This window comes from Lotus japonicus, chromosome 1 (assembly GCF_012489685.1).
Source record: "Lotus japonicus ecotype B-129 chromosome 1, LjGifu_v1.2".
Classification (NCBI taxonomy): domain Eukaryota; kingdom Viridiplantae; phylum Streptophyta; class Magnoliopsida; order Fabales; family Fabaceae; genus Lotus; species Lotus japonicus.
The window spans coordinates 41828570-41900658 of record NC_080041.1 but is presented as its reverse complement, the minus strand read 5'-3'; the positions used below and the strand labels follow the sequence as shown (position 1 = coordinate 41900658).

General features: G+C 39.1%; 2 protein-coding genes and 2 long non-coding RNA genes across 5 annotated transcripts in view; 2 read left to right on the top strand and 2 right to left on the bottom strand.

Annotated features, from left to right (window-relative positions):
• The first annotated feature begins 22768 nt into the window (after positions 1-22768).
• Positions 22769-25225, top strand: LOC130735982 (uncharacterized). The gene is made up of 3 exons (XM_057587847.1): positions 22769-24460; positions 24622-24717; positions 24821-25225. Exons 1-3 carry the CDS (start codon positions 22769-22771, stop codon positions 25223-25225), a joined length of 2193 nt encoding a protein of 730 aa, XP_057443830.1.
• A 2010-nt stretch (positions 25226-27235) lies between these two features.
• On the bottom strand, positions 27236-56336 carry LOC130747070 (uncharacterized). Its single transcript, XM_057558823.1, has 19 exons — positions 56030-56336; positions 52776-52863; positions 52459-52686; positions 52042-52128; positions 51822-51911; positions 51610-51736; positions 49744-49844; positions 49108-49276; positions 48700-48821; positions 46644-46772; positions 46444-46542; positions 46285-46342; positions 46127-46202; positions 45899-46028; positions 40362-40519; positions 30847-30919; positions 30575-30769; positions 28703-28796; positions 27236-28346 (listed from the first exon to the last, which is right to left on the bottom strand). Exons 1-19 carry the CDS (start codon positions 56284-56286, stop codon positions 27466-27468), a joined length of 3162 nt encoding a protein of 1053 aa, XP_057414806.1. The 5' UTR covers positions 56287-56336; the 3' UTR covers positions 27236-27465.
• On the bottom strand, positions 53646-54406 carry LOC130730579 (uncharacterized). Its single transcript, XR_009016481.1, has 2 exons — positions 54156-54406; positions 53646-54017 (listed from the first exon to the last, which is right to left on the bottom strand). It is a non-coding gene; the product is annotated as an uncharacterized LOC130730579 (long non-coding RNA).
• Positions 56337-70564: 14228 nt separating the features above from the next.
• LOC130738946 (uncharacterized) overlaps positions 70565-72089 on the top strand; it is a 3378-nt gene continuing 1853 nt past the window's right edge. The window contains exons 1-2 of one of the 2 annotated variants that reach the window (XR_009021501.1): positions 70565-71428; positions 71532-71841. This is a non-coding gene — a long non-coding RNA (uncharacterized LOC130738946). Of the gene's footprint in view, positions 71429-71531 lie in introns of both variants that reach the window. The other variant, XR_009020728.1, reaches the window with a different exon arrangement.

Below are 72089 nucleotides of genomic sequence, written 5' to 3'. Positions count from 1 at the left end.
CACTACAACCTCCGTGGTACGACAATCTAACGCGTTAAGACAAGTTTTCGAAAAATCGGATTCTTCCCCTCCCCCTTGATATAGCTCTCGGCCACTTCCTTTAATTGGGACGGTCGATTTTTCTTCGATCAAACTTGGTTCCTAGGTTAACATAAGCCGTAACTAAGACGGTTCTAAGCTCGGAAAAATTTTCGGATCGAAAACTGATATAGGGGTAGTTTGGTCATTATTTTTAGCTCAAAATTTCAGAATTGGATTTTTGAAAAACAAATTGGATGAGGACGTCCACAACGACGTTTATGACGACAAATCCTACTAGCACTAAGCCAGGTCGATAGATTTCAGCCCAAAGGTTGCGACTTTGCCGAAAAATGGGTATTTAAGGTAGAAATTGATCCCGGCGGCATTTCGTCGACATTTGACAAAATCTAATCCGCAGAACACGCTCAGGAGCATGCAGGGAAGAAGTTTAGACACTGAAATCAGCGTATTTGAACAGTTTTTCAAAAACCTCAAAATTTTGAACTCAGAAAGACGTAGGAGAAGTGGACAGAAACGACGATTCGAAGGAGAGTATAGTTTACCTACCTCGAGGTCTTCGATTAGCGACGATCGGTGAAGCAAACGGGCAAGAAACGACGAAGATCCGGATCTCTCTCTCTCTCTTGATGCTCGCGGGTTTGGGGAGGGAAATGGGTAGTTTTTGGCAAAAAATCTAATTTTTGAGCTATTTATAGGTTTTGGAAAATGCGGAAAAATGATTTTTTTGCGATTCCGATTTTTCCTGCGCGTTCCTCTGCGCATTCTAAGATAGGTTCTGGCGACAGAATTCCAGAACTCAAAACAGGATTCTTGGAATTAAACCAAATGATACCAAATCGGTGTGAGTCGGTTCAAGTCGGTTTATCCCGAAAAACTACTTTTTGCAGTGATCGTCGGATGAGAAAACTTCCTTCTGAAGAAAGATTAGGAATGACGAGAGAAATAGGAGAACGCGGGTGGAATCTTCATTTGCAGCTCCGAATAGAAAAAGTCTTCATCGTCTGTCGATCTTAGGTTTCTCGAACTATCAGGGATTCCGTTTCGGCAAACTTCCGAGAATTGGAATTTGACGTTCGTACTTTCCAGGATTTCGCATCGAAATAATTGTTTAAGGACGGAAAAGAGAAGTTCTAACATTTCTCTGAGGATTTTTGGAATTAGTTTCCATCGTGTCCTAAAGCGTAAATTAACTATTCACTAATACCTTTGACCTAGGATTAAGCGTATGTTAGTCGTGCTATAACTCTTATCGGTTTTTCGATAAATTCTTGGACTTTTCCTGAACCTTTTTCCTTCACAAATTTATCTTAATCAAATAAACTCTTTTATTTTATTCACTTATCCAAAGCGTTAAAACTTGGGCCTTACATTACTACCCTCCAAAAAGAAAGTTTCGACCTCGAAACTTATGGTTCAGTAAAAAGTTCTGGGTACTGTTCCTTGATCTTTTCCTTCAGCTCCCACGTCGCATCGCCGGTGTCCTTGTTCCAAATAACCTTCACTAACTCGATCTCTTTTCCCCTCAACTGCTTTATCCTTGTGTCACCAATGCTGATTGGCGGTGTCTCGAAAGACAAGTTATCCTTCAACTCAATGTCATCCAGCTCGATAACATGTGTCGGCTCAGCAATATACTTCCTCAGTTGTGACACATGGAATACATCGTGAATGTTTGATAGAAAAGGTGGTAGTGCGATCTGATAAGCTACCGGTCCTACACGACGAGTAATCTGATAAGGTCCAATGAACTTTGGCGTAAGCTTTCTTGACTTGATTGCTCGACCAACTCCTGTAGTCTGAGTAACTCGCAGAAACACATGATCTCCTTCTTCAAATTCCAGGGTTCTGCGCCTTTGATCTGCATAGCTCTTCTGTCTACTCTGAGAAGCCTTCATCTTCTCTCTGAAATGTTTAATCTTCTCAGTCGTCTGTTGCAGAAGTTCCGGTCCTACTAACAAATTCTCTCCATCTTGATACCAACATAAAGGTGTTCTACACTTGCGGCCATACAAAGCCTCATACGGTGCCATGCCTATGGTCGTATGAAAACTGTTGTTGTATGTGAACTCAATCAGTGACAATAGGGTATCCCAACTGCCCTTGTTGTCTAACACGCAAGCTCGTAGCAAATCCTCCAATGATTGGATAGTTCTCTCAGTTTGCCCATCAGTCTGTGGATGATAAGCAGAACTTAATCTCAGCCTCGTTCCCAAAGCATTATGAAGAGCTCCCCACAAATGTGAAGTAAACTTCGGGTCTCTATCGGAAACGATACTTGTTGGCACTCCATGAAGTCGCACAATCTCAGCTATATATATCTCTGATAGCTTCTCCACGTTGTACGTGGTCCTCACAGGTATGAAATGAGCCGACTTAGTCAGTCGATCCACGATTACCCAAATCGAATCATATCCTTTTTGAGTCCTTGGCAATGCCACGACAAAATCCATCGATATGCTATCCCATTTCCATTGAGGTACATCCAAACTTTGTAGCATACCCGAAGATTTCTGATGATCCACCTTCGCCTTTTGACAGGTTAAACATGCAGCTACATATTCTGCCACTTGTCTTTTCATTCCTGGCCACCAAAAATTCACCTTCAAGTCCTGATGCATCTTTTTCATTCCAGGGTGAATGCTCAACTTGCTTTTGTGACCTTCGTCCATAATCAACCTCCTTAAGTCAGGGTTGTTAGGTACGCAAACTCTACCCTTACACCGCAGGATATTGTCACTTCCTACCTTGAATTCCGGGTCCTTACCCTGAATTACCAAATTCCTTTTTCCGAGTAAAAATTCATCTTGTAACTGTTGGTCTCGGATTTCCTCCATCAATCCATTGGTAATCCTGACCATTCCAAACTTCAGTTCTCCCTCGGATACTCCCACATCTAAACTCAAATCCCGAAATTGTTCCAGCAGTTGCAGCTCCCTAACCATCATTGACGAGATATGCATCTTCCTGCTCAATGCATCAGCAACAACATTAGCCTTTCCAGGATGGTATTGTAAGGTAAAATCGTAATCCTTGAGAAATTCCATCCAACGTCGTTGTCTCATGTTCAACTCCTTCTAGTCGAACAAGTACTTCAAGCTCTTGTGATCACTGAATATGGTGAAATTGCATCCATATAAGTGATGTCTCCAGATCTTCAACGAAAACACGATGGCAGCAAGTTCTAAGTCATGAGTCGGATAGTTCTTCTCATGAGTCTTCAGTTGTCGTGAAGCATAAGCCACCACCTTCCGATGTTGCATCAGCACACATCCCAACCCTTGATGCGAAGCATCACAGTACACTTCATACGGTTCCTCTGGTTGCGGTAAGACGAGTACAGGTGACGTCGTCAAACGTTCCTTCATTGTCTGAAAGCTAGTTTCGCACGCTTCGGTCCATGCAAAAGGTTGATCCTTTCTCGTAAGTTGGGTCAAGGGTCCAACGATTTTGGCGAAATTCTCAATGAAGCGACGATAGTATCCCGCCAAACCGACAAAACTCCTGATCTCCGTCACGGTCTTTGGCCGTTCCCATGACAACACAGTCTCTACCTTTGCTGGATCCACAGCTATGCCTTCTTTAGAGATCACATGACCTAAGAATTTTACCTCTTCGAGCCAAAATTCACACTTAGAAGGGTTGGCGTACAGCTTTGTCTCTCTCAACACTTGTAAAACCTGACGCAAGTGCCCTTCATGATCTTCAGCATTCTTTGAGTAGATCAGAATGTCGTCGATAAACACCACGACAAATCGATCTAAGAATGGATGGAAAGTCCTGTTCATGTAATCCATGAAAATGGCAGGTGCGTTTGTCACCCCAAACGGCATCACTAGATACTCATAATGTCCATAACGAGTTCTGAATGCCGTCTTTTGGATATCCTCAGTCTTTACTCTGATCTGATGGTAACCCGACTTCAGGTCTATCTTTGAGAATATCGCAGCTCCTCGTAGTTGATCCATCAAATCGTCAATTCTAGGTAACGGATACCTATTCTTGACGGCCACTTTGTTCAGTTGTCGATAGTCGACACAAAGTCGAGATTTCCCGTCCTTCTTCTTCACCAATAAGACGGGTGCTCCCCAAGGTGAAACACTTGGTCGGATAAATCCCTTCGACAGAAGATCCTCAAGTTGAGACTTCAACTCCACCAATTCCGCAGGTGCCATCCGATATGGTGCAATCGAAATCGGTCCTGTTCCCGGTACGATGTCAATAGCAAACTCAATGTCGCGTACAGGCGGCAAACCAGGTACATCGCCAGGAAAAACATCCGCGAAGTCCCTCACAACTGGAATATTACTCACTTCCGAATTCCCTTTACTCTCCAAGCTTAACAAAACTGAATACTCTTGAGATCCTTCATTCAGAGAGACGCTAATATGATTGGCGGATAGATACTCGGAAAGATCCGAGTCAGGAAATACCACTCTCTTTCGGCTGCAGTCCAGAAGACAATGGTAGTGGGACAACCAGTCCATCCCCAGGATAACATCTAGGTTCTTGAGAGTTAGGCACACTAGGTTAGCATGGTAAACTCGATCTCTATAGGTTACTGGGCAATACATGCATGCAGTATTGGCAAGCAGAGTTTTGGCAGGTGTGGTAACTATAAGATCGAAACTCAAAGCAGTAACGGGAAGTTTTAATCTAGTAGCACATTCCCTAGAGATAAAAGAGTGCGTTGCTCCGGAATCAAAAAGTACAGTTAGGAGATTACCGTCAATCTCGCAGTCTCCCCTGATCAGACCATCAACCCCTTCAGTTTCTTCACCATCCATGGTGTAGACTCTTGCCTTAGCAGCAGGACGCTTCCCACGAGCAGTGTTGACAGCTGGTTCTGTCTTGGGTGCTCTGCATTGACCAGCAGTATGCCCCAACTTGTTACAGTTAAAGCATTTGGGCCTCATGTCAGTACAAGCATTGGCATAGTGCCCAAGCTGCCCACATCTGTAACAGGTCATCTCCCTGTTCACAGTCTGACCTCCAGAACCTCCAGCAGTACCCACCATGGGCCTATAAGATCCTGAAGCAATCCCTCTACCAGCAGGTCGTTGATACGGCCTCCTGCTCTGAAATCTCCCTCTGCCTTGAATATTTTGAGAGCCCGACCTCATCGGCCCTCCTGTTCCAACACGGTTCAGTCTCTTATTCTTCATTATCTCCACTTCCGTGGCTTTTTCAACCAAGGTCTGGAAGCGAGTGATTCCCAATGGTTTCACCGAGTCTTCAATATCGGGCCTCAGCCCATTCACAAAGCGCTTGCACTTGTAGGGTTCATCGACCCCATTGCGGAAGAATCGAAAGTGCTTGGCCAACGATTCCAGCTTGGCAGCATATTCCGGGATGGACATGCTACCCTGACGAAGTGTCAGGAATTGCGACTCACGCTCGTCCCGAGCACTATCTGGAAAATACTTCTCCAGAAAAGCAGCACGAAACGAAACCCAATTCACTTCCAAGTTGTTTGCTTCCATCATTCCTCTGGCGCCTCTCCACCAGTACTCAGCATCACCCAACAGTAGAAAGGTTGCCATTCCCACCTTGGCCCCCTCAGCAGTCTGTAATACACCGAAGATCTTTTCAATCTCCTGGATCCAGAGATCCGCTTTGTCCAAGTCAGTACCCCCCGAGAACTTAGGTGGATCCTGTCTCCTGAAATCATTCAGGCCTCTGTTCTGGTCCATTGTCACTTCCCTCTGGCGTTGGTGCTGATCACGTGCCTCCTCAGCAGCACGCCTCATAGCATTATCGTTTGCCTGTGCAGTCACAGCTTGGGCCATAGTGGCCATCATCTCAGCTAGTTGGTTAGCGTTCACCATGTTCTGCTAAATTAACAAACAGTTAGTGCTCATCATAAGATAGCATCTAATATAACTATACAATATGATTAAGCAATAACTTCAAGCAATTCTAAGCGAAAAATCGCTTGGCAGACAATCAATTTCTTACTCTTTGCAGAGTCACACAACCTAGCACAGAAGACCTATTCCCCAAAGACTCCCAAAGACTCGACTAAGCTCTGATACCACAATGTAACACCCCGATTTCGGTGGCGTCACTTTAGTAACCAAAGAAATAACTTAAGCGGAAAAACATGAATTTTTTTTTTTTTTGATAATAAAATGAAAGACTGAAAGAAAATAAACTTCTTGACGAAAGGTAAAAGAAAACTAATATACATCTACATAAATATATACATGCCCACACTAGTACCAGCCACATCGCGAGTAACCTCAAGCGACGGGTGACGGAAGAAAGTAACGCCCGAAGGCAATATGTACAAACCAAGGTAACCTGTGTCCGCAACACTAAACCTCAAAACTGAGAACGAATTGGCCCAGTGGCCTGAGAAAAGACCCCTAAGTCCAACCAGCTCTCTGTGATCTTCATAAGAAAACCACACAAAAAGCTACCGGCGGGAAAACTACCCTGTCCCAAAACTGAAAGCATGACGGTCAGAGCATCGACACTACTCCTACACTAATCCCCACTCGAGGAGCCCACACTAACACTCGATCCTACATGCTAGCGCGGTCGTCGTCCGAATGTGCATCCAGAACGACTAGGTCGACATACACAACACTACCCTCTCTGTCCACCCTGATGCGCTCCTGCACTGGCCTATTGGGCTCGGGGCCCGGAACAAGATCCTCGATGACAGCAGCTACAGACGGACTAGACTCCGTCGAGAACCCACCCACTGGCACCTCCTCAGAGGGGTCCTCATCATCCGAAGATGATGGTGGTGGTGGTCCTCCCAGGCCGGGTCCACAATGCACACCAGGCGGCAGGTTGAAGCTCACTATGTGTCTCCTCATCACCCCCTCCGTCAAGCGTCCGAATCGGTCAACACGGTCCTCCATGATCCGACCGGTGTAGGTCGCACGGTGGCCTATGGGGTCGACCACCCATGCACCTGGGTCGTCCTGATCAAGCATCTCGTACCTGGTCCCCCCCCGAGGGGCTGACCATCGTAAACCAATCCGCCATACTCATCTGACAAATGGCGTAGTCCGCCCAAACACACACAGCAGACGCGAGGGTCAACTCCAAAGAATTATATAAATAATAAAACCAGATATAATATAGGATAATAAATATTTGCCTCTCAGGCTTATAAATTTTAGGGATGACTTCCTAGGGTTGCAAGTATCATAATGAATATAAGAAATCATAATAACAATTAGCATGCCTCAAATATGATAAACAGGTACCAATCACACTCAGCAACTAAGTCAGCATGTATGTTGCATGAAATGCAATGCTGGGTAACAAAATGCATTCCGGAAGAAGGATGGACATCAACGAGGCGGCCCTAACACCAGCCACGGTGGGTACCTTCCTGCTCGCGTGTCTCTTACACCACACAAAAGTAGTCAGATCAGCAGTGAACCCGTAGGTCTGCCATTCCGTCTGCTACTGAGGACCACCGTAGTGTCCTAAATGTAAGGCCCGAGTTTTTAAGTTCATGCTAAGTGAATAAACTTCTTATTCACGATTAGGGTTGATGTAATGTGAAGGGAAACCTGAACGAAAGTTTATTAAATGAAATATATTTATGAAGGAGAAAGTTCAGGAAAAGTTCAAGGATTGCATTATGATCGATAAAAGTTATAGCACGAACGTTTTACGCTTAAACCTAGGTCAGAAACCCTAGTATATAGCTAATTTTCACTTTTAGGCACGATGGCAGTTAATTCCAAAAATCTTCAGAGAAATGTTAGAACTTCTCTTTTTCCATATATCACAATCGTTTCGAGGCGAAACTCTAGGATCTACGAACGTCCGATTCCAATCATCGGAAGTTTGCCGAAACCGAAACCCTGGTATTTCAAAACCCTAGAATCACCCGACTATGGGGACTTTATCTATTCAGAGCTTCAAATGAATATTCTACACGCGTACACCCATTTCTCTTGATGATTTCAATCTTTCTTCCGAAGGAAGTTTTCTATTCTGACTTTCGATGCAAAAAGCAACTTATCGGGTAAAATAGTTTTATACCGACTATGCTTTAGTTGCAAAAAAATACAAAGAGACCTCATCTTAGTTTTGGAATTCTTTCGCCAAAACATATCTATTAATTCACGGAGAATGACGCCGGAAAAATCAGATTCGAGAAAAAAACAAATATCTTACCCATTTCTTCCCAAGGAGGCCGCGAGTTTGCTAAGGAGAGGAGGAGAAGAGATTTTGTTCAATCCTTGCTTGATCGTTGATTAATCAGTTGCTGCTTCAAGGTTTCGAGGTATAGTCGCTAATCCCTACCTCTGATCGCTTTTTCCATAGCTTTTCTGTAGAGTTTTCTGAGTGGATAGTTTATGGGTTTTTGCAAAACTATCCTGAATCTTTCATTTCTGATTCTAAACCTCTTCTATATGTGCCCAAGATCACTTCTGCCGGATTAGATTTTCCGTTATGTCGCCGGAATTCCGCCGGAATCAATTTGAACCTAAAATACCCATTTTTGGAGTTTTTGGTGTAAAGCTTCAACCTTTAGGCTGAAAACTATCGCCTTAGCTTAGTGCTAGTAGGATTAGTTGTCATAAACGTCGTTGGTGACGTCCCTGCAAAATTTTATTTTTGGGATTTCAGTTTTGAAAATCCTAAGTTAAAAATCATGACCAAAATACCCCTGCGACAGTTTTTGATCCGATAATTTTTCCGAGTTCAGAATACCCTTAGTTACGGCTTATGAAAGCATAGGAACCAAGTTTGATCGAAGAAAAATCGAGCCCCATAATTAACCAAAGTGGCCGAGCCCTATTAGAGGGGGAGGAGGAAATTTCCTTTTCCGAAAACTTGTCCTTTCGCGCTAGTTTATCGTACCTTAGGGTATAGATTACTTCGAGTAACCTTAGTAAGTATCGATAGCTTAGTTTCCGATAGATTCTGATAGTATTCTGTGATTTTATTGTAAAGGTGCTTTCGAGGATTTCCCCGAGGACCAACACTTTGAGTGCGAGGAAGCACTAGTTGATCATTCTGGAGAACTTTCAGGTGAGGGCTTCTCACTGAATCTCTAGTTAATGCTTAGGGTCGATGTTTCGACATTGTTTACTGTTTATGCACTGGAATTGTGTGTGATTGGAAAATGTTTTCTGAGGCTTCGGCTGACAATGTAGATGATTCATCTACTGAATGTTTTTGAGATTGACTTACATGCTATGTGCTATGTGGGTAATCTAGGATGTGTGGTGCATGCTTTATATGCTAAGTGCTAAGTGTTTATGATGCGATTTATTGATATACGACATGTTGTTGATTGTGATGATTTAAATATGCTCTGTACTGGAATCTGAGATTCTGAATGGTGAGGATAGCGGGCAGGTCATGCCGATTTTATTTTGAGAGTTTTGAGAAAGTTTGATAGGACGAACGAGGTTCGGGCCTTGATTTTGTTTAGTGGATCGAGACATCCTCTGGAAGCGACTTGGGATTGGTAGATCCTGTGAATGTATAAGACTTGCGATAAGACAAAATGGAATCTATTTTATAAAGAAAACTCATAAGACCTTAAATAACCTCTAAATCTTTAAGTAATGATAATAACCTCGAAGGAAGGCATTGGAAGTCAAATCTTAGTTTTGGAAAAACGAGGAGTGTCGTCGGATCCAAGTGTTGAGTATGTCGTTGTTGTGCTGTTGGAGCAGCGTTTGTTGTTGTGCTGTTGGAGCAGCGTTGGTTGTTGTGCTGTTGGAGCAGCGTTTGTTGTTGTGCTGTTGGAGCAGCTATGTTGTGGGGCTATCCTGGGGATAAGTCCGGGGAACCGTTAGTTCCCGAGTATGTGATACTCTTGTGCTGTTGGAGCAGCTATGTGTGTTGTGAAGTGTGTCTTTTGTCGCAGATTCGACTTTGCCTTAGGGTAAGATTTTAGAGACTTTAATTTACCTAGAACACGTGGCGACGTGTCGAGTGAGGACGGAGACGTTGTTTGACTAATCATCCTGCATTCATGCAACATTAATGGGGTATTAACACAGGACGTACTCTGGACCTCGTCGGATTCCAAAATGGTCATAAGACCCGGATTTCCGTGATAGAGCGTCTGTAGACGTCTCTTGTAGCAGACCGAAATGGCAGACCTACGGGTTACGGCTGATCTGACTACCGTTGTTGTTGGAGTAAGAGGCACGCGGGCCGAAATGGCACCACCGAGGCTGGTGAAGGGCTGATCCGTTGATGTCCATCCGTTCCGGATTGCATATTGGTTGACTGGGTTAACCTGCATACATATCACGCAACATGCATACTGACTTAGTTGATGAGTGTGGTTGCTATTTGATAAACTTACTTGGAACATGCTAATTGTTATTATTGTCGTTATGATTTTGTGGAACATGCAACCCTAGGAATGATATCTCTAGTTATAAGCCTAAGTGGCTATCTATTATTTGTACCTATTGGGTTTATTATCTACATAGTTCTTTAGAGTTGACCCTCGCGTCTTCTGTGTGTGTTTTGGCGGACAACGCCTTTTGTCAGATGAATATTGCGGATTGGTACACCATGGTCCACCCTTCGGGGGGGATTAGGTATGAGATGATCGATCAGGACGACCCCGGGTCGTGGGTGGTTGACCCCGCGAGCCATCGAGCGACGTATTCGGGGCGCATCATGGAGGATCACGTGGATAGCGGAGGACTTCTGAGGTCAGGAGTGTTGAGGCGATGCTCTATCAGCTTCAACTTGCCACCGGGCGTTCACTGTGGACCAGGACTTGGAGGACCACCACCACCACCATTGTCTTCAGACGAGGAGGATCCCTCAGAGGAGATTCCAGTGGGAGTGCCTTCGGCAGGGTCTAGTGCACCCACCGTTGCGATCATCGATGATCAGGGTTCGGGCCCTAAGCCCGTGAGTCCAGCATCGGAGCGCACTGCGGTTGCGAGGGGAGGACGGATAGGGTTAGTAGACTTGGTCGTTCTGGATTCTGATTCAGACGACGATCATGCTAGCACATAGTTTTGAGTGTTGGTATGAGCTCCTCGAGTTAGGATTAGTGTAGGAGTAGAGTTTTAGCTCTGACAGTCTTGCTTCATTTGTTACTTAGGGGACAGGGTAGATCCGCCTATAGCTTTTTGTGTGGTTTCCTTACGGGAATCACAGAGAGTTGGTTGGACTTAGGAAGTCTTATTTTCAGGCCATTGGGTCAGCTGATTCTCAGTTTTGAGGGATGGTGTTGCGGGCACTTCACCCTTTTCATTTGGTTTGTATATATTGCCTACGGGCGTTGCACTTTTCTTTCCGTCACTGGAGGTTACTCGTGACGAGGTTACTACTACAGCGGGGGCTGTTTATTTATTGTATATTAGTTCTGATTATCGTTATTGTTGGGTTTTATTTAATTCAGTCTTGTCTTAGTTATTATCGAGAAAAAAAAATATTCACGTTTTTCCGCATTAAGTTTATTTTGGTTACTAAAGTGACGCCACCGAAATCGGGGTGTTACACTAAATATGGAAATCCGGGTCTTATGACCATTTTGGAATCCACCGAGGTCCGGTATCACGCCGTGTATTAACCTCAAAATGAGTGCATGAATGCAAGTGATTAGCCAAACAACGTCTCCGACCTCACCCGACACGTCGCCACGTGTTCTAAATAACTTAAAGTCTCTAAAAAAAATACCCTAAGGCAAATGTCGATTCTGCGACAAAATGAATTAATCAAAAGAAGAAGAAGATACTTTGGAACTCATGGTTCCCGGCTAAACTTTAGATAGCCAATCAATAAACTGCTCATCGAGCGAAAAGGTACCGAAGTACTTGGAAACTTATAGTCTCCAGCTAAACTTTAGATAGCCAAACATTAAACTGCTCATCGAGCGAAAGAGTACGATTTGTACTTGAGCTAAACTTTAGATAGCCAAATAATAACCTGCTCATCGAGCAAAAGAGTTTCAACATACTCGAAGACTTGTATATTTCCTCATAACGTGGACTCGACGACACTTCTCATATTTCCCAAACTAATATTCAGGCTCTAAGCTCTTATCTAAGGGTATTATTATTGTTCAAAGGATTTAGAAATTGATTAATGTCTTATGAGTTTTCCGTGATAAAATAGTTTTCATTTTAATCTTATAATACTTCCTAAGAGTTTTCAGAGATCCCATAATCTCAAATAATTCCCTGAGAAGGTCTCGATCCATTAAAACATAACAAGGTCCGAACTCCGTTCGTCCTTTAAAACTCTCTCAAAATCTCATAAAAATTTGGCATGACCTGCCCGTAATCCTCACTCCTCAGAATCTCAGGTACAAGTGGAATAGCATAAATAAAACAGCTCAGTCAAAAGCATAAACAGCATATTCCAACACATCCTAAGTTAACCATGTAGCACGTAGCATGTGAATCATTTAGCACACAATATCATGGCATCAAATACTCAGCAAGGTCGGCCGAAGCCTCAGAGAACAATTCAGACATTTAGCAATTTAGTGCATAACACATAAATCAAGTCGAATTTGTCGACCCCTAAAGCATTATCTAGTAATTCAGAGAGTAGCCCTCACCGGTGGGTCTTCCAGCTTCCTCCTCCAAGTGTCCTTCACGCTCTTCTCCTTGTTCTCCAGGAATCTCCTCAAAAGAACCTTAAGCAAAAATCACAGAAATCAACACCAAGAGTCAGAAACTCAGCAATCAAAGAGTCCTAGGGTCACACGGTACACTACAACCTCTGTGGTACGACAATCTAACGCGTTAAGACAAGTTTTCGAAAAATCGGATTCTTCCCCCCCCCCCCTTGATATAGCTCTCGGCCACTTCCTTTAATTGGGAGGGTCGATTTTTCTTCGATCAAACTTGGTTCCTAGGTTAACATAAGCTGTAACTAAGACGGTTCTAAGCTCGGAAAAATTTTCGAATCGAAAACTGATATAGGGGTAGTTTGGTCATTATTTTTAGCTCAAAATTTCAAAATTGGATTTTTGAAAAACAAATTGGATGAGGACGTCCACAACGACGTTTATGACGACAAATCCTACTAGCACTAAGCCAGGTCGATAGATTTCAGCCCAAAGGTTGCGACTTTGCCGAAAAATGGGTATTTAAGGTAGAAATTGATCCCGGCGGCATTTCGTCGACATTTGACAAAATCTAATCCGCAGAACACGCTCAGGAGCATGCAGGGAAGAAGTTTAGACACTGAAATCAGCGTATTTGAACAGTTTTTCAAAAATCTCAAAATTTTGAACTCAGAAAGACGTAGGAGAAGTAGACAGAAACGACGATTCGAAGGAGAGTATAGTTTACCTACCTCGAGGTCTTCGATTAGCGACGATCGGTGAAGCAAACGGGCAAGAAACGACGAAGATCCGGATCTCTCTCTCTCTCTTGATGCTCGCGGGTTTGGGGAGGGAAATGGGTAGTTTTTGATAAAAAAATCTAATTTTTGAGCTATTTATAGGTTTTGGAAAATGCGGAAAAATGATTTTTTTGCGATTCCGATTTTTCCTGCGCGTTCCTCTGCGCATTCTAAGATAGGTTCTGGCGACAGAATTCCAGAACTCAAAACAGGATTCTTGGAATTAAACCAAATGATACCAAATCGGTGTGAGTCGGTTCAAGTCGGTTTATCCCGAAAAACTACTTTTTGCAGTGATCGTCGGATGAGAAAACTTCCTTCTGAAGAAAGATTAGGAATGACGAGAGAAATAGGAGAACGCGGGTGGAATCTTCATTTGCAGCTCCGAATAGAAAAAGTCTTCATTGTCTGTCGATCTTAGGTTTCTCGAACTATCAGGGATTCCGTTTCGGCAAACTTCCGAGAATTGGAATTTGACGTTCGTACTTTCCAGGATTTCGCATCGAAATAATTGTTTAAGGACGGAAAAGAGATGTCTAACATTTCTCTGAGGATTTTTGGAATTAGTTTCCATCGTGTCCTAAAGCGTAAATTAACTATTCACTAATACCTTTGACTTAGGATTAAGCGTATGTTAGTCGTGCTATAACTCTTATCGGTTTTTCGATAAATTCTTGGACTTTTCCTGAACCTTTTTCCTTCACAAATTTATCTTAATCAAATAAACTCTTTTATTTTATTCACTTATCCAAAGCGTTAAAACTTGGGCCTTACAAAACGGCCGAAGCCTCTCAGAAAACGGAGACACACGTCTCAATAAGTTTACTCGGCCGAAGCCTTCAGAAAACATTTGACACAAGCCTCAGAAACAATCAATATAAGCAAGCATAATAATCATAATCCAATGCCAATCAATATAAACATCTTCATCTCAAACGCATGCAGTGCGAATAAATCAGGCAAGACTCAAAGACACGCTAAAACCGAGTTACCCTTACCTTCGTGAGTAGAAGTTGGGCATGGAAGTAGTGAACCTAGAACAAGGAAACACAATCATCAACACAAGCTTCACTAGGAGCAACACGATCTACTAATACTAATCGAAATCGTAAAGGAAGCCTCTAAAGCTTCAGAGTTCCTATTTAAGCACAAATTGACGACGAAGACTTCATTCGCTAAAATGAGCATAACTAGAGCTACAGAACTCGGAATGACACGAAACCGGCGCCAAAATTTCGACAATTGAAAGAGCTACGCAATGGCTCAGGTCATAGAGACCCAAAAATTATTTTTGGACACGGTACCCAAGCAAATAGGTTTCGGCCACTATGGAAAATAGGGTTTTCGAACTTTTTCTTCGATCTAAATCAATTCCTAGGTATTCTTAGGTGATATCTAGGCCAGGGAAACTCTCAGAAAAATTATCGGATCGAAAACTGTCGCTGTAACACCCCGATTTCGGTGGCGTCACTTTAGTAACCAAAAGAAAATACTTTAAGCGGAAAAACGTGAATTATTTTTTTCGACAATATAACTAAAGACAGAAAGCAATAAAACTCCCCAACAAAAGATAAAAGGAACTACTATACAACTATATATACATGCCTCGCTAAACACTACCACGTCACGAGTAACCTCCAGTGACGGGTGACAGAAAAAGAGTAACGCCCGTAGGCAAAAGTACAAACCAAAAGAAAAGTCAAGTGTCCGCAACACTATCCCTCAAAATGAGAATGAGTTAGCCCAGATGGCCTAGAGCAAGACCTCTTAGCCCAACCAACTCTCTGTGATCCCCGTAGAGGAACCACACAAAAAGCTATAGGCGGGAAACTACCCTGTCCCCAAAGAAACAATGACGGTCAGAGCTAAGACTCTACTCCTACACTAATCCCATCTCGAGTAAGTCGCTCGGTGGCCAGCGGGGTCGACCACCCCTGAACCGTAGTCCTCCTGATCAAGCTTCTTCAACCTAGTTTCCCCTGAAGGGTGAACCATCGTGAACCGGTCCGCCATGGACATCTGACAAAGGCGTAGTCCGCCCAAACACACATAGAAGACGCGAGGGTCAACTCCAAAGAATTATATAAATATTAAAGCCAGATATATATATATGGGATAATAATTATTAGCCTCTCAGGCTTAGAGTTTAGGGATAAAATCCTAGGGTTGCATATATCACAATGAATATAAAGATAATAATAAGAATTAGCATGCCTCAAGTAGGATAAACAGGTACCAATCACACTCAGCAACTAAGTCAGCATGTATGTTGCATGAAATGCAATGCTGGGTAACAAAATGCATTCCGGAAGAAGGATGGACACCATCGAGTCAGCCCTAACACCGGCCAAAGTGGGACCATTCCGCTCGGGCGCCTCTTACACCACACAAAAGTAGTCAGATCAGCAGTGAACCCGTAGGTCTGCCATTCCGTCTGCTACTAAGGACCACCGTAGTGTCCTAAATATGGAAATCCGGGTCTTATGACCATTTTGGAATCCACCGAGGTCCGGTAATCCGCCGTGTATTAACCTCAAAATGAGTGCATGAATGCAAGTGATTAGCCAAACAACGTCTCCGACCTCACTCGACACGTCGTCACGTGTTCTAGCTAACTTATTGTCTCTAAAAAGCCTACCCTAAGGCAAACGTCGATTCTGCGACAAAATGAATTAATCAAAAGAAGAAGAATGTACTTTGGAACTCATGGTTCCCGGCTAAACTTTAGATAGCCAATCAACAAACTGCTCATCGAGCGAAAAGGTACCGAGTACTTGGAAACTTATAGTTCCCGGCTAAACTTTAGATAGCCAAACATTAAACTGCTCATCGAGCGAAAAAGTATAAGCATACTCGGAAACTTGTAAGTTTCCTCAAGACTTGGACTCGACGACACTTCTCATATTTCCCAAACTAATATTCAGGCTCTAAGCTCTTATCTAAGGGTATCATTATTGTTCAAAGGATTTAGAAATTGATTAATGTCTTATGAGTTTTCCGTGATAAAATAGTTTTCATTTTAATCTTATAATACTTCCTAAGAGTTTTTAGAGATCCCATAATCTCAAATAATTCCCTGAGAAGGTCTCGATCCATTAAAACATAACAAGGTCCGAACTTCGTTCGTCCTTTAAAACTCTCTCAAAATCTCATAAAATCCTCACTCCTCAGAATCTCATGTATAAGTGGAATAGCATAAATAAAACAGCTCAGTCAAAAGCATAAACAGCATATTCCAACACATCCTAAGTTAACCATGTAGCACATAGCATGTGAATCATTTAGCACACAATATCATGGCATCAAATACTCAACAAGTTCGGCCGAAGCCTCAGAAATCATTTCAGACATTTAGCAATTAGGTGCATAACACATAAATCAAGTCGAATTTCATCGACACCTAAAGCATTATCTAGTAATTCAGAGAGTAGCCCTCACTTGTAACTCCTCCAGCGTTTTCCTCACAACCTCCTTCACGTTCCTCGCCTTGATCTCCAGGAAACTCCTCAAAAGAACCTTAAGCCAAAATCACAGAAATCAACACATTGAGTCAGAAACTCAGCAAGCAATAAGTCCTAGGGTTACACGGTACATTACAAACTCTGTGGTACGACAATCTAACGCGTTAAGACAAGTTTTCGAAAAAGTCGGATTTCCTCCCCCCTTGGTATAGCTCTCGGCCACTTTCCTTAATTGGGAGGGTCGATTTTTCTTCGATCAAACTTGGTTCCTAGGTTAACATAAGCCGTAACTAAGACGGTTCTAAGCTCGGAAAAATTTTCGGATCGAAAACTGATATAGGGGCAGTTTGGTCATTATTTTTAGCTCAGAATTTCAAAATTGGATTTTTGAAAAACAAATTGGATGGGGACGTCCACAACGACGTTTATGACGACAAATCCTACTAGCACTAAGCCAAGTCGATAGATTAGAGCGTAAAGGTTGCGACTTTGCCGAAAAATGGGTATTTAGGGTAGAAATTGATCCCGGCGGCATTTCGTCGACATTTGACAAAATCTAATCCGCAGAACACGCTCAGGAGCATGCAGGGAAGAAGTTTAGACGCTGAAATCAGCTGATTTGAACAGTTTTTCAAAAACCTCAAAATTTTGAACTCAGAAAGTCGCAGGAGAAATGGACAGAAACGACGATTCGAAGGAGAGTATAGATTACCTACCTCGAGGTCTTCGATTAGTGACGATCGGTGAAGCAAACGGGCAAGAAACGACGAAGATCTGGATCTCTCTCTCTCTCTAGGAACTCGCGGTTTTGGGGGTGGGGAAAATGGGTTTTTTTGCAAAAAATCTAATTTTTCAAGCTATTTATAGGTTTTGGAAAAAACGGAAAAATGATTTTTTTGCGATTCCGATTTTTCCTGCGCGTTCCTCTGCGCATTCTAAGATAGGTTCTGGCGACAGAATTCCAGAACTCAAAACAGGATTCTTGGAATTAAACCAAAAGATCCAAAATCGGCATAAGTCGGTGTAAGTCGGTTTATCCCGAAAAACTACTTTTTGCAGTGATCGTCGGATGAGAAAACTTCCTTCTGAAGAAAGATTAGGAATGATGAGAGAAGTAGGAGAACGCGGGTGGAATCTTCATTTGAGTTTCCGGATAGAAAAAGTCTTCATCGTCTGTCGATCTTAGGTTTTTCGAACTATCAGGGATTCCGTTTCGGCAAACTTCCGAGAATTGGAATTTGACGTTCGTACTTTCCAGGATTTCGCATCGAAATGGTTGTTTAAGGACGGAAAAGAGAAGTTCTAACATTTCTCTGAGGATTTTTTGGAATTAGTTTCCATCGAGTCCTAAAGCGTAAATTAACTATTCACTAATACCTTCGACCTAGGATTAAGCGTATGTTAGTCGTGCTATAACTCTTTCGGTTTTTCGATACATTCTTGGACTTTTCCTGAACCTCTTTCCTTCCCAAATTTATCTTAATCAAATAACTCTTTTATTTTATTCACTTATCCAAAGCGTTAAAACTTGGGCCTTACAGTCGCAGGGGTATTTTGGTCAATATTTTTAGCTCGGAAACTCAAAATCAGAATTTCGAAAAACAAATTAGATGGGGTCGACACCAACGACGATTATGACGACTAATCCTACTAACGCTAAGCTCAGTCGAGAGTTTTAAGCCCAAAGGACGGAACTTTAGCAAAAAATGGGTATTTCCTACAGAAATGAATTCCGGCGGCATTTCGGCGACATTCGGCAAAATGTAATCCGCTAGAAGTACTTTTGGGTACGAAGAGAATATATTTAGACACTAAAATCAACCTATTTGGACAGTTTTACAAAAAGCTCAAAACTTGGAGCACAGAAAGACATAACGAAGAGCGACGGAATTTAAGATCAGAAGAAAGAAATAACATCAGTACCTTGAGGCCTACGCGTAGCAACGAACAGAGCAACGATCAGGCAAGAACCGGAAAAAAACTCTTCCTCCTTTCTCCCTCAAGCTCACCCACGGCCAACAAAGAAAATGAAAAGGATGGTGTGTTTTTTTTTAGTTTTTGAAGTCCTATTTATAGGAAATTGAAAACGTGAGAAAATGATTATTTCGCGATTCCGATTTTTCCTACTGATTCCAACGTATTTTAGACACGATATTCTTCCCGCTGAATCTTCTAATTCTTCAAAGAAATATCAGTATGATTTTTGGTTTTCGAGGCTTGTTTTTTAATGTTTACCGGCTTAAAATGCACTTTATGATTTTGACCTCGGATGCAGAAACTTCCTTCTGAAGAAAGATTTGGAACGTCGATTAGAGTGGGCGTGCGCGTGTGGAATCTTCGTTTGAAGCTCCGAATAGAAAAAGTCTTCATCGTAGGTTAATTTCAGGGTTTTGAACTATTAGTGATTCGGTTTCGGCAAACTTTCGAGTATTGGAATTTGACGTTCGTACATTCCAGGGTTTCGTATCGAAACGCTTGTTATGGAAAGGAATAAGAGAAAGTCTTATATTCCTCTTGAAGATTTTTGGAATTTATTCCCATAGTGTTCCAAGGGTGGAAGATCTTTGGAATTTATTCCTACAGTGTTCCAAGGGTGGAAGATCTTTTCCTAGGGTTCTTGTCCTAGGTTTAAGCGAATACTGATCGTGCTATAACTTTTATCGACCTTAATACAATCCTTAGCCTTTTACTGAACTTTCTTCTTCATAATATAAATCCAAACATTAAACGAAAGTCAGGTTCCCCTCACGTTGACACAAAATCCTATGCGTGAGTTGGAAATTAATTATTTATTTAATTCTAAAATCCAGGGTCTTACAATCACGTGGGACAATCACCACCACACCGCCACTTTATAACGCCTTAAAAGACGGGACAATCACGTGGGACAATCACCACCACACCGCCACTTTATAACGCCTTAAAAGACGGGACAATCACCACCACATTGCCACTTCAAGTTCAAGCCCTAAATGCCAAGTCAATCAACAACTCCCAAATCCAATAACCAAGTCATGTATCAACAATAACCATGTCATATCCACTAGAAAGCAGTAATGGCAGAAACCAGTAAACGGCCGAAGCCTCTTAGAAAACGGAGACACACGTCTCAATAAGTTTACTCAGCCGAAGCCTTCAGAAAACATTTGGCACAAGCCTCATAAACAATCAATATAAGCAAGCATACAACATTGCAAGCATAATAATCATAATCCAATGTCAATCAATATAAACATCTTCATCTCACACGCATGCAGTGCGATAAAAGCAGGCAGGACTCAAAGACGCGCTAAAACTGAGTTACCATTACCTTATCCAATTTTCTTCCTAAACTGCAACTCCAATCCTATCACATCTTTGTTTTCCGCGTCGGCTCGCTTCCTTCTATTCTTTAGCTTCGTCGCAAGGTGCTTTCGTCCTTCGTACCCTTCACAAGTTCACATACTAAACCTTAGCCTCTAAAGTCACATCTAAAGTTTCATAACAAACTTAGCCAATCTTTCTAGCTCACTTAGGCTAAATGCACAAACTTTATGTTTCAAGGACTAAAGTCCAAAGATAAAATATTTGTGAGTTTTAAAGAAAGGTCCTTAAAAAAACACATTTCGCAAACAACTCCTCAACTTTTAAATAATTCAACCCTAGTCCCTTGATAAGCACATAATCACGAAAAGGTCCTCACATAAAAGTAAGTTATTTTTCAACCCTCAATCTTTTATAAATTTATCAAACAAACCCCAAGACTTTTAAAACTCCGGTTTAACCCAAAACTTCTCAGCCTCTTGTGCTTTAATCCTAAAGTTTTCCCACAATAAACTTTTAGTCCATAAACTTAACTTATGATTTTCACTAAACAAAAACAAGTTTCAGAATTGATTTTCCAAACCCAAAACACATGTCATAGGCTCGGCCACATCTACATAACCATGTATAAATTTTCCTTTTTCCTAAAATCACTTCCAAAGCCATTTCTTTTACATTTAAAAATAAATAATCAAGGCTTAAATTAAAATCATTAAAATCTCAAAATCACTTAACTCAAAAAAACAACTTTTTAGAAAACTAATCGGTGAAATCCATAGATCCGGAGATGGGGAATAACATTTGTAAAAGCATTTTGGATGAAAGTCATTTTTGAAAAAGCATAACAAATCAAAACTCAAACTTTACCCATAAGAACATGATAAAAAAAGAGAAGAGGCTTTACCATAAAATTGGAAGATGAAGATGATGGTGGTTTGCTTCAAGAGAAAGAAATGGTGGTGTGGTGACTTGCTGCAAGAGAGGAAAGCAAGGTGGAAGCCATAGTTGTTTCATGGGGGTGGCTCACGAAAATAAAGAAGAAGATGATGTTGTTGGTGGCTGGTGATTGCACGTAATGGAGAAGAAGAAATCAGCATATATGGTGATGAAGTTGGCATGGAAGAAATGAAGAAAAAGGAATGGGTGCTGGTGGTGCACGTTGGAAAAGAAAATAATTAGAGAGAATAATGAAAAGAAATGGTACCCTGGCAACAAGAGAAAAGAAAGGAAGTAACATGAATAAGGAAATGAAATGGGTCTGCTGCAGCAAAAGAAAGAAAATGGAAAGAAAGGAGAATGGATGGGTGTGTCGAGTATGACAGTGGATGGGGGATAAGGATGGTGAGATATATATATATATAGAAATAGAGAAGAAGAAGAAGAAGAAAGATAATTATGAAGAGAAAGAAGGAAAAGTCAGAATTGAGCAAGACAGTCGACGAGAATGAGAGGGAGGAAATTTGATTGGTGGCAGCTTGACATGTGGGACGTGGAGGAGGGATATCCAAGGAAAAATGAGAAGATATTTACTAATCGGTACAAATTGATTTGGACACTGAATGATTTAGCTCATAGAGTTAAGAGAAAAATATAAGAGTGATATATTATTCTATCAAAAATTATGAGGAACTCTATGAAATGATAAAATATAAATTTAAATCACTTTGAGCAAAATAAAATGATTCATGCACCAAGAAATGAGTAGAAACAGAGCTAAAGAATAATTGCGAGACAATTAGAACAAATATGACGTCGTCATATTATGCGTTTAAGCTAAGTATGAATTATAGGAAAATGACAATAGTGATTATTATCATTTGAAGAGAAAATATTTTGGAAACGACCTGCTCCAAAATCTGACACAAAACTGATTAAGGAAATATTCTCCGGATGAGAAAACTCCATTCACGGAAAAGATTTATAGAGATGAAAGGATTAAAACAACGCGGACAAAAACTCCGAAAGGAGCTTCGAACACGGTTCAGGGTCTCGCAAGTCCCTGCGGAGATAAAGTCTAACTTTATCGGATTTCCGGAAAGCGAAACATATCGATCTTACAGTCAAAAGTTTTGTAATGGAACACTTGCCAAAAAACAACAGAATATAAACACTCAATTAAATTAATAAATCGAAAATAAATCAATAATCTAGTTATTTAATTCAGGGTCTTACACTCTAACATTACCGAATGGTGAGAAGTGTACAGATGACCAAATTTTTTAGCATGAAGTGGTGAAATTTTTCAAGGAATTGTTTTGCATGACGGATCAAGTTCAACCTTTTATTGTCAGTGAGTATGAGTGCCCTCAGATTGGGTTCAACCACTTGGGTCGCTTGACCGCAACAGTTACGAAAGAGGAGGTGTGGGACGAATTGGCATCCATGCAGCCATTTAAAGCACCAGGCCCGAAAGGATTTCAGGTGATTTTCTTCAAAACTTATTGACATATTGTAGGTGATAAGGTGTGGATGTTGGTGAGGGACGCGTTTGCTACAGGGACGTTTGATCCGGTGGTGTCAGAAACTCTTGTGGCACTTATTCCTAAGGTGGATGTCCTTGCAACTTTTCGGGAGTTGAGGCCGATCAGCTTGTGTAACGTGATTTATAAGGTAATTACTAAGGTGCTTGGTCGGCGGCTTCGGCATGTATGCAGGAGATAGTTGGACCGCTGCAAAGTAGCTTTATTCCAGGGAGGGGTACCACAGACAACGCCATTATTCTTCAAGAGATTGTGCATTTTATGAACCAGAAGCGGAAGAATAATAAGAATGTTGTCTTCAAGCTTGATCTAGAGAAGGCTTACGATCGAGTGGACTGGCATTTTTTGCACGCTACTTTGAATGCTTTTGGTTTCCCTAGTTCCATAAATGCTTTGATTATGCACTGCGTTTCGTCGGCTTCTCTTTCCATTCTCTGGAATGGGATTCGCTTACCGTCCTTTAGATCTTCAAGGGGACTCCAGCAAGGGGACCCTCTCTCTCTGTATTTATTCGTTCTGTGTATGGAGCGACTTGCTCACATGATCCAACATGAAGTGAGTCGTAATAATTGGAAGCCAGATGCAATTTCTCAAGGGGGGCCAACCATTTCACATTTGTTTTTTGCCGATGATGTGTTATTATTCACTAAGGCAGAAGTAGACCAGGTGAGGGTGGTTCATGGTGTCTTGGAGAGATTTTGTCGAGCTTCTGGTTTGAGAGTTAATGTGGCAAAGTCGAAGGCGATGGCTTCGCTTCATGTGTCGGAAGGGCTCAAGGAGAGAATTGTAGTTGTCACGTCCATTCCATTCACTGCCAATCTTGGGAAGTATTTAGGATTCCCTATTATTTATGGAAGGGTCAAGAAGGAGGATTATACTTTTATTGTGGAAAGAATAACACGGAGGCTTGCGGCTTGGAAGGGGAAGTTATTGAACGAACCGGGAAGGGTAACTCTTGTTCGTTCTGTCATATCTGCAATTCTTGTATATGTTATGCAATTGAATTGGCTCCCTCAAGCTATTTGTGACCAGATTGATGCCATTGCTAGACGGTTCATTTGGGGTAGCGAGACCAGGCGGGGTGTCTCTCTTGTTGTATGGGAGAAAATTGCGAAACCAAGGCGGCATGGTGGTTTAGGCATCCGGTGTGCGCGTTTAAATAATGTTGCGCTTCTTGGCAAGCATCTGTGGAGTTTGCTTCATGAGCAAGATAAATTCTGGGTGCAGATTGTGAGATCTAGATATAATGTTGATAGAGATATATTGACGTGCCAGAGCTCTGCAGGTTCGCCTTTTTGGAGATCGGTTTTGCGGGCTAGGGCTATTCTAGCTGATGGATATGTGTTTCGACTTGGATGTGGGTCTTCTTCGTTCTGGTATTCTAATTGGTCGCCCTTGGGTTTGCTTTGTAATTTGGTCCCTTTTGTAAGCATTCATGACACCCAGCTTTCTGTTAAAGACGTTTTTGCTTCCAGCTCCTGCAATTTCTCCTTGCTGTACACTATGCTTCCCGACCAAGTTATTCAAACCCTTTCTTACATTCAGGTTATGCTTGATGATGGAACCCCAGACTGCTTTGTATGGCAGCATCAACTTGAAGGTCAATATAGTGCTCATGGGGGATATGACTGGCTCCTCTCGCGGCAACCCAATGGTCCTTTGACCAGCTGGACGTGGGTGTGGAAGTTGCCGGTGCCGGATAATATTCGTTTTTGTGTCTGGCAAGCAGTTCATGATTCCGTTCCTACTCGTGCTCTCCTTCATCATCGCTCTTTAATTGATTCAGCGGTGTGCCTTGGTTGCGGTAAAACGGTTGAAACTTTCTTCCATTGTGTGCGGGATTGCACAACTGCGAGACAGGTATGGCACTTGTCCGCGTTGGTTACTCCTCAGCAGTTTTTTACGCTACATACTGTCAAGGAGTCGGGGCATTTGTTCACTGGCTTTGGTTTAACGATGGTGCTCGTGTTTGCCTGGACGATTTGGAAACATCGTTGTAAGCTTGTTTTTGCGGGGAGCAGATGGAGGCAGCACCTATAGTTCGAGATGCTTGGGGACAACTCACTGTCATTGGAAAAGTCTACGCAAACAGTGGGGTATCTCCCCCACAACGTTGGGTCAGTTGGCGGGCAACTCAGGCTGGTTTCGTGTCCCTCAACGTTGATGGAAGTTCCATAGGAAATCCAGGCCAAGCTGGGTGTGGTGGCCTTATTTGTGCAGCTGATGGCTTTGTGGTTATGTGGATTTGCGAGTGGTATTGGTATTGCTGATTCCCTCAAAGCTGAATTATTAGCAATTTTGCGCGGGCTAGAGCTGTGTTGGCAGCTTGGATACAGGAGGGTTGAGCTGTCGTCTGATTCCCAAACTGCTATGGGTCTTCTCGCGCATGCGCATCCTGTGTTTCATCACTACTCGTCAGTGCTTGGCCGGATCAAAGATTTGCTTCAGCGTGAGTGGGAGGTTCATCGGTTCCATTTGCTCCGGGAAGGGAATGCTCCGGCCGATTACTTGGCTAAGCTAGGAGCCACGACAGCTATGGGCATGGAGGTTTGGACTACTCCGCCTACAGGCATTAGTGCTCTTTTACTGGCTGATGCAATGGGTACAGAGTTCTTGAGGCTGTAGTTTTTTGGTTCTTTGTCTTTATTTACCAAAAAAAATGAACTAATAACATATTGTTCTTAAGTTCGTTTATGTTATTCAATGAAGTGGTAGGAGCTGGGGGACATATGGGTTGGGCAGGGGGAGGTCCAGGGATTGATTCCTGGCGGGTGCAATTTATCTTTTCGATGTACCAAAAAAAATGTTATTCAATGAAGTGAATTAACGATTTGAACACTAGGGTTTTCAGTTTAACTTGCAACTCTAAGAGATCATCTAAGTTCATTTCTTGTCAGGATCATCTTCCTCCATGCCCCATCCATGTTAACCTTGCAAATCTTCATCCATCCTCTTCTTCTAAGTTCAAATTGTATTTTTTTTTATTAATTTATATCATTTTAGGTACCACACCTTAATCTGTCTTAAGGTACCACAACAACCATCTTAAAAAAATTGTTAAAAGAAATTACAATAAGTCAAAAACGTTAAAAAGGACCTTGAAATAAGTTTTGAAAATTCAATGAGAAACATGGAAAAAGCTATATTGGTTAAAATGTTTATTCAGCTCTTTACATTTAACGCCGACGTGACTTCTTTCAGGATTTATTCAAATTGGTTTCAAAAGTTTTTCCGAAGTAATACGAAACAAAACAATGCATTCATGCTGTTTAAATTTTGAATAATGAATCATTAAAGTAGTTTTTGTTATGAATAAATAGTACGTTATTGAACAATTAAATAAAGAGAGGAGAAGTTAGACATGAGAGATAGAGAAATAGTCTGATGTGGATGCTCTGGTAAGTGCAGCCTCCCTTGTATTTATAATATTAGGTTAAGAATGTGTGGGGGGGGGGAGGGCTTGGTGAGCTAAGGGAATGAAGGGATTTGCAGAGTGAAGGGTCAGGATTCGAATCCTGGCGAAGGAACTAATTTACTAACAATTAACAACTAACATTGGTCTATCAAAAAAAATTAGGTTAAGAATGTTGAACAAGTATACATGTGTGCTTGACCCATGGACTCCTAACCGAGATGGACATCCACATATTCATAGCACTCCCCCTTGGATGACCATCTCTTAACAATGTGTCTCGTTAAAACCTTACTAGGAAAATCCCAGTGGGATAAAAACCTAGTGAAGGAAAAAGAGTACATATTCTATAGTTCGCTTTTGTACATTTCCTCATTAAAAACCTACTAGGAAAAACTCAAAGGGAAAAAAACATGGTTAAGGAAAAAAAAAGTACAATGCATTTTAACTGAGATCTTTGAGCCGATGAACTCCCACATTCCCCACAAGCTTTTCAAATGTTGCAGTCGGAAGAGCCTTCGTAATTAAGTCTGCCAAATTATCACTCGAACAGATTTGTTGGATGTCCATGTCCCCATTCTTTTGTAGATCATGAGTGCTCTAGTAGCAAAAATAGTATTTTTCGAACACTCTCAACCTTAGTCGGGTGCGTATACGACTCGTACTATCATTTAAACTGACTATTGTGTCATAATTAAACATATAATGAGTAGTCTATAAAGTTTCATTCGAAAAATCATCAAACTTTAGTTCAGGTTCCTCTCACGCTTAAACAAAATCCTAGACGTGAGTCGGACTTGAATTAATTACTCTAATTCTAAAAATATGGGTCTTACAGATCCAAATTCGCGAGAAGTGACATGAATTTCCTCTACCCGGCCACATCACCTCCATGTAGTCAAGAATCACCCCATTGAGGTAAATAAATTTTTTTTTGCCCCTTTTTAGTATTTTTTAAAAATTTTTATTGCATTATTCAAAAAAAAAAACCACATGTATTCTAAATTTTAAAGTTTGGAAATGAAAACTTTCAGAAAATAAAAATGAAAAATGAAAACATATTTTTTTTCACAAACCTAACCAGCCTTAAATCATTTACTGAGTATCATGTTCGTATTACAGACCATTTCTCATTAATCTTTATAATACTTAATCCATGATAAATAAACTTATCATTAGTTTTTCATGTGTACATAATTTCATACACTATTCTGCCGAACATCTGGAAGCAAAGCAAACTATAGATACATTATTCTTCATAGCAAAGTTTAGATATCATGGCATAGATAATTACATTAGTTTTTCATGTGTAAATAATTACATTCATTATTCTTCCGAACAACAGGAAGGAAAGTCAACTATAGATATCATGGCATAGATTTATAAGGCGATAGGTGAGTTGAAAAATTAAACATGAAATTATAATGGAAAAATGGTGCCAAACAATCTGCCTTCAATTAATCAGAGGCCTCCCCAGACTTAACTGCTCATCCTGTCCACTTTGCTGAGCCATAAACCTTAAGAAATCGTCAGGTACCGGAATTTGCAACTCTGAACAAACAAGTTGGACAATTTTTGCCGATACACCACCAAAGGACATTTTGTTTAGTGTCACAGCAATGGCAAACCTGTTAGTGACATCACAAAACCCTGTGGAGCCACCCATTCCAGAGTGACCAAACGCAATGGAAGACCCATTGTTAGAACTCAATCTCTTAAATCCTAGGCCGAAACCCCCATTTGGTAAAGCTAAATTCTCACACTCTCCTGCACCCAAGAATTCATCAATAATCCTCGGATTTCTATAGACCTTACCAGGAACACAGGTGCGCAGATTACTATCCACGTTGCTACTACTGGAATCATCGCTACTGTTATTATCTCTGCAAGTATTTCTGCCCTCACTAACCTCAAAATTTTCAGAACTAGAGACTTTTTCGTAACTTCTAGTATTGCTCATGGAAGGTAAAGTTGCTTCCTTCCGCCTAAAACATTTCCTATTTTGGGGAGCCTTCTGAGAAGATAATTTGGGGATGTGCGGATGACTTCCGAGTACTGGCTTAGAATCAGAAGAATGAGGTGGTGGTATCTTACCACCATCAGCTAGGGCTGCATAATAGCGTGCAAGTGCCCGGGCAGATAAATGTCCATTAGCAGCTGGTATGATGGCACGCCGAACATGCAGTGTGTTGAAAACAGCAGGCAGAGTCGTTGCTGATCGGGCTATTTGCTGCGGTTGGAAGGTGGAAGGAAGGTCAGGACGGGTAGGAATTGCTGACAGCTTGCTTAAATCATCTGTATCTACAGTCAGAGCTGCAAGTCGTGCTTCCACCCCTAAAATATGAGCAAAGATGCATGGTTACAATTTACAAAGAAACTAAGATCCAATGAAAATTTTCTTTAACAAGAATCGTATAAAGTAAGCAATAAGAATTACCAATGAATCTCTTGAAAAAAAGATTGAGGAATCAAGAAATAAAAAGTATTTATTGAAAAGTATGGCATTTAACATATTAGTAACTTTATATGTTATACTTTTCTATAAATGCTTTCTACTTTCGATTCTTTAATTAGTGTCAAGGACACTCACTAGCGGCTGTTATAAACTAAAACGATTTCATATGCAAGCCAAATAGACAAATACAACTTTAATATCATCTTATAAAAAGAATAAATTCATCAAAACTTGCCTGGGGGAATCCCTATATATAGCTCGCCTTCAATATGTAGGGGACGGACTATTGCTTCTTCAAGAATCTCCTGAAATTTCTTACCAGAGGCATGCTGTTTTATCCAAATAAATAATCAGATAGAAATCTTACCGGGACAAACAAATTACTAGTACTTGGTTTAGCAACTTTTGATCACTGAGAATTGGGGGTGGAATGCAACCTCACTAAGGTTCCTATTTTATCAAAACACTATCACAAAAAACTCTTATATACACTGCCATCAACAAATTGGTGAGACATGCCATAGGCTCGTTTGTAGATAAGCTATACACAAGCATAACATTGGGTGAAGGGTCACTTTCGTCCGTTAAGTTACCGGCGTCGGGCAATTTAGGCCCTATTCTATGGAAATGTCGCTCGTAGTCCCAGATGTTGCAAAATGTCAAGCACGTTAGTCCCTGGCTTGGCTCCCGTCAGTGAACGTTAACGAGAAGGGTGATTTGGCACGTTATGTGCCCCTGTGGACTTTCCACGTGGATTTAAATATTGGGAAATTTTTTGGGAAAACTTAAAAACTTCAATTTAGTCCCTGTCCAAAATCCCCAAATCAGAAAAGCTTCAATCTCTCCATCATCTTCTTCCTCCTCACTCCAAAACCAAACATTTCTGAGCGAGGAACAAAACAAAACCAAAAGAAAAAACGAAATTAGGGTTCAAGAATGGGTGAAGTGCACCAACAGATTCAGAACCAACAAGAAGAACCCACCATTGCAATTAGGGTTCTGAATCCGAAGTGTCAAATGTGCGGTGATCAGAGTCAAAGCCAACAACAAGAACCCATTCTTAACACCAGCACCACCGGCAGAGCGGTGGACCCCACCACCAGCCAGTTCTCCATGATGCACCTCAACAGCTGCAGCGCCTGCAAGCGACGCCGCTGCCGCCGTTTCCACGCATCCGCCAACAAGCGCTGCTCGACGTCGTCTTCTTCTTCCTCCAGGGAACCGAGCGCCAAGAAGTTGTTCTCTGACCAGGAAGATCTCACCCGCCATGGGTTCTCCGCCATTTCTCTTCCTTTCCACGTTCTTCGCCGCACGGTTTCTGCCTCACCTTATCTGGCGGCGTACTAGCCAAGGTATTCCACGCCGCCGGCAAGAAGGTCTGGTTTGCCCCCTCTGCCTCCGAGCCTCAGGAGAACTGTCTCTGATCTCTCTCCTTCGCCGGTTAAAGCCTCCCCTCGTTCGTTGAGCTCTGAAGAAACCACCCCTGGTTCAACAGTATGATAGAGGGTTTTCCGAGTTTCTTAGTAAAGTTATAATCTTTTTTGGTTTTCGAACTTGGGTTTTCTTCGCTTTCTTGTTCTGGGGTGTGTGTAAAATTATTGAACATGCATTTCTTGAAAGAAAGAAAAAAACTTTTTTGCGTTGGTAATCATGGGTTTTCTCTGTTTTCATTGTTTTGGATGTGCTTCAAGAAGCTGAGAGTGATCGAGGATCTTATTAGGGAGATGATGCAAAGGTGTGATGAAGTTATGAAAAGTGAGGGAGAAGGAGATGTAGAGTGTGGAGTTGCTGAAATTGACAAAGTCCTATCTCAGGTGTGGAATTAACGGGAGCCAAGCCAGGGACTAACGTGCTTGACATTTTGCAACATCTGGGACTACGGGCGACATTTCCATAGAATAGGGACTAATATGCCCGACGCTTGTAACTTTAGGGACGAAAGTGGCCCTTCACCCACCCCGTAACATTACTCAAATATATCATTTTATTACTGTTCCTTGCTTTCACAAATTTTCTGTTACTCCTTAGTCCTTATAATGGGCTTAAGCAAATAATCGTTTTTTTGGTAGATAAAAAAAAATTGACACAGTTGGGCAAGCATTCATACCTCAATGATTCCACCGCACAACCAACCAAATGACAAATAATGATAAATCTGCTCCTTGCCAGGCTCGGTCTCAGGTACTGACATGCAAATGCGTTTCAAACATTCATCCCAATCAAGCATCAGAAGAGGGTTTTCTTGATTTAAGTCTGCCATTGCATTGTGCAAACCAGATGTATGGTTAAGCACGTGATGAACCTGAAATAGACGACCAAAACATTCTTTAAAATAATAGCTTCAGAGCTACAGCTAGGAGGAAAAAATCAATATTTGACCTTAATAACATCTTTCCCATTTGATCCAAATCCTGGCCAAATGTTTGCAACATTCTCTTCAAGGTTTAGTTTTCTGCAAGATAATAAGCAGGTAAATAATTATTTCAGGGTAACCGCACGGAATGTGAATGTACAGGATGTGATATACTGTAAGATGGTAAAAAGTTTAACTTAATAACAACACGGAACAGACGCTACAGTCAATCAAAGAAGTATACACTTCTGACAAACCATAGCACCAACATGTGTGCTTTGGTGGTATTTATAACTCAACTTACTGTAAAACAAATAAATTCCATGGTATATCAATTCTTGCTCAAATAACTCAGGCATGCAAAAAGGCAGTAAAACAGTTAGGAGGAAACTAATTATTACTCCCTCCGTTCCTTTTAAAGTGTCATTTTAGCATAAAGCTCTCCAACCAAGATAGTGGATTGTTAAAGTGTTTTTTCCCATTCTACCCTCTCACGCCTTAATCATAAAGTCATAAAGCTCTCCAATCAAGATAGTGAATTGTTAGTTTTTTTCCCACTCTCTCATATCATTAAACCATCTACCACTCTCACCCAATCATAAAGTCATAAAGCTCTTCATAGTTATTGAGAAATGAGAGTTTAATGGAAAATGTGAAGTGGAGTTATTGAAAAAGTAAGGGTATAATTGACAAATAGAACCTTAAAACATCAAAATGACAGTTAAATAGGAACAAAAAAATTCTTCTAAAACGACACTTAAAAAGGAACGGAGGGAGTAGTGAAATTACATGAATAGCCTCATCCCTATCACTCAACTGAACTCACCAGCGTTCGAAACTTCTGTAAGATTGAGCAAAACCTCCCTTCTCATGTGAATGTGAATGTTTCACTTGAAAGTAGGAGAAATTGTATTATTACTTCTTAATCAGAATACAAAGGGTAATTACATTATATAGAAGAAGACTAATCCTAAATAAGGAAATAACTAATTATGTACACAATCTCCTAATAAGAGAATAAATCTCCTAATACTGAATATAATCTTCTAATAATAATTCTTATATTAATTCCTTATTTACAACACCCCCTCTCAAGCTGGTGAATGAATATCTATCATTCCCAGCTTGCAAGTAAGCTCTCGAAACCGCTCCAAGGGAAGTCCTTTGGTGAGCACATCAGTCAACTGAAGTCCTGAGGGGACATACTGTGTAGATATTAGACCACTATCCAATTTCTCTTTGATGAAGTGCCGGTCTATCTCTATGTGCTTTGTTCTGTCGTGTTGGACTGGATTATGAGCAATACTAATGGCAGATTTATTATCACAGAAGAGTCTCATGGGAGCTTCATACTTTATTTTCAAATCATCCAGTATGATCTTCATCCACAACAGTTCACAAACTCCTTGAGCCATGGCTCTAAACTCTGCCTCTGCGCTTGATCTGGCAACTACATTCTGCTTCTTGCTCCTCCATGTAACTAAATTTCCACCCAAGAACATACAATATCCTGTAGTGGATCTCCTGTCAACAATTGACCCTGCATAATCTGCATCAGTATAAACCTCCATAGACAACTGCTCACTCTTCTTGAACAGCAGACCTCTCCCTGGACTTGCCTTCAGATACTGCAAGATTCTATCCACAGCCTGTAAGTGTCTCTCCTGTGGGTCATGCATGAATTGACTGACAACACTAACAGGATAAGCTATGTCAGGCCTAGTGTGAGATAGATAAATGAGCTTCCCCACAAGTCTCTGATATTGAGCCTTATCAACCCTAAGGTCCTCCTCACTACTTCCAATCTTGTGGTTTTGCTCTATAGGCACTCCAATGGGCTTACAACCCAATTTACCAGTCTCTTTGAGAAGATCAAGGACATACTTTCTTTGAGATATGAAAATCCCTTGCTTCGAGTATGCCACCTCCATACCTAGGAAATATTTCAGTTTTCCAAGATCCTTCATTTCAAATTGGGCTGCCAACTGTTTCCTCAGATTCTGCTTCTCAAGTTCATCATTACCTGCAATGATCATATCGTCTACATAGACTAACAGAATAGTGAGTTTACCATTTTGAGTATGTTTGATAAAGAGGGTATGATCACCTTGGCTTTGTTTATAACCCAGAGACACCATAGCATTAGTGAATCTCCCAAACCAAGCTCGGGGTGACTGTTTGAGCCCATATAGGGCCTTCTTCAGTTTGCACACCTTATTTCTTCCTGAAGTAGGGTCATACCCCGGTGGAATCTCCATATACACCTCTTCCTCCAAATCTCCATGCAAGAAAGCATTTTTAACATCAAACTGTTGCAACTCCCAATCAAAATGAGCTGCTAAGGAAAGAATGATCCTTACAGTGTTCATTTTTGCTACCGGAGCAAATGTCTCTTCATAATCAATTCCATAGGTCTGGGTGTATCCCTTTGCAACTAGCCTCGCCTTATACCTGTCAAGTGTGCCATCAGATCGGTACTTCACGGTATAAATCCACCTGCAACCTACTGTCCTCTTGTCATTTGGCTTCTCAACAATCTCCCAAGTTCCATTTTTGTCCAGTGCATGCATCTTTTCATTCATGGCTTGAATCCAGTTCTTATCTTTTAATGCTTCTTGTACTGATGTAGGGACTCTAATAGAGTCAATAGCTGAAATAAAACTCTGATGCTGCACAGAAAGATTTTGAGTAGACACAAACTGGGATATAGGGTACTTGGCACAAGAACGTTTTCCTTTTCGTAAGGCAATAGGTAAGTCATCAAGGTTATGCTCATAGGAATTACTAGGCTCAGGGTTCGCAACACTTACCTCAGGATCAGACGATTGGACTTGTTGTTGGATCAGGACGAGTTTTACTTTCCGCTGGTACTTTATCCTGAACCTGTCAACATTATTCTGATCTGGTACTACTTCAGAACCATTGTCATCATTCTCATCTGGTACTAGTTCAGGACCATTGTCATCATTCTGATTTGGTACTAGTTCAGGACCATTGTCATCATCATCACTGTCCTCAGTGATAGGAATAGAGGAAGGCATCAAGGGATCCTGTAGAAGAGGAATAACAGACAATTCTGGAGACTCAACTTCCTGAGTATTCCCCCCCTGAAGCTGAGGATTGGGATAAAAAGACTCTGATTCTTGAAAAGTAACATCCATGGATATATAGACACGACGACTAGGAGGATGATAACACTTGTAGCCCTTTTTATCTGAGGCATATCCTATAAAGATGCACTTAATAGCCCGAGGATCTAACTTACCCCGATGATGACCGTGAACATGGACAAAGGCGGAACAACCAAATACACGACTTTTAAGACCTGACTTAATGGGCACAGACGGAAAGAAGCTAGTCATAACCTGCACAGGACTAACACTAGATAAAACCCTAGAAGGTAACCTATTAATTAAATAAGCAGCAGTCAAGACAGCTTCCCCCCAATAAAACTTAGGAACATTCATTTGAAAGAGTAAAGCTCGAGTGATTTCAAGAAGATGACGATTTTTCCTTTCAGCAACCCCATTTTGTTGTGGGGTGTCAACACAAGTCAACTCATGAACCACACCATTTTTTGTAAGAAATTCATAAAAATTCTTGTTAACATACTCTTTCCCATTGTCTGACCTTAACCTCTTAATAGGTTTCCCAAACTGTGTTCTAATCATGTGGAAAAAGTTAACAAATTATTGAAACACCTCAGACTTATCTTTCATAAGAAAAACCCATGTAATCCGAGTACAATCATCAATAAAAGTAACAAACCATTTTGCACCAGAAACATTAGAAATGGACGAAGGTCCCCACACATCAGAGTGAACAAGATCAAAAGGTTGAGCACATTTATTATTACTAGGAAGAAAAGTTGAACGATGATGCTTAGAAAACTGACAAACATCACAATGAAAAGATTCGACTGACACTTTTGAAAATAAATGGGGAAACATGGTCCTAAGAATACTAAAAGGAGGATGCCCAAGACGCTTGTGCCGCAACCATATTTGAGAAGTATTCCAGGACTCTGAACTCGTCTGATGACACTTGCTTTCCTCGTGCCGTAGACAGTATAACCCGTCCTGTTCCTTAGCAATCCCAATTATCTGTCCCGTGGCAAGATCCTGAAAAACACCATGTGAGTGGAAAAAGGTTACAGCACAGTTCAAGTCTCGAGTGAGTTTATGGATGGACAAAAGATTGTTAGAAAGCTTTGGGACATGAAGCACATGCTTTAAGGGAAGAGATGGACTAAGGTGAATATTACCACATCCCGTAATCTGGTTTTGGGATCCATTAGCAACAGTGATATAGTGTTTTTCAGGGTAAGTGGAATAAGAAGATAAATGTGAGGGGTGAGGTGTCATATGATCTGTAGCACCAGAGTCAATAATCCAGTCATTTTCAGTACTCAAAGCATTAAGAGATAAGAAGGTAGAACTCTTACCAGTCATTGTGAGAGAACAAGAACCAGAGGGCTTACTCAATGAGTCCATAAAAGCTCTCAGACGCTCCAATTCTGCTTTGCTAAGGCTAGGGACATCTTCTGCTGGTGGTACAGGTGGGACTTCACCATCATTTTCCATGTCAGAAGTTGTGTGATTTGCGCGCCTCTGCGGAGCACCTTTGGACCCCCTCATACGTCTAAGGACGTTTTCCCTTCCATAAAGTTTGAAACAGTACTCTTTGGTGTGACCAGACCTCTTACAATAAGTGCAACGATCATCACGGTTGAAGAGATCATCACGGTTGAAGCGATCATCACGGTTGGGGCGATCATCACGGTTAGGGTGTCCGGAAGAGGTGGATCCTTTTATGGGACCCTTTCCAGAGGCTAAGGTTGAACCATCAACTGATTTTTCTTCCACCATCACTGTCCTCCTAGTTTCTTCACCACGAACTATAAAGAACACCTCTGAGAGAGAAGGGAGTTGCTCTTTACCCAAAACTTGGACCCGAATCGGATCAAATTCAGAGTTAAGCCCAGAGAGAAACTTAAAGATTCGCGCTTTTTCAATAAATTTATTCAATGTTGTGGAGTCAGCATCACACTTCATCTTCAGATTTTGATACTGATCTAATTCAATCCATAGACCATTCAAGGTCCCATAGTAATCTGTCACGGAGAGAGTTCCTTGCTTAGAATTGAAAACTTTATTTTCCAATTCATAACAAGCTGAGAGATCTTGTTTCTTAGAATATGCCTGTGCCAGATTATTCCAAATCTCCTTAGCAGTAGGGAAAAACATATAATTCCGGCTAATTTCCGGAATCATGGAGTACCAAAACCAGGTCATAATAAGAGAATTCTCTTCACGCCATGTGTCATATTGTGGATCAGTTTCAGCAGGGGCTTTTTCTTCAATATAACTGATTTTCTTGCGACTTATGAGAGTGTGACGGATGAGCTCAGACCATTGGAGGTAGTTGCGCCCATCCAAGCGAAAGGAACCTTGTAATACCGGGAGATCTTTGTGGGTCAAAGGTGGAAGAGAGACTTTCACTCCAGAAGTGAGTTTCTCCTTAGGTATGGGAATCTCGTCTCCAGACATACTGAGAGATGTTACTGTAGAAGGGAAACAAGAGGAAAAATAACAGAAACAGAGAAGATTGCACTCTCCTTGAATGGAAGAACCAAAGGCTTCTCAAGAAAAAACACCAACAAAGTGAGGAAACGACCCTCAGAACAAGACCAAAAGGCACGGGGAACCCTCTCTGTGCAATCGGAGTAACGAACAGAGGATGGCAGGCCGGTGATGAAGAGCACAGGCCTCCAAACGGTATAAGCCAACAGTGGCAAAACAGGAAACGTTACCAGATAAAAGGGCCGTAATAAGACGGCTAGGGTTTTTTTCGCAGAAGCAGAACTCCCAAGATCGGGAGCTCTGATACCAACTTGAAAGTAGGAGAAATTGTATTATTACTTCTTAATCAGAATACAAAGGGTAATTACATTATATAGAAGAAGACTAATCCTAAATAAGGAAATAACTAATTATGTACACAATCTCCTAATAAGAGAATAAATCTCCTAATACTGAATATAATCTTCTAATAATAATTCTTATATTAATTCCTTATTTACAACAGTTTCAAACTGTTAGAATATATTGTGTTTGTATTTACTATGCTGCTGCATCAGCTTTTGATTAGTTATGACAGCTGACATATGCAGCTGTTTGTATTCTCCTTTTTATGTCAGCTGTTGGTATTCTCCTATTTATGTCAGCTGTATGTTACAGCTGTTGGTATTCTCCTGTTCTTCTATATAAGGATATCACATCTTCTGTAATCACTCAGATTATCAATAATACATTTTCTGTTATATTTCTATTTCTCTCTTCTCTCTCTCATTGCTTCTCTAATTCTAACACAAACCATTTACGGATTTGTGGAATCAGAAAATGAGAATAGATGCTTAAGCAGAAGGTGAATCACCTACACATGGAGGGGAAGCCACCATAGGTTCCTCGGGACAAGGCCCATAGTGAGAAATGAGGACTGGGCGTGATGAAGGCAGGGGTTCGGCCTTGAGAACAAGGAATAGAAGATATATATGGACAAGGGTAGGGAATAGCTGAATTGGTAATACTTGGGAGATGGAGCCTTGCTAAACTGAGGAGTAGGGAGTGTTTTCAAAGAAAGGGATGCATGCAGACATGCAAAAACAATGTGTGGAAGGAGAACAAAAAGGATATCCTTTTTAAGCCCAAGAATACCCCCAAACAACACATTTGACCAGGAAAAGGACGAGTGCCTTATCTATTAGATCTGGATAATAAAGTATACTGTTAGAGGGCTTAGATGTAGGCCGTTTAGAGCAGCTATCTATAAGATCTCTCTCTACTTTATAACGCAGTCCAATGTTTACACTACTCAGTTAATAAATTCAGAAGATTTCTTCCTAAAGTCGTTCTTTTTTAAAAGAATTTGGATTAGACTTAACTCTACCCAAAAGCTAGAACAGGGGAAAGGGTTGCTCTACAATATATAAGAACTATTTTGGTCACATCCTAGTCAATGTGGGACCTTTAACACACACCCCTCATGCCTTGAGGTGAAGATCTGCAGCATGATGTTCGTTGTATTGGACATCAACGGTAGCCATAAAAATGGATTTGAATAGACTCTAATTCTAATACCATCATATAATTTGGGTTTGACCGAACTCAACCCCAAAAGTGAACTCGTAAGCCGTAAGGTGAGGATTCCTAAAGCTTCAATAAACTCTACGTTGGTCTTATCTCAAGTCAATGTGGACTAGATCGTCTAACTCAACCCCAAAAGGTAGCTCAAGATGAGGATTGTTCTACCCTTAATAAGGACTTATTTAGCCATACCTCTAGTCAATGTGGGCCCTTAACTTTACACCTAGGGTTGGACATCTATAACGTGAAGTCTGCGCTTTGCATGAATGGATATATGCCAGTGACTCAATAAACAGATTTAAGATAGGCACTAATAGTATCTTGAATTTGGGTTAGGCCCAACTCAGCCCCAACAACTAGATCAATGGTGAAGATTTCTCTACCATCTATAAGGACATATTTAGCAATGTTGGACCTTTAAAATTTTCATTTTCTCAATCTTTCTCACAATTTCTAATTTTCTATCAATTAATTTCCAATCATGGCATCACTTCAGAACTTTCTCCTGACCCAAGCCATCGCTTCCGCTTAGCAGTCCATTTTTTTCTAATAATTACAGTCCTCTACACCGATTACTTTTTCCCCACCATTAACATCAAACTTGACAAAACCAAACCCTCTCCTAGAGCAACAAATTGAGGGTGCGTTCAATGCACACAAAGCTACAACAATTCATAGTCATCCAATCTCATATAATGTTCTTTTTTATTGCATTTAATAAAGAGGATTTGTACAATATTTTTATACAAAGGAGAGGAAACCTTTCCTAAATTAAATTCTAATCAACACCTTGATTCTAGGGATTGTGGTTTTCTAAACAAGGAAAACATACAATAAATCAGTTTATAATTAAATTAAATCTAAACAATCAATACCTACTATTTCATCAACATTTCTATCTAAAGTGGATCAAGATTCAGGTTCTGGGTTATTCTGAATGGGAACAACAAGACTCCATTTTGTTCACTTGGCTTTTCTCCTCTCTTTCAAATTCAGTTCTTGCCACAGCTCCCATATGAGCTAAAAACTATCACCAAGGGATTCAATCAGTCATTCATTATATGAAGTTGATAACGACCACTGTCAACACTGTAATTTTGAATCGGTGATCCAGTGCCTTATTGATGTCATCTCAAAGCACTTCAACGGCTTGCTAGAAAAATTCAACTCTATCAATGGTGGTTGTGTTCAATCAGTCTAAGTGTTGCAATATTCTTGGGCCACTTGCTAACTCAGACACAAACTCATTGCTAGGACCAATACCTTCTCAGCAGCCTCAGGGGTTGTTAACAGGACCAGGATCTGTTTGTGGTACAGGAACTTGGTTCCCTGATTCTAGAGCAACACACCATATCACCAATGATTCAACCCTTTTCTCAGACAACAACTCTGTTGCTAGCAGTGATCATGTCCTAATGGGAAATGGTCAAGGTGTGTCTATTAAATCTGTTGGTTCAGCTAGCTTATGGTTCACCTTTTCAACCACACACTTCTCTCACTTAGGAATCTGCTTTTGGTTCCTTCCATCACCAAGAATCGTGTATGCATGAGCAAGTTCGCACAAGATAATGCAGTGTACTTTGAGTTTCATCCTACTATTTGTTTTGTGAAATCTCAGGTCACTTTTGAGGTTCTTCTCCAAGGCAAGATTGACAAGGATGGACTCTACAGAGCACTCTTCTTAGGTTAGATTATGATTTGAGAATTAGAGTGTGTAAAGGGATTTCCCCTTGAAAGGGTTTCGCACTTGCAAAGAAGGTCCACCTTCTAGTTCAAATCCATAAGGATTGTTTTTCATATCCTTATCTCTTTATCTCTTCTATCTCCTTATTTAATTTTCCAGTTTATGTAAATCAGAAAATACCAAAACAATACTCTTTTATCCTTATTCCTCTACTGTTTGGCTGTTAGGATTTACCGATGTCCGATCCTAACAGAAAGTGCTCATGCTAAGTATCAGATGACACTGCCCACCCAAACCACCAGCTTACTTTACACATTCTCTTAAGAGAACACTAGCCCTCAGAGTAGGTATAAGAGCCTATTATAAAAGAAGCAACACATAGTAATATTATCAGGAACATTTCATTCAAGAATGGAACAAATGCAGAGCCTTAAATGTTAATATTGATGACATAAATTGGGAGATCATTTGAAGGTAAAAATATCAGCAATATCAGAGCAAGACTACATATAATATAAATCTATCTTGGGATGATTAGACAGATTAGGTTTACTAGTCAGTAGCATGAAACTTAGTACAGCCCCCTGTTTGCATTAGTTTCTATGTGAAATGAAAATCTTATGTCCAATAAACAATAAATTAAGGCAATCAAATCAAGGGCACGCAATACAAATACTCAAGTGTCATAGGTTCACAGCATGTTACAACATACCCATTATCAACCAGCCAATGCATCATTCCTGCTGTGATACCCTTTGTAGCGGAGAACACTGGAAAAAGGCTATCGGGCGTAACTGGACGGGGATCATATTTACCGAGCACTCCAGCAGAAGTGTCAATAATAACCTTTCCATCTTTGTAGGCACATACCTTTAAGAGATTATGCATAAATTATCAAAACAATTGAATATATGTTTGAGCAATTTGATTGACTCTTGACATCAAATGCTACAACAGCAACAATAAAAAGTGAATAAGAAAGAACAGATCTTAGGTGAACTTATCCATACTCCAAACTCTCGCTCATATATAATATGCATAAAGAGGGAGTATCTAGTGAGAGGGTCTATTTTTATATGAGAGTGAGAGGAAGCAATTTTAACCATTGGATTAAAATTAACGGCTGAGATTATTAGCTCTTAAAAAAGGATCACATGCCTCATCCCTATTTCAAAAGCCCTGTTTTTCTCTTCTACGTTCACCATCACAGCCGCTTCTCAGGTGCATAGGATGGTTTTATAACTTTATTCAATTCATCTATTTTTTTAACTTTCTTCCTCAAATCTGCCACTGCTCGCACTGAGCTATAAGTTTCACACCGCCAGAGGCCAAGAGCTAGAATTTTCAGTTACTCGTAAATGGGTCTTTAACCTATATGAACTGCTTGACAAGTTTCTGCGTTAAAGAGACAAATAATTTCTATTTCATGTGTCTATTTGTCTCAGATCGTGATATCCTTAGCCATGAAACATCCCAATCATCTTTTTTTTAGTCCATGACACCCGTACAACACAATCCGTAATTCGTTGGTATGCTTGAAAATCTACAATGTTTAAGTAAGATGTAAAATTTAATGAATAAAGAAGCTCATGGCACACAAGTTTGAGAAAGAAAGCAAACAGACCATGGGTTCCAATGGGTGTGAAGCTTTGGAAACGTGAGAAGCGGCAGTGATGGTGAACGAAGAAGAGAAAAACAGGGTTTTTGAAAGGGATGAGCCACGTGACTATTTTTAAGAGCCTAATAATCTGGGCCGTTTATTTTAATCTAATGGTTAGAATTACTTCCTCTCACTCTCATATAAAAATAGGCCCTCTCACTAGATACTCCCTATATGCATAAATGCTCAGAACCCACACATCACACATGTTTAACCAAATAGCTGTGTGAAGAAAAATACTTCTCACAATACATACTTATAGAGAGAGAGAAGGGGGGGGGGGGAGAGGGAGAGGGAGGAGGATGGCGAGGGACTTAGAGAGAGAGGGGAGAGAGGGGGGGAAGAGAGAGCTCCAAATAGATGAAATTTCTTTGTCAAGGACGAACTATTCTAAAAGCTTGAACTACACCATGAACAGCCAAATTTGGCTTTTACCTATCCAACACGCCTCTATCCCACACAAGAACCCTTGCTTTAGTTGTGGAAAATATTGTTGATATTTTGCATTTATTTTATGCTGATTTGTTGTATAGTTTTTATTAAAATTAGGGAGGCCTAATTCAACCTAAAAGCTAGCACTTGTTTGGTCACATCTCTAGCCAATGTGAGACTTCTAACAGACCCCCTCACGCTCAGGTAGGAGTGTCAAAGCGGGTTCGGCCCGCGGGGTCAACCCGCAAGCCCGCTAAGAGGGGCGGGTTAGGCCATAAAAATGAACCCGCAATCAAATCGACCTGCCCCTCCCCGCCCCGCAAACATGGCGGGCCAACCCGCATTTTCTTTCTTTATGGTTTCCAAATCTGTGGCTTCTACTGTTAAAAAAAATTCAAGCTGAGTGTGGACCACACAGCCAAGTACACAGCGTTATCCAAATTTGTGTGGACCACAAGGGAACAACATAGTACCAAACTACCAATAGCACTAGGTTGTTCAAAGTGGTAACTTTGAGACTTCTAACACTGACTAAGAAAGCTACGACTTGCACTCTATAAATAGCCCTAGCTATCTCTGTTGTAACTGACTGAAACAGAAATGCAATTTAATTCTAACTAATTTCTCTTTCCTCTCTTTCTCTCTCTCTCTCTCTATGAATCATCTATGTTCTTTTATGGTATCACGAGCTTGATTTTTCGGGGACTCCATGGCTCACGCAGGAACTCTGTCTTCTACTCCGCCGCCGTCACCGCCACATACACCGATTCATGCGCAGCCGCTCAACGCGGTGGCTCCAACGCTGCTCCGCAGCTCAATTCTTCTGTATGCGAATTTTCTGCTCTTGAAGTATTAAATTGAACCGGTGATTATTGACCATTGGTTGCATGTTCTTCTCATGGAACCTTCGATTCAGCCACAATTTCACAATGATGCTGATGATCGTGTTGCTGGAATTCTGAATCCAGGGTATGAAACCTGGGAGCAGCAGGAAGCTCTGTTGTGGTCGTGGCTCCAACCGACAAATCCAGCGCCTGTGCTCACAAAATTTATAGGTTGTAAGTTTTCCTATGAACTTTGGGAAAAACTGCACTCTCACTATCAATCTCAAATTCAGGCTAAGTCATAGCAATTGCGTACTGAATTGAGTTACAATTTGGTCATAAGTTATACAAACTGGAATCTTCACTAGTTTACTTAAAACACATGGGATTCAACACACAGTCACGCAACCACCAAAACGGTGTTGTGGAGAGGAAGCGTCGCCATATAATAGATTTGGGTCTAACCCTTCTTGCAAAGGCTCAATTACCTTACAAATTCTGGGATTTGGCCTTTCAAACTGCAGTGTATCTCATAAATAGACAACCTTCCAAGTCTGTTCAGGGTCACATTCCCAATGTAGCTCTTTTTAACAATAAACCAGTTTATGCTTTTCTCAGAATTTTGGGATGATCTTGCTTCCCTTTCATAAGACCCTACAACACACATAAAATGCATTACATATCTAAAGAGTGTTTATTCCTTGGTTACGCAACCTGATATAAAGCTGGTAAGTGTGTAACACCTGAAGGAGGGATGATCATTTCAAAGGATGTTCTCTTCAATGAATTTTCCTTTCCGTATCTCAAGCTGTTTGAACCACTGTCACCCATCACCTCCTCTACTTCTCCACCTGTTTTAGCTTCCATACCCTTATGCTCAACACCCACACACATAGTGCATCAACAAGAGAATAAAACACAACCATCTTCCTCCCCACATGTTTCAGATTCTAATACTTCAGTGTCTCCGTCTCCGCATGTTTCTGTTTCATCTCCTGCTGTAGCAGGCTCTATTGTTCTTGTCCATTCATCTTCTCATCTGTGTGTTAATTCATCTCCATCTCCACCACAAAATACACACAGTATGGTCATTAGATCTAAGGCTGGTATCTTTAAACCTAGGGTTAACCCCTACACTCTTACTAACCCATATGGCAGATCCTAATTGGAAACAAGCTATGCAAGAAGAACTTTAGGCCTTGCAAAGAAATCAGACATAGAAACTGGTTGATTTGCCTTCAGGGAGACAATCTATAGGTTGAAAATGGGTTTTCAGAATTAAAGAAAATCATGATGGCACGTTTCAGAAGTACAAGGCAGGATTGGTAGCCAAGGGCTTTCACCAACAGCCTGGGTTTGACTACACAGAAACTTTTGCCCCAGTAGTTAAACCAATCACTATCAGAATTCTGCTCACTGTGGCTTTAACTCAAAATTGGGTAATGGAACAGCTCGATGTCAACAATGCCTTTCTAAAGGAAGAGGTCTACATGGACCAACCCCTTGGTTTCAAGGCAACAGGTAGCTCCAAAGTCTGCAAGCTTCAAAAGGCTCTCTATGGCCTGAAACAAGCTCCTAGAGCTTGGTTCACTAGGCTGCATTCAATACTTCGGCAGATGGGGCTCCAAGGCAGCAAGTGTAATCCCTCTCTAGACATTATGTACAGGGCAGATGCAGTTTTTTATGTTCTCATCAATGTAGATGATATAATAGTCACAGGGAGCTCAACTTCTTTGGTCAATCACTTGATCAATCATCTGGATACTACTTTTGCATTAAAGAAATTGGGATCCCTGAATTATTTTCTAGGTATAGAGGTCACAAAGACTAAGACAGGAGGTCTTTTTCTCACTCAAAAGAAATACATCAGAGACATATTGGCAAAAGCAAAAATGCAAGGGTGTAAACCTTATCAAACTCCCACGGTCAGCACCTCTTGTTTGTCTAAACATCAGGCGGTTCCTTTCCAGGATCCAACCTTATACAGATGTATTGTAGGTGCACTGCAATATCTGACCAACACCAGGCCAGAATTAAGTTTCCCAGTCAATAAAGTTTGTCAATTTATGGCTCATCCTCTAGACACACAATGGGAGGATGTAAAGAGAATTCTTAGTTACCTACAAGGTACACTCAATCTAATCTAATTTCTGGACCCAATCTAATTTCAGGTGCTGCTCTCTTTCATGGACCCAATCTAATTTCTTGGTGGTCCAAGAAGCAACAGGTAGTTGCCAGGAGTAGCATAGAGGCTGAGTATAGAAGCTTAGCACATCTCACAACGGAAAAACATTTTTGGGTACGGTCCTTGCTTATTAGCTCAAGGTTTCCATCTCTACTCACTTATACTGTGACAACCAGTCCACAGTAGCTCTGGCTCACAATCCAGTGCTTCATGCAGGACCAAGCATATAGAGCTTGATCTATTCTTTGTCCGAGAGAAGGTTATTCAGAAGCAGATTCAAGTCACACATCTTCCAGCTGATCTTCAAATTGCAGATGATATGACCAAGCCTTTGCCCACAACCAGATTTCTTTTTATTTGAGGAACAAGCTGACAGTTTGTGATGCTGCTCATCACACCCCTGTCTAGCTTGAGGGGGGAGTAATAGAGTATACACTCTATTAGGCTGTTAGTTCCTAGTAACAGCAAGCAATAGCTTGCTGACAAAGCAAGCTATGACTTGCACTCTATCAGCAATTCTTGGGTTCTGTGATACGTATTGAGCAAACAATCCTGATGATAGGCGTTCAACTTCTGGTACATGTCTTTTTCTAGGCCCAAACTTAAGCAGCACGTGGGCAGTAGAACTGAGGCTGAATACCGCAGTAGCCCAGTTCTAGATTCAGTCCTTGTTATAAGAATTACAAGTTAAAACACAAGTTCCTACAATCCTATACGACAACATCAGCACAGTCTCTTTAGCTCATAATCCGGTTCTGCATTCCCGGACTAAGCAAATGGACTTGACCTTTTCTTTGCTGGTTATACATGTTTTTCTTCTGCTCTTAATTATTATTTACTATCTTAATGCTCAAGGTTTTCTCATAACATTTTCTAATCATTAATAATTGAAGTATACTCCCACTAAACTCCTAATATATATAAGCTAACAGGGCATGTATCCAGAAAATCAAATTTTAAATAACAACTAAACAATTACTAATTATCTTATACAAGACGCAAGGATCTTGATAAGAGAATATGTGTATTCTGCTTTTTCTTTTTAGCCAAAGGGAAAACTAATTAATAATTATAAATGAATCAGGTATATCAAAGCAATTCAAGCTTTCGTATACTGTATACCAAATATTAACAAAACCAACATGTACCTGGATCCCAAGTATTTTATCATTATTTGCCAGCTCTATTAAAAGTTGCCTCAGCTTGGCTTCAACATTGGAATGGACTGGTGAATCAAAAATCCATCTATCATTAACTGATGGTCCCCTACTAATATACCTAGCAAGCGAAAAACAGTTCAGCCACAGCGCAGTTCAGCCACAGACGAGACAAGCATGTGGAAGATGCTAATCATTAAAAAAAATCAAAAGACTCACCCACTCAAAACTGATTCTGCAAACGGCCTCATTATGTCCATATATACTATGTGTACGTTCATGGTAGAAGAAAGCCCTACATCCACACCAGGTAACCAAAATATATTATGAGGATCAAATAATCCTTACAGTGGGCATCACAGGGGGAGATAACAGACCTCTTAGAAGATTAAGAACCCTTCCAAATATTACAATATCACCAGGAAATGCATCAACCTGAATATTTTGAAAAATTATAACTACATCTAACATACAATCCGTAGCAAGATTTTGGAACAGCAAAAAAAAAGATGTTTATATCTGAAGTATGAACTCACGGGATTAAAGCGTTTCATTTCTTTCTGGTCAAGGTTCATTTTTTCCTGTATAACCTTCATATTTTTTGTTCTTTGATCGGATAGAGATTGCATTGTTTTCTTCAGTAACAGCAAAATACATTAGCATTAGATAGTAGTTCAACATCTGAACAATAAAGAAAGCAAAGAAAAGTACTTTCAGGTGCTTAAGGCATACATACGTAGGATTCATTTGCTGGCGTCGTTTCACGGAAGAATATAGTCGTTACCTCCATTGCCTGCTCCGGTATGTCCAGACGCAACTTAAGCCCCATTTCAGCAAAGGCAGAGAGAAGGGCCACATGGTCCCCCTATAACAAAAAGACTTACACACTTGGTCATCATTTAAAAGATCATTCAGAGCAATTAAGTCAAACTTGTACCAAACTACCAATAATCACAATCCTAAAAAGTTGTAATACAAAAAAGTGAAAAGTCATTCTAAAAGTAGAAATAAAATAAATATATTGAAACACGGTTAAGGCTTGCTGATCAATCACTTTCTTAGACTGTTGAAACACTGTTATATACTTGCTGATGAATCATTTTCTTAAAGCTGTTCAAACATTGTTCAGGCTTCAGATTTGGATTTTGTAGGCATTTGTAAACTGTGAGTGTGAATTAACAAAAGCAATTTATAATTGAAACCAGTAATTGAAGATTGTTGAAAGTAGTTGATAGAAGTTTGAGAGAGAGGGAAAAACGGATGAGAAATCTGAAAATCTGCTATCCATTATTACAAGCTGAACTAGCAGCTTATTACACTATATATAGAAGCAACAGGACATGGGCTATTATAACAGAAACTAAACTGAACTAAAGCTTCTACAAGAAGCTAGAATAATACTAAAATACAACTAATACCGCATACAAAACATCTATTCTAACATAGATATGGATGCAGGACCCCACAAATCACTGTATATTAACTCAAAAGGAAGATACCAGTGTGAAGACAATTGAGATAGAAATCTATGAGATTTTCCAATACAAGAAGTACAAAATTTAACTATATCTTCATTACAGTGAGGAAAATTACAAGTAAGGACACGCTTTAATCTATGCGACCTTTGATTTCAGGTTCAACCTGTTGCATCAAGAGAAGATAGTTGGAATCGGTCAATTTCTCAGAGATGGAGAACAACAATGGAGGAGGATGATGATTCCACGAATTTCCCAGTGGTGGAGGTCGCAGATTAGTGCAAAGTGGATCACTTCTGACCGGATCTTCTTCAGCCATGGCAGAGCCAAGAAAATCAGCTCACAATACCAAATTAGAGTTGAGAGAAACTAACTCTAACAGAAAATGAAGCTTCTTTATATTCATTCCAATGATAATACTGAGTGCAGAATGGTCTATGTTAAGACCAACAGAATCAGTTATGAGAAGAGTCTTAGAGAAGACTCCTGCTGATGTAAGCACTCACTAACAACTAACACTATTGACTATACTTATAATGATAAAACCCTTGGGAGAACCATACAACAAAAGCTATCCGATCTAGTTGGAGAGCCCAAGGCTTTATAAACCCCCCATTTGAATCTCACACATCCCATGTGGGACCTAAGTCTCATAGCTTGCAATTGGTTCCGAACAGTTTGGTTTGGTAATGGCATACGCATTTCTAACACACCCATTTAAAACCTAACTTGCAATCTTGCACTAGAGAACAATTGGTTCCGAACAGTTTGGTTTGGTAATGGCATACGCATTTCTAACACCCATTTAAAACCTAACTTGCAATCTTGCACTAGAGAACAAAGCTCAGCTCAACATCCATGATTCTGTTCTACTCAGCTCCTCATTTAAAGAACGGACAAAATTGAGGACATGATTATCAAAGTTTAACCCAAGTTGTGGAAAAGTAGCCTCAACAACACTGTCAAAATTAATCAGCCAAAAATTTCAAGGTATGTTACTAGTAATAGTAGGTGAAAGCCAAACAAATTTATCAAAAACAACACCATTTAATGTTACTTACACTAAGATCAAAAAAACTATTACTTGCAGAGGTTCATCTAAACTTTGGCCTGAGAAATAACATTCAATTACAAAACCGAACCCTTTTGAAGCAAGGATAGGATAGGCTAGGTGCTCAACTCAGAGCCTAATGTATAACCATTAAATTCTAAGATCCCATGTTCTAGAAAAAAAAATTTATAAGCACTAAATTAACAAAGTATATGGTCTTGCTAGTCTCCATATAACCATGAAAAAGCACAAAAGCCAGAACCAACCTCAGTTGACGCCAGAAACATCTTTGCAAGTGCTTGCTTAATGGTGGTTGATAGTTTCTTTGTAAGCCCAAAGTCAAGTAAAATGGGACGATGTGGAGATTCCTTGCTTACAAGAAAATTTCCTGCAACAATTCCAGTAAGAGAAAATGAAATAATCAGAAAGATATGCAAAAAGCATCATAAAATTTCTACAATAATTTGAATATCAAGAGAAAATGAAATAATCAGAATGTTAAACAAAAAACATCATAAAATTTCTACAATAATTTGAATAATATCATGCATGTCAACATAACAGACACATGCACATGCATAAACCAGTGCAAGTGCGCACACACATATGCCCATATGCCACACTGTGTGTGTGTGTGTGTGCGCGCGTGTGTGTGTGAGAGAGAGAGAGTATACCTGGATGAGGATCACCATTGAAAAATCCATCAACATATATTTGGTGGGCATAGGCACGAGTAATCTCCTCAACAATATTTTGTTTATTTACTCCATAAGCTTCCAGTGAGTCTAAATCATTCAACCGAATGCCATCCATGTATTCTAAAACAAGGACTTTTTCTGTAGACTATCATTAGAAGCAACCAGATTATATAAAGAGGATAAATTACAAGGAAATGAAGAAGAAAACGATGAATGAAAAGGAACCACATTTCATTTCGAACCTGAAAAAACTTCAGTTACCAAAAGAGACACGTGATAATTTATGCACGGACAAGACGTAAAAGACTTCAATTATCAACCATGTGAAAATTTGCTCTTAGACAAGACGTATGGACACATGTACAAAAGGTAACTAACATGTAACTATGGAGAAAAACTGTTTAATTATTGTGGTATGGGAAATTGTAGGGAATTGTGTAAAATTTCTGGTTAATTCTACTCCCATAAAGAAAATAGAGAATATTTGAACGTGCAGTAATTTGGAAACACTTGTTTTATACATTTTTTCCATACTATTCTGTTATGCCCCCATTTTTAAACTATCATTACGTTTAAATATTTCAATGATATGATTTTGTAGGCAAAAGATACCTGAATTACGTCTGGGATCAACACATCCACTCTATTGGAACTAATATTTCCATCATACTTGTTTCTGCAGCCAAGATTTTTAGCCACTGTCCTAGTATTTTCTACACAACCAAAAGTAAGGGAAAAACTTGTGAGAATGGACAAAAGTAATCAACTGTCAAAGCTAAAATGAGTCTAGAGAGATTAGACACAAATGTTGAACCAGACAACCACGCCCCTCTTTTTCCCGGCACACAGAAAAAAAAGGCAAGCAAAAGAAGAAATTATAGCAAAGGCTGTAATTGTGGTAGATTTATTTATTCATCTATTTTAGATAATTTTGCAAACCATGCATAAAATGGGGGTAAGCCTATATATACAACAAATGTCATTACGATCCAGTAGTAAAAGTTATCAACTCTGGTACAAAAAATCTACAAGACTGAGCTGCCCTCTAGAAACTCCTCAAGTTGAATTATAAACATTGATCTTGCCAACATGTGACAAATATAATAATTAGTTTATTCCCATCAAGGGTTCTAGGTCCTAGCAAAGATATCAGCTACTTATTTTTGGGTAACATGTTACTAGTGGCAATAAAATCATGTTATGTCTTTAATATAATAAAATGATAATCAGCTCCTACTATCTTGTTCCCTCATAAAAAATTAGGTTCGAGATACCTTAAGGGTTCTCCTAAACGGGTTTGTCATTGAAAACAGAGAACATACTAATATCGTCACACATGTAAATGCGGATTGAGCTGGTTGCCCAAGTGATATCGATCAACTTCAGCATATTGTGTGCTTATCAGGGTTGCTAATGGCGGATAGCGTAGTGTAGCGGCAAGCCCAAAAAACGCTATTTCGAGCGCTATTGCGGCGCTATAGCAGCAAATAGCACAAATAGTGGTGAATAGTGGAGTAGCGGTGAGCCCCCAAGGCGCTACGCTATAGGCTATTGCGCCGCTATAGCGCGCTATTAACAAGCCTGGTGCTTATTGAAGGTAATCTTAACGCTTGGAAGATCAAGAAGCAGAATGTTGTTTCTAGATCGAGTGAAGAGGCAGAGTATTGAACTATAGCCTTTACTAACTCATATGACAAAAACAACTTCTTCTAAGTTATGCTCTGTAAAATAGGGTCCCTGAGGATTACTTGTGATAATCAAACAGCCTTATACATGGTCTTTAATTCTATCTTCCATGAGCGGACTAAACATATGGACATCAACCATTTTATCCATGAGAAGCTTGTATATGGAGAAATTGCTAAGTCATTTGTGAACGCTAATGTCATGTTAGCAAATATTCTTACTAAGTCACTTTGAGGTCCAAGGATATCATATATTTGTGACAAACTTGGTGAACTATCTTAAAGGGAGCGTTGAAATTTAATTGTTTAATCAGATTGATTATTTATGGATTTTTATTATATATTTATGTAGATCAGGAATAAATTGTAACTATTTTATGTAATCGCTAAAATTAAGGGATTTAGTTCGTATTGATGTATCATAAAGTCAAAACCTCTATAACATTCAGGCATTCAGCTTAATCCAAAATTAGTTTTAACAAGTTTATTTTCCATAGTGAGTAATACTGTTAAGATGTATGAAAGACATAGCACCACTATTGACCATTCAACTAAAAGCTTAAGATTTTAAGAGATTTGGTTTCTAACATGATATAAATACTAGAGCTGCCCAATAGTTTCTCAACATATCAGTTAAAAGGTGTCCTTATGAAGCACTGATAAACATCGAAGAGAAGCCACAAAAACATTGCTGCCCATGACAGATCTAAGTAAATAAAACTACTTGATAATCCAAGTATCAAGCACATATATAGACCTACAACGTCAAAATTTATAGAAGATCTAAAAATACCAGCTTCATGATTGAAGTCAAGTTCTTTGGGAGCTTCTTTGCACCATTCATCAATCATAGGATTGAAGTTATATTGTGGCTCAGCCCATGCAATCCAGTCAACAATAGACTTTGCATTTTTTAAGTCCTGAAAAGGCAACGTAGGTCCAAAAACTATTGAAGTCTCCCTTGACCGTTTAATTCATATATCACAACGGACAAAACAAGCAAACCTCCAATATGACTGTCTTGACAGAATCATGTTGTACTTTCACAACCACCTCCTGTCCATTGAGCAAAGTTGCACGGTGGACTTGAGCTATCTGCATAGAGTGTGTGGCTCAAATAGGATTGACTCAACTCAGGCGAGGGAAATACTTAAATTATAAAGATGATTTAAGTCGAATAACCATCCTCTAGTAGCAAAAAATTCTCAGGAGTCAATGGTCTTACCGATGCTGTTGCCAAAGGTTCATTGATAAAAACAGAAAATAGCTCATCCATTGATTTCCCCAACTCTTTCTGTATCGTGCCATAGACCTTGCAAACATAAACTACATTGAGAAAAGTCTAGTGGACAGATGGCGACAGTAGGAAAAAAATTGAAATTCTTATGTTGATTAGCAAATGAAGGCCCCTTATTCTTGATCATGGATTGTGAAGTCCAAACTCCAAACTAACAAGTTTATTTTCATCAAACAAAGTGTGCATTACACAGTCCATTCAATGTAGCTTAAAAATGAGAAACATTATTTTCTTATCAAACCTAATAGGCTTATACAGTAAATCATTTCCGAAAAGCATATTTCTTGTCTTCGATTTCTTAAACTTAAGTATCATTATTTATAAAAAAAACATTAAGAGAATAACCTCTTCCAAGGGGCGAGGAGGAAGAGAGTCCTGTAACTGCTTCAGAAGACGTATATAAGCTGCAGGAAGCACATCTGCACGTGTTGACATATATTGCCCAAGTTTCACCCACAAACCTTCCATCTCTAGTATCAAATTTAGAACCCGCTTAGCATTGCGCTCATGAGCCTTCTCCCACAGTACAGGTTGTCTAGATTTGTTAGTCCATTTCTCTCGTTGTTGTACACCCTACAGAGACAAATAACAGAAAGTAAGAAGTGTAATTTAATTATATGGACAAAAAAACAAAAGAAATTTGAGCAACCGTTGTAGCTTACCTTATAATCTAGGTATATTGCTAAGGCCATGGTGAATACTCTAATACGTCTTCTGTAAATGTTTCCCCACCCCATTCTCACAGGCAACCTAAAACACGGAATGAAGGTTATTTTAAGGCCAAAGAGACCGATGTGGAAGAGTGACCAGATTGTAAAGAAGAACGTCGGACATTAACAGATAACAGAAAACACTAGGAAAGAATCAAAGGAAAATCCTACAAAAAAGATACATATTTATCGTATATACCAATGTTATTAATCGGACAGCAGCACGGCAGTAAGCCCAAAATAAGCCATATTTACAAGGCAGATAATGTTGCCGTGTATACCTGAAGCATGGTGGCTGATAAATTATAGTCTTTAATATATAGAAAATGAGAAAAGGAATACAGAGAGTATAATTGTTTTTGTATAATATATTGAATGTAATCTTACAGAAGACAAAGCCCTTCCTAGTTTATAGTAATGGGTAGACTCCTAATTCTAGTTAACTAGGAAACAAATTAAGACTCCTAATCATAATGAAATAAAGAAACAAATCAATATTAATAAAGAAATAAAGAAACCAATCCTAAATAATAATCCAATTACCTTAAATTAATCTTAAGATATGATCATGATATTATAACATATCTTCTATATTCTAACACTTCCCCTCAGATAAAGCTTACTTAGCTTTAACCTTGTTACAAAAGTATCCTCAAGAAAAGAAAATAGAGGTGTTTGATTAATTATCTTGCATGGCCAAACTGATTCGCTACGACTGTCACGGGACAGTTAATTCAGCAAGTAAAAGTAGTAACCATTAGAATAAAAGACCAACAAAAACTCACCCAAAAACAAAAAAGGGCTGAAGCAACATTGATAGACTGAAGTAGAACTACTGAGAATTGTATTATTCCAGAACCTTAATCCCAATTGGGAATAGGAATTGGTACAAGCACTGGGAATTTCGAGAGTCCCAATTCTCTCCACAATTTTCCAGTTCCAGAACTAACTAACTCACTGACAGTTCTAATTCACTATTTATATCCCCCTTTGTAACTGTTTTTCCCACTAACAGTTATAACAACCTAACTTCCACATGGCAAAATCTAACTAACCCTCTATTTTTCCCCTTCTTTGATAGACTTTAGTGAACAGGTCTATCCTCTCACAACCTGGAAAATCTTGCCACTGCACCAACACCTCCCTTCCTCCAGCTGGAGTCTCTCTATAGGACAAAACAGAAGCTGGCAGAACCTGCAGAACCAAGTCATCTGTCAACATAGGAGGCAAAGTCTGAGCTGTCATGGATCCTGAAACTGACTTCTCCAACAAGGATAAATGAAAAACTGGATGCACACGACTTTCAGAAGGCAAATCCAATCAGTAAGCTACCTGAACAACCCTCTCCAGGACCTTAAAAGGACCGTAAAACCTAGGGCTCAACTTCTGATTCTTCCTCTGAGCTAAATTTTGCAATTTGTAAGGCTGCAATTTAAGGAAAACCCAATTACCCACTTGATAGTCCACATATCTCCTATGCTTATTTGCTTGTGCCCTCATCTGATCTTGAGCCTTAAGAAGATTGCCCCTCAATTCCAGCAATAATGCATCTCGTTCTTCTATCAACATATTCACTGCTTCCACTTTAGAAGGAATTGTAGTCCCTTTCAGAATTCCAGGTGGAATAGAGAAAACAAAAGCTTGGTGCAAAGAAAAGCCGTGAAACAGAGAAGACAAAGCACACAAACACATCCTAGAAGTACTCCAATTAGCGAAATACAAGGAAGTGAAACCAACAACCACAAGACTAAACAAGCTTCCTAACAAACAAGAGACTATCTCAATGAATTAGTTAATTATGAACTAATCAGTCAGTTTGTTAGTTGTGAGTTTAGGTATCTAGTTAGTGAGTTTGCTAAACTCGCTTCTCCTGTAATTAAAATACATCACTGTATTCTGTTTCATTCAATTAAATTCAGTTCATTTTTCTCAAATTCTCTCTCTAATATTTCTCTTCAGTGATTGAAATTATATCAACGCCTTTACTGGCCGAGTGATGAGAAATTTGATCTCTGCCACCCCATTTTTTTTTCACTACAAGTTAGAATGAACATATGGATTACCCATGCTTTAAACCTGGAGGGCTTGTGTCAAGGGGCCCATTACAAATAAAATATGACCATTCACGAGCATTCACCTAATTACTTAACCTTTTCTGAGAGTTAGTCCTTAACATCCAAGATCCTTAAGAAGTAAAAAGGCATTAATGCCCTAGATAACATTTTAACATCTATTAATACACTCCCTTAGAGTTTGGGCTCAGCCTAACTCAACCCCAAAAGCCAAAGTAAGGGTGAGGAGTTCCCTATCTTTATATCCTTTTTAAGGTCTATTTTAGCTCAGCATAACCCTATCATCATACCAAGGGTAGACATCTAGAGTGTGAAATTTGTAAAACTGGACATATGTCAATGACCCAATAACAGATCTAGGTAGACTCATGTCCCATCTTAGAATTTGTGTTATGCCTAACTCAACCCTAAAAGCTACCTCGTCGGGTGAGAATTTCTCAAGTCTTTATAAGCTCTACTTTGACCATATTTCTAGTCTATGTGAGACTTCAACATACTCCATTGTTGAATTCCCACCAAACAGCCCATGGAAAGCTGTTAGAATGTAAGTTGTATTCATGTTATATCCTTCTCATTTTTTTTCGGTTAGTAATTTGTTAGGATTGCTTAGCTGTACAGTTTTCTCCTATACACAGTTAGTTTGATGTTAGTCAATAGTTGTATGCAGTTAGAGGAACTCAGTCTTACATATAAACTCTTTGCTGATCATTCAGCATTTATCCAATGAATCAGACAAATCTATCACACTTATGTTTGAAGGAATCAATTACACACCGCAAACCAGTGTTATCATTTGCGTATGGCGGGTCATGGCGGAAAGCCAAAATACCGCCATAATTCTATGGCGGATATGGCGGACGCCATGACAGCCTTAATAAATAATTATAGATATAAAAAGTATACAATACAACAATTATCTATAAAAAAAATTATATATATATATATACACAATTATTCATACACACATTAAAAAACCTGGATAATGCAATTATACAATACAGCAAATAAAAATTCTGCTAACTAGTAACAACTTATTTCATCAGATATAGGCTCAATATCAAAGATATAGATAGATAGATATTAAGTCCCATACACCCAGCAAAAGGTTAAGTCTTTCAACAGAGAAAACAGTACCTGAGAGCTTGATCGAGCAGAAATGCGGTGGCCGGAGACCGGTGGTCACGCGGCAGCAGGTGGTCGGGAATGGGCGGAGCGGTGCTGGAAGTGGGTTGGGCAGGAGCTATGGAATAGTGAAAGTGAGAGAATTGAGTGAGATTGGGTGGAATTAGGGTTCCAATTCTGAATTTGGGGGGATTAACACTGTTTTCTTGGGTTGAAAATGACGGGAAAGAAAAGGGAAGCGAGTGATTATGTGTGATTACGGTTACCATGGAAAGTTGTTCAAAATGGAAAACTGAAACAGGGGGCCCACATAAAACTTTCCACACGGAAATGTGCGAAGAAAACTGGAAAAGAAGATGTTTCCTATTATCCTTTGGCCTTTGTGTCGCTTTTAAAATATTATCGAGTATTGCTTACTACATTCGTTCCTTATTAATTATCTACTTTGAATAAAAAAAATTGTTTTAAAATATCTAATTATCTATCCACTTAGAGTTTTAAGAGAGCAATTTAGATGTTTTTCCAAGAAATGTCCGTGCAGGAATAATAAATGAGGAAAGATAAAATGCATTTTAAATGGTGAAATAGGAAAACAAATATTCCCTCCGTTCCTGATTTTTTGTTGTTTAAGGTTATGCGCATTGTTTAAAAGTGCAATCATTGATATATTTGTTGACATAAACACTCTTATTTAATGTCGAGTTAAAGTGAAGAAAGAAAACGATAGTTATTGATTAAGAAACTTGTTATGAGAGGCTGGTCAACTATCAAGACCAAGAGGTCGACCCAAAAACGCACTTTATTTCATTTCTATTCCCAAGGTCAGAGAGGGGTATGTTATATTCCCATGGAAATGCAATTTAAATTTGAAAGTAACTTACCATTTCTACAATTTCATCACATGTTTTTAATTTTAAATTTTTTAAATTAAATAAAATTCAAAAATATTGACAAGAATGTAAAAAACCTACCAAACACATTTACACAATTTACTCGAGAGTAAATTATATCTAGGAACATAGCATTCCAGAGAATATAATTTCATAGTTTCTACCAAACGCCCCCCGTAGTACTTCAATTTGTTTTATTTTGTTATATAAAAAACCATAATCATTAAAAAATGAGTTTTTCAGCATACATCTTAATGGTAGAAAAGTCACAACTGAATTTTATTAATTATTCTAATGTCATTAAAAATCATTAAATATCAAATTAATGTAGTAGTTATTTTTGAAAAAAATTTAACTTTTGTTAATTATTCTAATGTCATTAATAACTATTAAATGCAATAATAATACATCTACTAATTATAGTACGGGAAAGAAACTTATGGAAAAAGATATAGAATGAGGGGGTGACACTTGTCGAAGTTGCCATTTTTTGGTTCGGAAATAATATATATATAGTAGGGATGAGCATCAGTCGGATTTGGTCGGTTTCGGGCCCAAAAATCCAAACCTGACCAAAACCGAAAACACCATATCCTAAACCGTCACCGTCCGTTTGGTTGGTTTGTCTCTCCATGGGAAGATATAGATATAGCTTTGCAACGATGACTGGGATAGATAGAGGGCACTGGCCTTGGGGGGAAAATAAAATAAATGAAGTAATGCTACATTTGGAGAGGAAGAGACGAAGACAAGCATAGAGATATAGATCTGAAATCTAAAGATTGAATGTTCTAGACTACTATGGCTTTGTTATCAAAACTTATATACACTATATGTATTAATGTTTTATAATTTAAATGAATTCTACGTATGAGTTTAATCTTGTAATTGAAATAAATGAATATATACACTATATGTATTAATGTTTTATAATTTAAATGAATCAAAAAATGTTTTTAATCTCCGCACAACATATTTTCATCATTTAAATATTGTATTTTTATTTATATATTTAATGCTAAAATTATTTAATAAAATTAATAAAATAAACTAAAATTATATTAAAATTTATTTTTAAGTTAAATTTGACATGAAATTATTTTGATGTGAAAAATATTTGATTGTAATCTTTTTCTCTATTTGACTTTGAATTGCATTGGATGTTGAGCAAAAGATAAAGAAAAAAATATTTAAATCAACGCTATAGAATGGTAAGGATAGTTTTTATGGTACCAAAATTTTGTATTATAGTAGTATTTTAAGGTGACCTTTTATTTCTAGTTAATAATTATATGAAAGAATTTTGATGTAAGATGTTTATTCACATGTAAGCATTTTACCTTACCATTTGAACATAAATAAAAGAAGACAACTTTGCATAATAATAATTTTTTCTATTCCCTACACTACATATTATAATCAACAATTTATCTAACTAATATATCTTAATTCTTTTTTTTTGAAAGTTAATACATCTTAATTCTTATTACCTCTTCAACAGTTTGAGATAAAGTTCAGAAAAATTATTTCCCATTCCTATTGTGTATTTATCTTCATGAAGGATGAAGGAGCACATGTACATTATCATCATTGTCGTAGAAGCTGATTTTTGGGAGAAGAGAAGGCAAAGAATGGGTCATACATTAATACTACAATCACTCTCACTAAAAAATCTATCAAGCTGCAAACTGAAGACTAATCTTGTATTTGTATTAGAAAATGATGTAAAGGCTCGTAAATACATAACAAATTAAGTATTCGAATGATGTATATATCTTCTCAGATTTTATTTACTTTTGGTTCATTATGATTTAGTCTTGTTCTAAGCTAAAAAAAAAAAGGCTATTTCGTATTCAAAAGTAATGGAAATCAAATAATCAAATAATAATTATAAAAATAAAGACCATATAACAAATGTGAAGACACAATATATCATAGCCAATTCAAGAACAACTCTACAATCCACAGGAAAAAAAGCTAGTAACAGAAACAAATACAAATAGGGTGATCCCTTTTGGAAGCAAAAGCAATATACAAATTGAGCTATCTTTTAAGAAAAATTAATACCCAAATTCTTCTTATTATAGCATAATTCATCTCCTTCAATGTGCTTTTAGTACATTATAAGATGTACTGAAGTAGCACAAGAAAGTGTTTAAGTTCAAACGTTTAATCATGTTGTTTGAAATGTTTTGTGGGATAACAATTTTAAGGATTTAAGTGGTATACTAAAATTTCCATATTTCAGGAACACTTATCTTCATCGTCTAAATCCAAGGGAGCGCTGATCAAGCATAAACAAGCTACACAAAGCAAATGATCGAATTCGTCTATGAAGAATGGATCGTCTGAAGATTGCGCGCCAGCTGTGAAACTCAAAAAGATCTCAGAAAATCTTGTAGAAGAAGTCTCAAGAAAGGAAAAGCTCAAGTACAATGTTGTCTCTGTCAAGTTGCCATTCTTGCTCTTCAACGGATATAAAACCAGACTCAAAGCCACCTACCAATTGACATACTATATCCTTACGGCAAGAAGTCAAACAGTAGCTAGCATGCTAAAGCAATGTTTGATCCAGCGGCTAGTTCTCAAGATGCTCAACACGCTCCAACGACTCTCAACCTATCCAAGCAGCACTTGAAGTATAAAAGGACGACTTGAAGATGTTCAGACTTCGTTGCAAGACCCTGAATTAAATAACTAGCTTAATTATTTGTTTTCGTTGTATTAAATAATTGAGTGTTTGTATTCTATTATTTTTACGTTATTTTCCTTACTCGAATTTCATTACGAATCACGGAAATTATTTAAATGATAATTAATTTCAAAATGTTTAAATTTCTAGTGTTTCTTTGAAAATAGAAATAATATTATAGTCTTCTTATTTTTATTAAGTCATAAAACTCATTTTTTTTGGATAAACTCAATTCAACGCTGTGTGAGCTATATAACTTGTCTTTTCCTCTGAAATGATGATAATTACTATTGTCATTTTCTTATAATTTATTCTAGCTTAGACGCACAATATGACAACGCCATATTTGTTCTATTTGTCTCACGATTATTGTTTAGCTCAATTTTTACTCATTTGCTTGTTCATTGATCATTTTAATTTGCTCAAAGGGATCCTAATTTATATTTTATTATTTCATACAGTTCATCATAATTTTTGGTATAGTAATATATCATCCTCATATTTTTCTGTTAACTCTATGAGCTAAATTGTTCGGTGTCTAAATCAATTCGTACCCGATTTTTAAAATATCTTCTCGCTCATCCATCCAAATTGTGACACATAGTCATATCCACCAATCCTTATCCCCTCACTCTCGACATATCTTTCCCTCCTCACTCTCTTTACTCTCATTTTTGAATGATTTCTGCAACAACATAATCCTTGTTCCTTCCATCTTCTTCTCATCCTCAACATCAAATTCTTCTTTTCTCAAGTAAACAACCATTTTGGTCCATGACTGTGTTCATCTATGACGGACTGGTCCTCATACTTTGAAAATAGTCGTTTTTCATCCCTGAATGTGCCGTCGTCGGTCAAGTTAGTCCTTGGTTGTGTTTCCAATAGTCCCTCTAACGGAAAAGTCCAAATGGATTTTCCCCCCACGTAAACGTCCTACGTGGCACGTTTTCATTTCTCCTCCAAAAAACAATGTCAAACTCGTCCCTCATTGGTACCAAAATAGTCCGTCAAGCTTCCACACACACACACACACTATCTCTCTCTCTCTCTCTCTCTCTCTCTCTCTCTCTCTCTCTCTCTCTCTCTCTCTCTCTCCTTCCTCTTGCTCTTCTTCATCATCTTCTCCAGACTTCATCATCATCAATTCATTATCTTCTTCTTCATTTCAATCATGCCCCTTGCCTGTCATGCTCTCCTTCACCCTCTGTATCATTCTTCTCCCTTCACCCTACGTTCATCCTCTTTTCTCCTCCTTTCTCCAAACCTGCCTCAACTCAGATCCGCACCTTTGTGACATGTACCGCGCAATCGGGACCAAATCGCAACCCATGCCTCCAAAGTTTGCATCTTTTTGGTCAACAATGCATCTTTACATCCAATGAGGCTTGGATCTGGTGGTTTTTGCTTGGTTTTGAAATGAACAGAGGTTGGTTGAAGAAGAAGAAAAGTTACAGAGATATTAGAGGATGAAGAAGAAGAAGAAGCAGGGGGTTTTGATTTTGACAAACCATAGTGTGATTTTCTGAAACCATCATGCTTACACCTCGTTGAAGAAGCCTTCAATTTCATCTACCAGTAATCCCTACCTCATTTTCCCATATTTCGTTTTTCCCCTTTCAAACCTAGTTGACGAAATTCCACTATTTCTTACTCATGTTCACGTTGCAGGGAAGCTTGGATCCAGCTGAACTCTAAAACTATCCAAAGATCCCAAAATTTGAGACAGGTTAGTCTAGAAGTAAACTAGACAATTGATTTGAGTTGAAAGAAAAGGGAGGTAGACAAGGAGGAATGTAAGATATAGGACTTTTCCCTTTACAGGTAAAGAATGTTGCTGTAAGACCCAGGTAGATTAAGCATTTAATGAAATAGTTGTTTATCGGCTTAAGGGCGATAAGCACTATTAAGCTTGAGTTGATGTGTTTATGGTGCATTGTGTGTTTAAATAAATTAGTATATTATTAATATTATTATTATTTTCTTCCTAAAAAGAAGAAAATAGAAAAAGAAGAATGTAACAAAATTTAAGAAAAGAACACTACGTGTTTTGGCATGTATATATAGGTATATTTAAGTGTTAACATTTCTAGACTTGATCACTTAAATTTGCTCAAAGTGATCTTAAATTATATTATAGAGTTCCTCATAATTTTTAGGATGATGATTCATCTTCATCATATTTTTCTCTTAACTCTATAAGTTAAATCCTACACTACTTAAATCAATTCATACCCACTTTTGTTTAATGCATCACCAACTTTGGAACCATGACAATGCCATAACTCATTCTTGCATTTACACGTCCAACTTGCTTTTTACACCACCAGCATAATAACCATGACAAAGCAAGCCTATTTCTCCTAGCATTCCACCTCCTGCTGGCCTTGTGTTGGACGTGTCACTTGTTTCTTGCATGTGATAAATGGTTTTGCTTCCAAGCCTACACATCATGCTAATTGCATGCAACACACGTCCACACGTCCTCTTATTACTCGGTTGCTTCGCCTATAAACATTAGAAATGTGCCTATATATATGTTGCAGCAAGACAAGGTTTGGAAGGGCATCCTACATAGAAGCACATACATGAGATGATATAAATATACAATTATTTTGCATCATTAGTTTTGGTGAAAATTCTTGAGTGGTCTTGAGTGTGAGGAGATTCTTGTGTTTTGGAGCGGAAGCTAGGATCTTGAAGCTTAGCATTTTTAAAAAAAGAGCGATTAATTTTCTAAGGATACGAAGTATGATAATGCGTTCGTGTCGGAGCTAAAGAATGGAAGGAAAGCTAGCCGGTACGAGAGCGATGACGTGATTGGATCGAAGTCGCAACTTAGGAAAGAAAATGGCTAAGGTAAGGGTAACTCAGTATAGAAGTGTCATTGAGTTTTGCCTGCTTTAATTTCACTGCATGCGTTTGAGATGAAGGTGTTTAATTTGATTGGCAATTAATTGAAATATTGGTATGCTTGCTATGTTGTATACTTGCTTATTTGGAATGCTTTCTGAGACTTGTGCCAAATATTTTCTGAGGCTAAGACCGTTGTTAAACAATAGAGGCATGCGTCTCCGTTTTCTGGGGCTTCAGCCATTGATTATTGTTGAAATTATGAATAACATGTGGTTATTCTGAGTTGATTATTGGTTTGGAAATTGTCGTTGACTGACTTGGCATATTGGGAAAGTGGCAATGAGGTGGGTGTGGTCCCACGTGATTGTCCCGTCTTTCGAGGCGTTATAAAGTGGCAATGAGGTGGATGTGGTCCCACGGGATTGTCCTATCTTTCGAGATGTTCTAAAGTGGCGATGAGGTGGGTGTTGTAACGCCCCGATTTTCAGGGGTCACGGTAACAACTTGATAAAATAAATATGCAATGTTTTCCAAACTGATACATAAACACGAGTATATTTTTTTTTCTTTTTCAAATGTACTTCCAAAAGATGTCATGCATACTCCCAACTACAAAGGGATTTACATCAAGCCTTAAACAAGGCGAGTTTCCGAAACCCCAAATATAAATTTCTAAAATCATTATGCAAGCTTAAACCAATAATGGTTAGCTCTCTAACCCAAGGCTCTAACCCTACACCCGACTCTATTCTTCAAGTCTTCCACAGTTCTTCAAGTTCTCCTCTCCGACTCGTACGAAGGTCAAGCTCCAGCGAAGATTTTCCATCGCCTAATAGCGTTAAGCGCCCAAATAACAAGTAGCAAATAGAAAGGGCTAACTCCATACAACTACCACATATAAAAGAGAAAATCATGCTATTCAAATTTGATTACTTAACATCGTAAATAAACTAGCAATTTAACTCAAATTAGATGACAACTCATCCTATCGAATCATGAAATCAAATCATATATTTAACAGAATTAAACGATATGTTTTAAAACAGATATTAACAAAACTTAACAACCTATATATTAACTCAGATATCAACAACTTAACAAGGTAACATTTATTCAGACATCAACTTAACAGCATATAACAACTCAGATATCCACAACTTAACAATGTAACTTTTATTCAGACATCAACTTAACAGCATATAACAGCTCAGATATCCACAACCTCCACAGTATAGAATCAAATCATATGACAATAATCTCAACAATATAACATCAAATCAAATAACAACAACTTCAATCTATATCATCTAATCAGATGTCAACAACCCCAACAATATCACACCAAACCATATATCAACGACCTCAACAATATAACATCAAATCAGATATCGACAATCCTCAACAATATCAATCAAACAATAACGTCTCGCAAGACGGGACAGTCCTGTGAAAATATCCACTCCACTGTCACTAAGTAACGCCTCGAAGGACGGGATAGTCAGGTGAAAATATCCACTCCACTACCACTTGATAACGCCTCGAAGGACGGGATAGTTATGTGAAAATATCCACTCCACTACCACTTGATAACGCCTCGAAGGACAAGATAGTCATGTGAAAATATTCACTCCATTACCACTTGATAACGTCTCGCAAGACGAGACAGTCCTGTGAAAATACCCACTCCACTGTCACTAAGTAACGCCTCGAAGGACGGGATAGTCATGTGAAAATATTCACTCCACTACCACTTGATAACGCCCCGAAAGACGGGACAGTCATGTGAAAATATCCACTCCACTGCCACTTCAAGCAAATCAAAACATCTCATCCAACTCAGTAGTCGCTCAAACAACAATCTCAAATTCAATAATCAAAACAGGATAACCACATGTTATTCATATTATCAACCAACATAAATCAATTCAATTACATACCAACTCAGTTCAATGACAGAAACCAGTAAACGGCCGAAGCCTCTCAGAAAACGGAGACACACGTCTCAATAAGTTCACTCGGTCGAAGCCTCTAGAAAACATTTTCCCAGTTCAGTACAATAATCATAATCCAATGTCAATCAATATAAACATCTTCATCTCAAACGCATACAGTGCGATAAAAACATGCAAGACGCGCTAAAACCGAGTTACCCTTACCTTAGCCAATTTCATGCTTAAACTGCAACTCCAATCCAATCACACCCTTGCTTTCCCGTGTCGGCTCGCTTCCTTTTTTGTCCTTTGGCTTCGTCGTCAAGCGCTTCCGTTAATCGTGCCCTTCATAAGTACACATAACGTAATTACTAATTGAGCTACCGACTTCCCGAGACTAGAGCTACGACCTCAAGCAATTGACTCGAAGAAAACACAAGTTAAACTTAATCTCCGTAATGATTATAAACCATTAGGATCATACTAGGAAGTCAAGACAAGTTGTCATAATGACAACAAACAATAACACAATTTACGATGCTTCAAAAGCTTTTGACTTAGAAAATCAACTTAAGGAGATAATAACAAAACTCTTATTCCCTAACATCCCAAAAACTTGTTCGACTTTCAAAACCTTTCGCATTCGGTTTTTAACGAATACCCGTGTGTAAAACTCAAATGTTCTCTATTTTCATAAACGAATAAACAACGTACGTAAGTAAAGTCCAAAAGAGATTTTTCCTACTCCACAACATTGTAATATCATTTTAAAATAAAAGGTTTTCTCATCATGTTGGTGATGATGGTGCTCGCGGGACTGAAGGAGGTGGCGACGTCACCGTGGCTGCTGGCTAGCTTGGGTGATGCCATGGTGGTTTGCACATGGAAGGAGAAGAAGAGAAAGATCAGGACAGGAACGGTGGTGATGGTGGCGTGACCGGTGGCGGTTCGCGTGAGCAGAGGGAGTGAGAAGGATGTGGTGGTGGTGGCTGGCCATGAGAAGGAACCGTGGTGATGATGGGGTTGGGTTGCTGTGGAATAAGAAGTTAATGGAGAAGAAGAAGAAGAAAGAAAGAAAACGAGCGTGAGAGGGAGAGAGTGTACGCGTAAGGGAGAAAGAAAAGAGAGTGAGAGAAAAGTTAATTCTGATTGGGTGGGGTGGGACTCACGCAAGAGAGAGAAAGTGATAGGAAAAATTGAATGTGTGGTGAGGATGAGAGGAAGTGATGTGGAATTTGAATTTGAATGAGTGGTTGAGGGGAAAAAGGAATAAAAGATATTATTTTGTGATACGCTATCACAAGTAAATAAGAAATGTGACATGTTAGCGCAGGTCATCTCTTTATAAAGGAAAAAGCTAATTTGAGAATATAATTACCTAAATTTAAAATAGAATAATACACACAAAATATTAATACGTCGAAAATAAATCAATAATCTAATTATTTATTTTAGGGTCTTACAGGTGTGGTCCCACGCGATTGTCCCGTCCATAGTGACGCTAAGTGGCAATGAGGTGGGTGTGGTCCCGTGTGATTGTCCCGTTCGATGATATTCATGTTTGGTTTTGATGTTATGTTGTTCAATGAATTGTCATTTAACTTAACATAAGTCGTTAATTTAATTATCATGTTATGTAATTAAACTTGAATAACATGTTTTTCTCTTTTATACGTGGTAATTGCATGGAGTTAACCCTTTCTGTTTGCTACTTGTTGTTTGGGCGCTTAACGCTATTAGGCGGTGAAGAGTCCTCCGGCGATACTTAGCCGTATACGAGATGGAGGGGAGATAGTAAGCGGCGGAGTACAGATGAAAGAAGTTGTTTAGTTTTCTCTTAGTAGGTTATGCTTTGAGTCTTCTTCATCTTCTGAAACTCTATTACTAAAACCATGTTTTCGCCACTGGTTGAGTGTGCGTACTTATTTTGGAACCATGCTTATATTATTGTAAGTCACTATTATTATATATTGGGAAAGGGATGTTTAATTAAGGTTATGTTATGTTTTCAAACCTATGGTTGAAGTGTTTTATCAAACAAGTGGCAGGTGTATTCGCTTTAGCGACAATGTGTTTAGTCCTTCGAAAAAAAAAATTACTCTTGTATTTTAGGATTGCAAATTAGTCCTTAAACTTTAATAGGTTTTCAATGTGATTCCTCAGTTGAGAAATTGGGGCATTACAGTTGCAGTATGTTTGATAATCATAAATGAAAGTTCATGTTTTGGTGCTCACAACTCCATAAGAAGTTGTTCTACAGATAAGCGTTGCATATTTTGAAGTTTCACCAACTTTTTGTGATCTTTTGTTCCCATTCACCCCTTTAATAATTAGATTGATATATTTGCAGCAAGTAAATAAACGAAGGGGAAGAAAATGAATTAGGATAGGAATGAATGGACACAATATAGATTAGTTATGTTGTCCGTGGAGAGCATGTATCATTTTCTTTCCTATTGGTGATTTGTTAGGTTTTTGCTTTGATGGACATGTTATGGTCTTTGCCCTGTAGAACTTATTTACTAGATCTCTTTACAATGATGGTGACAAAAATTCATTTGGTGCCAGCCATGGCATAATTTCACATGTATTATACTAGAAATATAAAGTTCAGGAAGTGAAATATAATATGAAGTAACCTAGACAAGCATACAAGGTCCCAAATAGAAAGTGTTTGTTTAGTTGAGAATTTGTGCTAATTAATTTTGATGTATCCCTGTAAGCATTCGTGGACATTTTGTTTGCTGCACATTTTTGGGTGCTGTGTATATGAGGTATATGCAATATATATCAATTTGTTTCGTTTGTGTCTAGCAATGTGTTTGATTAAAGGCTTAATCCTCAAATTAGTCAATGTCTTTATCTCGCTGTCTGAATCAGGTCCCTCCTCGAAAAAAATTGTGGAATAAGTCCCTATTTTCGAAAAACGTATGGAGCTAGTCCTCTTCGGAGCTCGGAGCTCTGGCGAGTGATGAAATGACATAGTTGTGGATTTGAGCAAAGGACAAGACCCCAAAGTCAAGGGCGATGGGGCATACCCAAAGATAATTATAGTCAATCAAAGCAACTGCCATAGGGTGAACACTAGTATGTAAGGGAACTGGGACGCGAGCAACGAGGCTCAATTAGCCCAAATAGGTTTAAGAATTAGAGTTTCATGTATCTACCCTGTAAATTGGAATTCTTGTACCATGTAAAGAGACTTTTTGACATTTATCCAATGTTTGCAAAAACGGACCGGACCGGCCAGTCGGACCGGTTCGATCGGGAACCGGTGATGAGGGCGGTTCGATTTGCCCAGAAACCCGTAGTATAAGCAAACCGATGGAATCGGTAAACCCAAAGAAAACCGATGATGAACCGGTTTAGGGCGGTTCAATTAAAATAACGTCGTTTTGTCTTTTTAAGCCGTTGTTGGACTTTGATTCAATGTGGTGAGGGCATAGGGCTATGACACACCCAATGAAACACCGGTTAATAAATGTCAAGGATTCAATCTAGTGTTGTGTGGCGTAGAAAGGAGAAGGAGATGGAAAGTTTTTTGTTTTTTTATATGCTAGCAATGACTACAAACTAGTAAGAAAAACATATCAATCAAATACAAAAAACCACCATCTGCACAATTAGCGAGCAACTAAATACCATCCATGAGCAATCCCCACCCATTCATATCAATGACAAGCCCCTGGTATATTACTGCAACATATAAGAAGGAGATGGAAAGTGGAAGAGGATCCAGAAGAAAATGCAATTTGTATACTTTCTCATTATCTCAGGTAGTGTGGCTGCTAAGATGGAAAAGATGTGAACATGAAAGTTAAGTAAATATTAGGGTTTAAATCTATTGTGGGCTGGGCCATATCACTCATCAGATTTTATTGGGCTGTCAAATTGAGATTGCAATCTTTCTAGAAGCACAAAATTGAATAAGAGGATATGTGTATTAAATGCCTATATAATACTTTTCAAAAAAAATTACATGGACCCTTTTCACGTTAACTAATAATATTACTTCAAAAACTAGTATTAATTCAAAAACAAAACAAAATATAATATTACAGTGGTTGAAAAGAGTATTTACTTTCATATGTTGTATAATATTTATTTAAAAACTATTATTTAACCATCACCGGTTCGACCCCGGTTTAACCTCGGTCCGACCTTTAAACCTAAAACTGGTACCCTCACCGGTTCAATGACCAGTCCGATTCTACGAACATTGCATTTATCTATAAATGGCTAGGTTATTGCCCCACCTGTGTAACACCCCATTTTTCTGTTATTAGGTTATTTACTATTTTATTTTAATTATTATTATGTTATATTGTAATTTGATGAATTATGTGATTTTATTAGATAATTAAGTGATTATGTGATGATATATGGAGTGAGTAATTATTTAATTTGTATATGAGTGACACTATAACATAAGATTAAAATTAAATAAGACTTTTGGGTTTAGTGTGAGTAGTTGGGAGTGGAGCCCACTAGTACTACTAGTTTAGGGTTAGGAGTGAAATAAATAGAATAAAGGAAGAAAATAAAGATTAGCAGAGGAGCAGCCAGAAGAACACGTGAAACATAGAAGGATAGGAGAAAAGTTGAGAAAACCTAGAGTTGATCTACAAGAGGTAAGAGTTTGAATTCATGTTTTCTAGATTTGTATGATAGCCTAGAGGGCAGGCTTTATTGGATGTTATCAATCTGGAGTGTACGTGGTGATACCGCTAATGATAACGCTTTGGTATCAAAGGCATTTGCACAGGGTCTCACTTGAGTCATATTTGTTATTGTAAAATTGTTATGTTAGGCCTTAGAGAGCTGTTGATGCTAATTAATGATAAATGTGATATTTTTGTAGCGATTTGATGTTGTGGTAATTGGAGACAGTTATATTTGTTTTACTTGAGCTGTTAATTATGAAGTATTGTCATATCTGTGAAGTAGATTGATTATATTAAATTACATAATTTAATAATTGTTAGTAAGGTGTGAAGCAGTTGTGGAACATATATAAGCTTTTACATTACTTATTATTATGCTTATCCATATGATATGAGTTTTCACCCTTATTTTGGAATGATGTTCTATGCAACATCACTCAGGTACCAAGGATAGTGGAGCTTCTCGCAAGGGTTAGTCAGACTTGTCTTTTATTTATATTTTAATTATGGGAGTCATGTTGTATTATGTAACACGATGAAACATTTAGTATTGTACCTGGATGTTAAGAGATATTTTGTGTACTCTCTTTATTTATTTTTGGATTATGTTAATTTTGGAGTTGAAATAAGTCCGATGTGCTATGCATATGATGTTGAGACATCAAACTTGAAAATTTATATCTAAATTATGAGCATAACAGGTGTTTTGATTTATGTTTCTGGAGAATAAATGTGATATCCTCTGTGTTATGCATTTTGCTCTGTTTTATGCTATAATATTTACGCGGGGTTTAGAGGGTGTTATAACCTGCTTCTGCTTGGGTTTGGGGCCTATACCCGTTCTGAGTGTTCATTCCGGAACAGTATGCATAAACAAAACTCAAGCACGTTACTAGATTTTAAAGCTCAATAAAGTTATTAGGGACTACATATTTTATGAATCGAGAAAATATTCAAAGTGCATTTTAGTAACTTAAGTTTTTGGAGTATCTTTTTTCAATAGCATTACCGAAAATAAGAAGTTTGAAATGTATCAGGTTTCAAATCCCAGTAAGTGAAAATTGTAAATAGTTTTTAGATTTTTAGGGGTCCCCTACAGTACACAAGAAAAAGCTTGTGTAAATGTGCATAACCCCCCTTTTCACCTCCTAGTGAAGGTTTCCCGGTTTTTTATTTTTTTATTGGGCTTAAATACTCTGGAGGTTCCTGAAATTGTATGACGTATGAAAATAATTCTCTGAAAAATATTTTTCCGATTTGGGATCTTTGAATTTTTTTTTTAATCTAAATAAGTCCTACCCATATTATGTGCTTATGTGGCTCGAATTTTGCATAATCATCAATTCCACATTGATTTTATTATTTATTTTTAATTCTGTAAGACCCTGAATTAAACAATTAGCTTATTTAATTAATTTCAATATGTTGATTTTATAGAGTTTATTTAAATACAAGAATGAAATTATAATTATTTTTATTTATATTATTATATTTTAATTTTAGGAATTCCTACTATTTAATTATCTCTTTCTTTTATGGAGATGACGTGCTCTAACAGGTCAACTTTTTATAATTACCTATGTTAGCCTATCACTAAAGAATATTCTTTATTCTTTTCCCTCAACCACTTATTCTTTCATTCTTATCTTCATATCACTTCCTCTCATCCTCCCCACACATTCAAATTTTCTGATCATTTTCTCTCTCCACGTGGGCCCCACACCCAATCACATTTTATTTTCTTTTCCTCACTCTCTCTCACGTGCACTCCCCTATCTCCCTCACTCTCGACACTCTCTCCCTCACGCTTATTTTCTTCTCACTTTCTTCTTATGTTTCCATCCTCTTCTGCAAGTGCCACACCACCAGCACCTTCTTCTTCTTCTTCTTCCAGAGCAAACCGCCACCACCACACTCTCCTTCTGTTTCCCTCTGGCCAACCGCGAGCACCACCGCCTCTTCATCACCATCACTGCGTCTTCTTCTTCTTCTCCCCATGAGACCCACCGCCAGCCACGCCACCACCGTAGCCTCTGCTTCGTCGACCAGAGCCGCGAGCAGCCACCACCATTGTGAGCTTGTTTCCGGCGAGAAAAAGAAGTGTAAGGCAGAAAGATGGAGCCACCATGAAACCCGAGCCGCCACCTTCAAAGCCCGATCTCCGGCGAACCGCTCATCTACTGGAGAAACTAACACCACCGTTGGACTCCTCTCATCGTCCGCAACAAAACCCCCCAATCAATTTGACCATCGGCCACCGTCACTCCGGCGACCGCCGCCACCGGCGTTTCTCCGGCGAGCTTGGTTCTGAAAATCAAGGGCAATTTATCGAAGCTCTCGACCTCCTCATCTTATACCGAAGGCCAAATCATTACTAAGAGGTGATTTTCCTTGTCAATTTTGAATCCCCCTTTCAAAACCCTAACTTTTGTCTAGTACATATCCTAAATTCCAAGCCCTTAGTTGTGTATTCTTGCTGTTCAGCTTGGTTGATCAAGAGTAGAGAGGGTTGCCACGGCCAGAAAAGAGGAAGAAGCAAAGTTCAGAGACTTGAGGTAGAAGGGGGAATACATACGTGTCATGTGCTTAAATTGATCCTGGCTTTGCCTTGGATAGTTTTGGGGATAGCCCTAGGAAAATATATATATGCTTTCATGTACCAAGTTGTATTTATATCATTTCAAAACTTATGCTACTGCTGTACTTGTTAGGTTTTGCGAGCTTAGTGATTTGAGTGGATAAAAAAAAGTGTTAAAGTTTTTAGAATGAAACAAACTTGGCAGGATTTCGAACTCTTGAACTCGTTCTTAAGCTATGTTAACAAGCGAATTTAAAGAAGTTGTCTTCATAAGAATTGTAGATATTTTCGTTAGAAAACGTTTGCCACTGGTTTCATGTCATTCCGATGTCTGTAGCTCGAATTATACGCTTTTTAGTGAGCATGAGTTAAGCTGTCCCGTTTCTCACGAACTGCTGTTAGTATTCGATTTTTCCTGAATTTTTTACTTTGAATTTCGACTTGAAAATTTACACGGATTTAGA

Bases quoted from the DNA above. Each gene is read 5' to 3' on its own strand.
- LOC130735982 (XM_057587847.1), top strand. From the start codon at position 22,769: ATGCAGGAGATAGTTGGACCGCTGCAAAGTAGCTTTATTCCAGGGAGG. The intron at 24,461-24,621 runs GTATGGCACTTG...TGCGGGGAGCAG, and splicing joins ATTGCACAACTGCGAGACAG to ATGGAGGCAGCACCTATAGT. The intron at 24,718-24,820 runs GTCAGTTGGCGG...TTATTTGTGCAG, and splicing joins TATCTCCCCCACAACGTTGG to CTGATGGCTTTGTGGTTATG.
- LOC130747070 (XM_057558823.1), bottom strand. From the start codon at position 56,286: ATGGTAACCGTAATCACACATAATCACTCGCTTCCCTTTTCTTTCCCG. The intron at 46,203-46,284 runs GTCTGTTATCTC...GTGTGGATGTAG, and splicing joins GGTTCTTAATCTTCTAAGAG to GGCTTTCTTCTACCATGAAC. The intron at 30,770-30,846 runs GTCAAATATTGA...CGTCTATTTCAG, and splicing joins ATGGGAAAGATGTTATTAAG to GTTCATCACGTGCTTAACCA.